Below are 72,089 nucleotides of genomic sequence, written 5' to 3' on the forward strand. Positions count from 1 at the left end.
TCCACCAAGAGTAAAAACTTACTGAGGCCTCATCAGAAGCTGAGCAGATGTTGGTGCCATGCTTGCTCAGACTCTAGAACCATAAGCCAAATAAACCTCTCTTATTTATAAATTACCCACTCTAGGGTATCCCTTTATAGCAACACAAAACAGACAAAACACAGACCCCATGTCACAGAGAAAACCAGATATAAAATGCTGGCTTTTGGTGCAACAGCACAAAGATGTTTCGTTGCAGTTTTATGGCAGAAGAAAAAGCAGTCACAATACTGCTAAATATGGAAGTTCTTTATTCTTTTTTTATTTTTTATTTTTATTTTTATTTTATTTTATTTTATTTTTGAGACGGAGTCTCGCTCTGTCGCCCGGGCTGGAGTGCAGTGGCTGGATCTCAGCTCACTGCAAGCTCCGCCTCCCAGGTTTACGCCATTCTCCTGCCTCAGCCTCCCAAGTAGCTGGGACTACAGGTGCCCACCACCTCGCCCGGCTAGTTTTTTTTTTTGTAGTTTTTTTTTTTTTTTTTTTTTTTTTTTTTTTAGCAGAGACGGGGTTTCACCGTGTTAGCCAGGATGGTCTCGATCTCCTGACCTCGTGATCCGCCCATCTCGGCCTCCCAAAGTGCTGGGATTACAGGCTTGAGCCACCGCGAAGTTCTTCAAATAAGTTACATTACATTGTTAATGTAGAATACTACCCTTCCATTAGAAATCATGTTGAAGGTTACTGAATACAGAAGATGTTTCTGATATACTTGAAGGCCAAAAATAGAGAGAGAAGCAATATGATACAGTATCAATCCAGACACACTTGGGAAGGCAGGTGGACAGTTCTACTTCTATCATAGAGTTGCCTCTTAACTATATGAATGTGAATAAATAATTCAATCTATATAAGCTTAACTTTCCTTAACTATAAGTGGATGTAAGTATAGTACCTACTTCCAAGGGTTGTTAATGATCCTTAAATATATGAAAGCACCTAGCAGAGTCTTTATTTTTACTTCTACATATTCAGAAAATTTAACCATTACCGTTGTTATCTTACATTGGTGGTATTTGGTATAACTTTTGTTCTTTCCTTTGTGCTTTATGTTTTCTTCATTAAGAATATATAGCTATGTGATTAGGTAAGACACAAAAAAGAAGTTACTATTTTAAAAAAAAGGAGAAAGGAGAAGAATCTAGAGAATTTAGTTGAACCCATTGAAAATGATCAAAAAAGTAGAAAATGTTAGAGGTGAATATTTAGAAGAGAAAACTGAAAAATAGCAACAATAGAAATTAAATGATATTTGATAGAGATAGGTGCCTGTCTGTTCTCTAAGTTAATGTGATGAAAAGAGGAAATGGATGTAATTATACCTAATTAAAATCCTTCCTGTGATGATGGAGGAAATTACAAAATAAGAAGTGGTTAAAAAGGTGAGCCTTAGAATCACAGGGCCATCCTGCAATTTTTGGTCCTGCCGCTAAGTAATTGTATGACCTTGATTAAAGTTATTTTATTTCACTAAGCCTTGATTTCCTTGTTTATTAATTGCAGATGAGCTAATACATATAAAGATAGTGCAGTCTCTGGCTCACTTCTCTCAGTAAGTGTGACCTTCAGTTAATAAACATTGTGTGCACTGAATGAAAAAGGATTTGAAGTCTGTCAACAAAGGTTTAGTCTCAGTTCTGCCATATATACTCAGGAAAGCCACTACCTTTCTGTGAGCTGGAGTTCATTATCTGTAAAATAGAAAAAAATACCGTTTGCCCTATCTCCTTGCCAGTGCTTGTATGTAGATCAAGTGATATAAATAGTGTGAACATTCTTTGGAAAATATAAAGCCATTTATAATATAATTATTATTTGCATGAATTACCCATGTCATATTAGTAATATACTAAGACTTAAGACTTCTGTTCACACTGGAGGTTGCTATCAAATAATATAGCATCCCTTTCTTAGTCATAGAACATGGTTTTATTGAGTGAAGTGTTTAAACAATATGGCTCATCTTAAGAAGCCTTCTCAATTACTTAGAACTTTATTATATTTAAATGCGTTATTTTTGTTTAAAATTCCCTGATGAAAATTGTTTAACATGACTTAAGAAAAGTGATGTCAAATATATGTTTAGTGTATGTATGAATGAATGAATGAGAGAGTGAAGATATCAGCTTTTTATTGTTTTACCACTGAACAATGCTAGATTGATTTAAGGTATTTTAGAGCCTAGTCTATCAACCTGAAAAGAAAAGAAAAAAAAACTATTAAGCAATTAACTGGTAGCAGAGACAGAGAGTTTGAATAATTCAGGTAATTTGAGAACCTTAAACTATCCAAATTAGGACTGGTTGCCTCTAATTCATTTAATACATATGTAGTTCTTCATTTCATTTTTTTCTGAAGGAACCTTTATTGTTGTAAGATAAATTATTTCCTCAAATTGCATCTAGAAAATCATTCTTAAGGTTGTCAGCCAGCTAGAAGAAAAATACTCTCCAGCATAATTTTCTGTTCGTAATGAATAAGTAAGCTGGAAAAAAATTCGTATTCTATGATAACCAAATTTACTTAGCAAAGTGACCTGGACAACAGAAATCATCTATTTTCAGTTACTCTGGAGGGACCTCAAGTCCACAAGAACATTCTTAGCATGTGCTTGGTCTCCAATAATCAGGAATTGTACAAAAATGGAAACGTTCTGTTATTTCAGGAAAATATCTTGGGCAACTGAATAATGTAAAATATAGTTAGTAGTGAAGAATTACTGAAGCAAGATTTAATCATTCTTTTTTGAAAATAAGTAAAAATAGAAAATCGAGGTTAAGGAACAGATCACATAGGTGACGTGAACTGTAGGAGTATCTAGATTTTAACACAGTTCCAAAATTAATCAATTCATTATACTTGCAGTAAATATTTTCCCAACTCATTTTTCTCCCATGACTATATCGAGACCAAAACGCTATAACTTACATGCATAAAATTTCTGGCAATGTGGATCTCTATTTTCTGGATATCTGAAGATTAATGCTGTCACATTTGAATGTTTAATCAGTACCTTTCCAAATTTTGACAAATACTTCTATGGGTTGGGTCAATTCTATGAGTTCACATTTTGAGTTCTTTTTCTATACATAGCATACAGTTTAAGTGTTCAGTTTGTTTTAAAATTTGCATTTCCTGTGCAGTCTGTAAATTCATGCTTTTAGAATTCAGTCCAGGACAACTACTACATTTGTACTGGAGGTCTCTTTCTTAATCTTGATTGCCCTATTCAGTTGTTTATGTTCCTCAAAGGAACTAGTTGGCTTTTATCTCTGAGATACAGGCAGAAGCTAAAAGCAGTGACTTTAGAAACAATGATTTTGGGGGAAAAAAAAAAGAAAAAGGAACTGCCTGGGGTAAAGAAACTCAGGATATTTCAACATACAGAGTGTTTTGAAAATGGCTCAAATTGTCATGACACAATGATTAGGAAACATTGCTAAGATATTAGTCTTTCAATATATTCATGGTAGAACTTGCTTGTCTAACTCTGCTTAGTAAAAATAGGTAAATTGCTTCAGGACTTTTCTTTTGATGGGATGAATGGTAATATTCATGTGAATGCCTGTTCCTCAGATTTTATAGTTCTATAGCCAAGGATGATAAACAGCAAGAGTTAGGACCTCAATGGCATTCACATGTCCAAAACACTTAGCAGACACTCACTAGAACCTGGGGATTCAGGATGAGCAGTGCCACTGGGATTACTACCACTAGACTATACACTACAAGTATTTGTTTATTGTAATCTCTCCAAAGGCTTTCCTTGAATATTTAGCAGTCTGATCACTTCCCAGGACAGGTTGCCATTCATGACATTGATTAGTGGTGCAACTGGTTTTCCACTGATCTATTTCTCTGCCTTGCTTTTTTGATAGAACAGCCACCATTCTGACAATACTGATGAGACCCAAAATGGAAAGAGGAAAAAGAATTTCAAAATCGAAGTTTGTTAAAGGTTCTCTCTTATTTTCATAACTGCATTATTTGAAATTTTCACCTTCAACCATCTTAATGTTGTTCTTTGTCGCAAATCAATTGCTTTGTTTCTGAGCCTCTTCACAGTACCTACAAAAGAAGACACATGTAAAGATAGAAATAAGTCTGAGAGGCACTTTTATTACTGAATGTGAGGAATCTGAGCCCAAGCTAAGCCATCATATCCCCAGAGACCTGCACGTATACATCCAGATGGCCTGAAGCAACTGAAGATCCACAAAAAAAGTGAAAATAGCCTTAACTAATGACATTCCACCATTGTGATGTATTTCTGCCCCAACCTAACTGATCAATGTACTTTGTAATCTCCCCCACCCTTAGGAAGGTTCTTTATAATCTCCCCCACCCTTAAGAAGGTTCTTTGTAATTCTCCCCACCCTGAGAATGTACTTTGTGAGATCCGCCCCCTGCCCCCAAAACATTGCTCTTAACTCCAACACCTATCCCAAAACCTATAAGAACAAATGATAATCTCACCACCCTTTGCTGACTCTCTTTTCTGACTCAGCCCGCCTGCACCCAGGTGAAACAAACAGCCCTGTTGCTCACACAAAGCCTGTTTGGTGGTCTCTTCACATGGACATGTGAGGCACTGAAGCAAACACAATTTGAAATTACTTGCGATTCCATCAAATAAAATATTTAGTTAATGCAGTCTAGACACTTGGAAAGCACACCTGTTTCCTTTCTTTCCTACATGGTGCCAGAAAATTGTGACCATTTTTATTAGACATAATTTAAAATATCACCAACAAATTATTTTCCAATATTCCAAACATGTTTGAATCTTTAACATTTTGTGGAGTTTCATGACTCAACACAATCAAGTTTAAGACTCTGTTGCAACCCATTTATGCAATTAAGTGCTGAGCTTTGTTTATGCTGAACTTTTCTTTCAAAACTTGTGACCATTTTGTAGCATGTTTTAAGACTGTTTCATTACTACTGTAATATTAATAGTGCTACAAGATATCCATGCTAAGATAGTATCATAGCAGCAGACTGAAAAATGTTGTCCTGGAAACCAGAGTCTACGTGATAAGACTGGTAATTCAATTAAATTTTTTTGGTATATTTGAAATAAAGTACCTGCCCTGGGACAAGTCACTCAAAGGAAATGCAAAAACTGACTAAATACCAGCACTATGAATAACTAAAGCAAAATAGAATAATAACATTGACACAATAAGACACAATAACCTGTAACTAAGAGGGATCATGTGAAGGCTGAATGAAATAACATTTTTATGCAAATAAGGGAAATAAAGACTAGTTTGCTTCTCTCTTAATTTTGTTTTTCCTATACCCTTCTGCAAAGAATGTCCTTCCTTGGATTCTAATGTTTTGGGATGAGGGTCGGGAAAGAAAGAAAATTAGTTTAAGTATGGTACATTTAAAAAATAAATTATTTGTTGTAACATTATGTATTTGTTAAAGACAAAATTGTTTCAATGAAATGCCAGCCTTAAAAACAGAATAATAATAGATGAATTCTAGTTGAGTGCTAGCTAATTTCTTATATGAATAACCTTCTTTTATTGTTATACAAACATGCTGAGATGAGCACTATTACCATGGCCCATTGTACAAAGGTGAATAATGAGCCTCAGAGACTATGCAATTTGACATGGTCGTAAAACCTGAATTTGAATCCAGGATCTCTCCATATACAGCATATACTCATAAATCCCATGGAGACAGCCTCTCAACAAAAAGAAAATGTGTTTATTTAGTAAGAAAAATGAGGTTGTAATTTTGCTGAAATTGATTGCTCAAAGAGCAATCAAAGATAAAGTAGTAAAATCCTACAAAGACTGATTTGTAGATGAAAACCAGGATTATTTTAGCCCAGAAAAGAGAAGGTTTGTGTGCAAGAGGTAATAGCTAGGTTTAGATGTGTGTTAGTCTCTCAAAAGAAAAAGAATTATTTTGGGTATTTGCTTTAGTAGGATCTTTCAGACCTACTATAATCAAAGGATTACAGTTCCAGTAAGGTAAATATTAGCTGAATACAGCAAAACAAAACAAAATCTTCCAAAAATCAAAACTGCCCAAAGATGTCAAAGTTCAAGGAGAGACAGGAAGGCAGTATTAGAGATGTTATAGCTAATTTAGGCAACCTTTTCTTCCAGTTGAAGGTATATCTAAAAGCCCCTCCAACCTTTGGAAATTATGATCTCCTGTTATATTTACAGAATCCTGAACTTTATGTCATTAGTTCCTTAGATAAAAAGTTACCAATAAAACAAACTACTATAACAATACCAGATCAGATGAGATTGGGCGTGTTCAGGTGGTATGGCACTGTCAGCTTTAAAAAAAATGTGTCATTTGTTGTGATTCTTCCCTGTCATTCTAAGTAAATATTCACTTTCTATCCCTAAAAAGATCATCGAAATTTGGAAAATAATTTGTACCATAATTTTATGACAGTTTATACAGAGTACAGTTTGTGGTATACCCTAACCTGTGAAGGTATTTTAAGAGTTCCCCTAATCACAAATTTCTACCATTATATGATTACTCCAGTATGAATTAGAGACACACATTCAGTAAGGAATGTTACTTGTAGTGGAAAGTGTAAATGTTTACAACTCATTTCTTTCTGTTATATATATTCTTAATTTTTCCCTCCAAGTTTTCTTTTCTTTATTCTATGTCATTTGGTGCAGTAGGATAGGCCCAGGATTGTCTTCTGCCTAGAAATCCCAACCTGCCCCCTTGTCTTAACCTAACAGGGCTAGGGATAATGTATAATAGAAAAGAAACAGGGAATGGGATGCTTATTCCTGTTGTACTTGAAGCTTTTCTCACTAAAACTCTTTCTTTATACCTACTTTTCCAAAGTATTTTCAGCCATTAGAATGCTAACACCAGGAATGCCAAGATTATGCTCTATTGCTTGTTTAAACTAAAGTTGGAGTGGAAAAAAAATGGACCCTCTAGCTTAGTTAATAACGATGTATCAATGTCAGTAGTTTGAATGAATGTACCATGATTACATAAGGTGCTAACAATCGAAGAAACTGAGTGTGGGATATACGGGACTCTTTGTACTATCTTCACAACTTTCCTGTACATCTAAAATTATTCCAAAATAAATACTTTCTTTCAATGATGGATTTTTAAAAACTCACCTATAATCTAGTTCAATTTATCGGGATAGACAATCATGTAGGAATTTGAGATCTAAATTTCAGTTAGAACTACTGCACATTTTCCTGTACTTGCCGAAAAAACAAGGAGCTGATATTAGATGGGGAATTCTGGGTAGTTAAATAATTCTGTATTGTATACATCTCTTCTTCCCTCGGGTACCCATGTTGGGCAAAGGAGGTTGGGACAGAAGGAACAAGAGTGAGGAATAAAAATGGGGATGCACTTATTTTTACATCTGCATCCCCCTAAAACCAACATGTCAGGAGTGCTTAATCTGATTGCCTTCATGCTGGTTTGGAAAGAAATTAGAAATTCTAGAATGCACTGAGAGCTCAAAGTGTTCATCAGCAACTTGGACCTTCTAGCCTTGGTCATCAATTACACTGAGTATCTCAGCTGACCGAGAAAATTTCTGATTAAATACAAAATGGGCAGCTTTAGAAAACTTACAACATTTGTACATACTCAACTTTATACAATAAGTTATTCTCATTATCACTTTCTATGAATGAGTTTGGCTGCTGTTCTTGAAGTATACCAGCATTACAATGGAAGCAAAACATTCTGCTATTAGGCACGTATAAAAGAATCAAATACTAAAAATATATCTTTTGTTAAAAGGGAACAACACACCTATTCAGGCTAGAGATGCACTCCACAAATGAGGTCAAGATAATCCCATATTGCCAAAGTGTTTTCAGGGATGACAGCTTCCCTCTAGCTCTCCTGAAAATGTGTAAATTATCTCACAGATAAATGCCTCTCAAAATGCTCAACTCAAGTCTATAAAGAGGAATTAAGAGACCTTGATTAAAATGAAAAGAAAAAGGTATGAAAGTGGAGGTTACTTTAGGTGGATAAAATCAGAATAGAGCTTGCCTTGTTGGCCAGCAGACAGGATCAAGAGCGGTGTGTCCCTGGGAGACAAGCTATAGAGCTATATTCTGTTGTGTTGCTTGGAAGGAATCCCAGGCAGATAAAAAGATTCAAGAGACTGGGCCCTGAAACTACATATAGTGTTTGTTTCTACTTCCTAGGAGAAGCCCTGGCAGAATGCAATCCACAGGGATCTTTACAGTGTTCCATAATCAACTTTTTCTTGAACAAGGTAATTTTTACTTACTTATGACTGCTCCTATGATTGATAACTTGCTTACAGAGTAAAGGGAGGGTGAACAGACACAGAGGCTGCACTGCACCGATGCTGTAGATGGTTTGTGTAGATGTAGAAAGAAAACAAAATTGAGATTATTCAATTTACCAATAAAGAATTGATAGACATTTTGAGGTTAGTTCCAAGAAGGGAGAATGGAAGTTGGATGGCCTTAAAATTCTTATCTAAATATATGATGGGATTTATTACAAAAGTACCTTTTATATAAGTGAAAGAAATAAAAGGATATTTGCGAAGCTAGGCATTTGGACAGTGGCAGAATGAATCAAGCAAAGAACATTCAACAAATTCTGTTGCTATAAAGAAAATTTATCAAAATCTATATGTGACATATAAAAACCTGTGTTTACTCAGGGATGCGCTGCCTGAGCAAGTACTTAAGCAAACATCAAGCCCTTTGCCTTGGAAATCCCATTACTAGGTATTCACTCTGCAGAAATATTTGCACATACACACAAAAGATGAATGTATAAAGATGATCACTGCTACATTGCGGTAGCAAAACTATAGGAACCACTTCAATGTTCATCAACAAAGAAATGTTTAAATACATTATAGGCAACTGCACTATGGTATAGATCCAGCTGTTTAAACAAATAAAGTTCTAAGAAGGAAGAATTGCTATTATATTGTATAATGATAAAAGCAAGTGACAGTAAAATGTTTATTATGGTGTCATTTACATAATAAAAACATACTAAATCATATGTTTGAATATGTATGTAATATCAGGTAATAGCTACTGAGTACTTTTGATGGGAAGATTAGCACATAACATAATGCTTAAGAGTGTAAACTCTGGAGCCAGACTACCTGCGCTTCATAAGCCAATCCTGACTTTTACTAAAAGTGCCACCTTGGGCAAGTCCCTTAAATCCTTTGGACTTCAGTTTCTTCATCTGAAAAATGAATATAATTGTTGGGATGGTTAAGGAGATTAACACATAAAAACTGCTTGGCAAATAGTAAGGACTGAATAAATGTTAGCTTTTTTTTTTTTTTTTTTTTTTTAATGGGAAGGGCATTGTTTTAAGTGACTTATATGCTTTTATCTTCACAGCTACTCCATAAAGAAGACATTAGTATTATCCTCATTTTGAAGAGGAGGACATTGAAAGAGAAAGGTGAACCAACTTGTCTAAAAGTCCCCTAGCCACTAAACTTTGGAGATTGTATTTGAACCTAAGTATCTGGTTCCAATAGCTGTGCTCCTAATCACCACTGCATATTGTTTCTCTTTATATGCACACTCACACACACATGCATATGCACACACAGACACACAAATGTCTAGAAAAATATCTGTTTGGTGTTTAATTTTATGAGGTCAGTGGAGTGATGTTGAAAGGAGGCAATTATTTTTTATTCGATACACTCTCATAGTGCTGTGAAGGCTCTTCAAGTTTTTCTTGTACAAACTTAAATAATGAATAAATAATAAAGCACCAAAACATCATAGTCACTAAACATAATGTATTCAATATAGTTGACTTTAAATAGTTGATAAAAATTTAACGACATCTGTTGATCAAATGATACCATCAAAACACTTAAATGGCAAAGCATAGAATGATCGAAGATATTTGCAATACATAAAACTGACAGACTAGTACCTAGAAAAGATGAATAACTCAAAATCAGTTGGAATGAGATAGAAAAATAGGAAATCAGCAAAATATTTGAAATGAAAAATATTTGAAATGAAAATTTACAAAGAGAAAACACAAATGGCAAATAAATGTATGAAAATGCTTTTTAAAATATTCGTGGTAATGAAGATTAAAAACACAATAAGTACATTGAGAACCTCAGTGACTAAAGTTCTGTTTTGTTTTTTAAAAGTCTTTGTTAGCAAGCACAGGCGTTACTGTCTTTCAAAGTTGTGTTTTAGAAAGTAAAGTGTTAGTGCTTTACAATTAGGGATGCATGCAGCTCCTCTGTAGGCCCAGTGAGTCATTACATATTTGATGATTGCACGCCAATGATCTGGGATATTTCAAACCTAGGTATTTCATACCTATCTGTATGAGGGAGCATTGAGCAGGTCAGTCAGCTGTCCTCAAATGAAGGTGTGAGCCCCAAATGTCTGAGACAGGTCTCAGTTAATTTAGGAAGTTTATTTTGCCAAGGTTGAGGATGCACACCCATTACACAGTCTCAGGAGGTCCTGATGACATGCGCCTAAGGTGGTCAGAGCACAGTTTGGTTTTACACATTTTAGGGAGACATGAGACATCAATCAATCAACATATGTAAGATGAACATTGGTTTGGTCCGGAAAGGTGGGACAACCGGAAGCAGAGAGGGGGCTTCCAGGTCATACGTAGATAAATGGCAAATGCTCGCATTCTTTAGTTTCTGGTTAGCCTCTCCAAGGGAGGCAATCAGATATGCATTCATCTCAGTGAGCACAGGGGTGACTTTGAATAGACTGGGATGCGGGTTTGCCCTAAGCGGTTCCTAGCTTGACTTTTCTCTTTAGCTTTGTGATTTGGGGGTCCTAGGAGTTATTTTCCTTTCACAAAGGCAATGGATATTTATTTATTTAATAAATATATTTATTTCCTGTAGATTCAGTTAAAAGCATTCACTCACCAACCGTAAGTTTTGACTGAGGATCCTAAAAATGTATTGAATTACATTTTTTATGTGAACACCAGTGAATCATAATTCAGGTAAATGTAGACAGAATTGTTCATCATTTATTGGGTAAAAAGTAGATCATCATTACTCCAACAATTTATATTCCATTTGAAGTATACTAAGATCCAGATGTCTTTGGTAGGCTTTTGACTTCTGTTTCCCCATTAAATTGCACTTCAAAATCTTCTCTTTCCCATTGATGGAATGTGTGAGAAGAGTCTTCCTTCATGCTTGCATAACCTTTGCCATGAAAGCACTTTACCAGCTTTTATTATATCACTTCATCTATTTCTGACGTTTGCCATGTCTTTCTCTGTAGTATGAGTGTAGCTTATAGCTAATGTCACTGAAATCCCATGCGTACAGAATGTCTGATAATAAAAAGGAAATTCTGATATTTCATAACTCCCTGACACAATGACTGGCAGAAAGCTAAAGTTAGGAGAAATGTGGGATGCTAAAATCTTTTCAGGCTAAAGATTTTAGTGTAAAGACCCACAGGTGAATATCAGGAGACATTAGTTCTATCCCAGCTCCCACTCTTACTAGCTGTGGTGTCTTAGACAGCTCACTAAAATTATCTAATCTTTCATTCCTTAATCAGTAAAACAGCAATAGTATCAAAAACCTTTATGTTGACCTAGAGTTTCCAATATAAGAAATCACAGATTGGACTGGAATGGACTAGAAATCATAGAAATAGCTGGATATATTTAAAGTTATTTTAAAATTTAATGTTATTAAGATTTGTTGAAATAAATATTTTGGCTGACTGAGACTGGGACTATCCGGAACTACATTGTAAAAATTCTGTAGAACTAAAAGAGATAACTGCAGTGCTTTCTGAGGGGGAAACATGCATTCTACTCCATATAACGAGGTACTAAGTTTAATTCTCTGGGATCTTGAGTCTACTTCTGCAACCAGAAAGCTTTGTGGCCTTGGGCACTCACTCACCTTCTAAATGAAAGACTCATTCTAGATGACTATTATGCTCGCTCCCAGAGTTACCCAAAATCTCAAATATTTTAATTTTAATTTTAAAGTGTTACAATATTGCCTCTAATTGGCACATAGTCTCTTTGGTGAACTCATGTTGTATTAATCCATTCTTGTATTGTTACAAAGAAATACCTGAGACTAGGTAATTTATAAAGAAAAGAGGTTTAATTGGCTCACAGTTCTGCAGGCTGTACAGGAAGCATAGCTCTGGCATCAGCTGCTGGGGAAGCCTCAGGAAATTTACAATCATGGCAGAAGGCAAAGTGGGAGCAGGTACTTCACATGGTGAAAGTAGGAGCAAGAGAGAGAGAGAGAGAGAGAGTGGGGAGTACTTGCCATACACTTTTAAATGACCAGATCTCACAAGAACTCAATATCATGATGACTGCACCAAGCCATGTGGTATCTATGCCCATAATCCAAATACCTCCCACCAGGCCCCACCTCCAGCATTAGGAATTAAAATTCAACATGAGATTTTGGTAGGGACATATATCCAAACTATATCACATGTGTATTTCTTTTAAGGAGAACGTGACTAGTAATAGTTATGACTTGAAGATCTGTGTATGAATTTCACATATCCATTAAAACTTAAAGCAGCAAACAGATGATCTGTATTGGAATCACTATATTGTTTTAGAAGCCATCATTCAGATAAAACATCTTAATACATACAAATATTTATGTCATGCTAGGGAGAGATGTAGAAGGTGAGTAGAATGGTTTATTTGGATAATTTATTTTAAATTAATAAGTCTATGGGTGAAGTAAAGGACTGAGGGATTAAGAATTAGAAAAGCTATTTTTTTGTCCATAGGCTACCAGCTTGAGTGTATCCAAAATGAATGGTGACTCAGGGCGATTACCATCTGTTAGCTGCTTTGTGATCTATGAACAATAAGTTAGCAGTCTTATTCCAAACCCAGATGGTTGAAAGTCCATCTTGTAGATAATGCCAATATAGTTGGCAAAAGATGACACCCTTTTTGAAGGAATAATCTCAAAGATCAAGTGTCTACATATCAATTTTTTGGTTTCTTCTCTAAGACTTTGCCACAGACCCAGGAAAAATACTACAAGAAGATCTAATTCAGTGCTTCTCATGGTTAAAGCTCACAACTAAAGACTTGTTGTGTCTCTGGAAGTGTTCATCATCAATATTTTTCTGAGTAAAGCAACATTTCTAAAGGATACCAAAAGTGAATGAAGTAGAAGTCACAAGAAATGGCAATAACCGAGAAAGCATGTTTATAATGGAAGGATTTAACTAGTTGACTATATCCTACTCATATCTTGACACCTGCAAAGAGGTAAGTAAACCTTTCTACAAGCAACAAATTATTCCATAAATTTTGCATAAGACTATTCCTTTTTCTAAATTGTATTATATTTTAAATGACCCAGACATTTTGAGTGTTTAAATTAAATCTATGTTGATTCATTTTATAAAGGTTTATAAAACTTTGAGAGGTGAATAGTTAACTCTCAGTTTTTCTGTTTCATTAGTTCATATTTTTAGGCATAGTTTTTATAAAGTGAGGCACATAAGCCACCACGATTGAAATATTAAAAATGTTTTATGTGTATCACATCTGTTTTGGTTTTAAGTAAATTTTTATCATCTCTGAGCCTGGTTATTTTCCAATCACTTTAAAGTTCCTCTGCAAACTTTTCAATGTGATGATTAAAGGGGCAGAAAACAGAGCCAGAAAAAAAAGGTGGGGGGGAAATAATAGAGGAGCAATATTTTTTGGTAAAAATTTTTAAAAGATTTCTCATGTCAACCACCAATTGTCTTCCCATTTTCCAGATTAATAGAAAGACAATTAAAAAACGATTAAGAAGATTTCCAGTTAGTTAACAGTATTCTCAAAAAATATCAGGGCAAGAAGAAAAACAAAAAAGTTAAATTTTATTCTTTCGCTTCTTCATTTGATAAAGAAAAGAACCAAAAAGGGTCCGAAAAACCTGAAGCACAAAGATTAATCACATAATAAAGAAGAAAATCCATATGCCATATATATTTTAAACTACATTTACTTTAATATTGAAATTCTTACCTAATTCTGAATATTGGTTTATATTGAACTATAGGACAAAAATATAACATAAAGGTAAACTGCATTATGGTAGTTAATTTACAGAATATTTCTTTACAGAGTAGTTCTGTTTATTATATTAAAGTTTGTCTAAGATGCTTTAATCTTTTTAAATAAAATTTTATTCAAAATAATTTTTTCTTTTACTTCTTTGCTTTCTTCAACTTTTATTTTAAGTTCTGGGGTACATGTGCAGGATATGCAGATTTGTTACATAAGTAAATGTGTGCCATGGTAGTTTGCTCCACAGATCAAACTGTCACCCAGGTATTAAGCCCAGCATCAATTAGCTGTACTTCCTGAGGCTCTCCCTCCCCACACCGCCCCCAACATGCCACAGTATGTGTTGTTTTCCCCCATGTGTCCAGGTATTCTCATTGTTCAGCTCCCACTTACAAGGGAAAACATGCAGTGTTTGGTTTTTTGTTCCTCCATTGGTTTGCTAAGGATAACGGCTTTTAGCACCATCCATGTCCCTGCAAAGGACATTATCTCATTCCTTTGGATGGCTGCATATTATTCCATGGTGTATATGTACCACGTTTTCCTTATCCAGTTTATCACTGATGGATATTGGGGTTGATTTCAGGTCTTTGCTATTATGAATAATGCTGCAATGAATGTACAAATGCCTGTATCTTTATAACAGAATGATTTATATTCCTTTGGGTATATACCCAGTAATGAGATTTCTGGGTCAAATGATATGTCTGCTTCTAGATCTTTGAGGAATTGCCATACTGTCTTTCACAATGATAGGCCTCATTTACACTCCCACCAACAATGTAAAAGTGTTCTTTGTTCTCCACAACCTCGCCAGCATTTGTGTTTCTCGACTTTTTAATAATTGCCATTCTGACTGGTGTGAGATGGTATCTCATTGTGGTTTTGATTTGCATTTCTGTAATGATCAGTGATGTTGAGCTTTTTTTCTTGTTTCTGGGCCACGTGAATGACTTCTTTTGAGAAGTGTCTGTTCATGTCGTTTACCCACGTTTTAATGGGGTTCTTTTTTTTCTTGTAAATTTGTTTAAGTTCCTTGTAAACTCTGAATATTAGACCTTTGTCAGACAGATAGATTGCAAAAATTTTCTCTCATTCTTTAGGTTGTCTGTTCACTTTGATAATAGTTTCTTTCGCTGTGCAGAAGCTCTTTAGTTTAAGATTCCACTAATCAATTTTTGCTTTTGTTGCTATTGCTTTTGGCATTTTCATCATGAAATCTTTGCCCACGCTTATGTCCTAAATGGTATTGCCTAGGTTTGCTTCTAGGGTTTTTATAGTTTTGATTTTACATTTAAGTCTTTAACCCATCTTGAGTTAATTTTTGTATAAGATGTAAGGAAGGGGTCCAGTTTCAGTTTTCTACATATGGCTAGCCAGTTCTCCCAACCCCATTCATTAAATAGGGACTCCTTTTGCCATTGCTTATTTTTTTTCAGGTTTGTCAAAGATCACATGGTTGTAGGTGTGCATTCTTATTTCTGAATTCTCTTTTCTGTTCCATTTGTCCATGTGTCCGTTTTTGTACCAGTACCATGTTGTTTTGGTTACCGTAGCCTTGTGGTATAATTTGAAGTTAGGTAGCATGATGCCTCCAGCTTTGTTCTTTTTGCTTAGGATTATCTTGGCTATTTGGACTTTCTTTTGGTTCCATATGAATTTTAAAATAGTTTCTTCTAATTCTGTTAAGAATGTAAATGGTAGCTCAATGGGAATAGCATTGAATCTATACATTAGTTTTGGCAGTATGGCCATTTTCATGATATTGATTCTTTCTATCTATGAGCATGGAATGTTTTTCCTTTTGTTTGTTTCCTTTTTGAATTCCTTCAGCAATGGTTTATAGTTCTCTTCTAAATAAGTTATTCACTTTCCTTGTTAGCTGTATTCCCAGGTATTTTGTTCTCTTTGTAGCAATAGTGAATGAGAGTTCATGTGAAATTTGGCTTTCTGCTTGCTAATTTTTGGTGTATAGTAATGCTAGCGATTTTTGCACATTGATTTTATATCACCAAAGTTGTTTATCAGCTTAAGAAGCTTTTGAGATGAGGTGATGGGGTTTTTTAGATATAGGATCATGTTATCTGCAAACAAAAATAATTTGACTTCCTCTCTTCCCATTTGAATATCCTTTATTTCTTTCTCTTGCCTGATCGCCCTGGCCAGAACTTCCAATACTATGTTAAATAGGAGTGGTAGAGAGGGCACCCTTGTATTTTGCCTGTTTTTCAGAGGAATGCTTCCGGCGTTTGCCCATTTAGTGTGGTATTGGCTGTGAGTATGTCCTATATGGCTTTTATTATTTTGAGGTATATTCCTTCAAAACCTAGTTTATTGAGAGTTTTTAACAGGAAGGGATGTTGAATTTTATCTAATGCTTTTTCTGCATCTACTGAGATAAGCATGTGGTTTTTGTCTTTAGTTCTATATATGTGATTAATTGCATTTACTGATTTGTGTATGTTGAACTAACCTTGCATCCTGCGGATGAAGCCAACTTGATTGTGGTAGACAAGCTTTTTGATGTGCTGCTGGATTTGGTTTGTCCGTATTTTATTGAGTATTTAGCATCCATATTCATCAGGGATATTGACCTGAAGTTTTCTCTTTCTGTTGTGTCTCTGCCAGGCTTTGGTATCAGGATGATGCTGTCCTCATGAAATGAGTTAGGGAGCAGTCCCTCCATTTCAGTTGTTTGGAATACTTTCAGTAGCAATGGTACCTATGATGCTTTATTCTTGAATTTTCAGAGACGTGCATGATAAACATTAAGTGATTACCTAAAGTTTTTTTACAAATAGTGTTAATGGGGCTATATATAATACAATTTGGTTTTCACTGAAAGATTTTTTGTACTGTAATTTCCATTTTAAAAGTAAGTATATAGCTTTTGAAAGAAGAAAACATAAAAACTTTACACTTCTAAACTGCATCAAAAAATATAATGGACCTACAGGAAGGGAAGAAAAAGTCTCCCTAGGGGAACATTAATAGAATGCTAGAATATATGAAGAGACACACTATTCTTGGATGAGAAGACTCAATACCCTATTGTTAATTATCTCCAGGTTGATTTTAATATTTAAAATAATCTTAGTCAAATCTAACCTGACTTTTTAGAATAACAAAGTTATTCCTTTTAAGCATTGATTTTTAAGAATCGTAAAAATAAATTTATATTAATGAGATGGGATTATAACATAAAATTTATGCTTCTTTAGAATAGTAGTCTTCCTTTTGGAGGCTTTTAGCTTACCGCTTCAAGTTCTCTACTCGCCTCTGTCTACCTCAATTATATCCTCCATAAATCATGGTAAATACCTAATACTTTGCATAATTCTATATTTTTATACTCATATAATCACATACAAATACAGCACATATGGAAAGGTTTGGATATTGTTTTACAAAAAATATTCTACTATATGCATTTTCTGCATCTTTACTTTTTCATTAAACTGTATGTTACAAAAGCAAACAGGTATATCTGCAAACAAGTATCTCTTTAAGCAAACAGGTATATCTGCAATTTATTATTTTTTAATGGTTTCCTAAGATTCCACGGTGTTCAATGACCATAAATGTATTTAAACATGCCCTTTCTGGTAGGTGTTTAATTTGTTTTCAGGTTCATTGCACTACCGATAATACTCTAATAAATGTTCTGCAACATATATACTTATTGTTCCTTTTATGTCTAAGGAATAGAATCTCTGAAAGGGATTATTTTAAGTTTATTTGCATATTAATATTAATAGATGCCAATGGATTGCCTGTCCAAACATTTGTAACAAATAATATCTCTTCTTTCAACCTTTGATAGTATTATTTTGCCCACAACCACACTAATAATAAGCATTTTATTGCATTTTATTTTATTATCTTTTGGATGGGAGGAAATTCAATCTCTTTGAAACTTAAATTTGCATTTCCCTGACTGCAAGTGTATTTCTACATTTTTGTACATTTATTGACCATTTGGATTTGATATTCTATCAATTGGTTATTCATATAATTTGCCTATTTTTCTCTTTTTTTCTTTCTTCTCGATTTACACAGTATTTGAAGTACAGGTATTTTTCAGTTGTATTACAAATATAGTTTTTTATTAAAATTTAATATTTCTTTATTGACTTCATTTTTAATATAAATATTTTCGGTCATCTATGGTTTATCATATCTTTTTGTTTTGTATCTTCTGGGTTTCCTCTTTTGGTTTTTATAGTTTCAGGTTTTACATTTAAGTATTTAATCCATCTTGAGTTGTTTTTTTGTATGTGGTGTAAGGAAGGGGTCCAGCTTCAATCTTCTGTATATGGCTAGCCAGTTATCACAGCACCATTTATTGAATAGAGAGTCTTTTTCTTATTGCTTGTTTTTGTCAGCTATCTCAAAGATCAGGTGGTTGTAGATGTGTGGCCTTATTTCTGGGCTCTCTATTCTGTTCCATTAGTCTATTGCCTGTTTTTGTACCAGTACCACACTGTTATTCGTTTTGGTTACTGTAGCCTTGTAGTATAGTTTAAAGTCAAGTATCATGATGCCTCCAGCCTTGTTCTTTTTGCTTCGGATTGCCTTGGCTATTTGGGTTCATTTTTGGTTTCATATGAATTTTAAAATGGTTTTTTTTTCTATTTCTGTGAAGAATGCTTTTGGTAGTTTGATAGGAACAGTATTGAATCTGTAATTTGCGTTGGGCAATATAGCCATATTAATACTATTAACTCTTCATACCCGTAGGGTATTTTCCATTGATTTGTGTCTTCTCTGATTTCTTTGAGCAGTGTTTTGTAATTCTGATTGTAGAGATCTTTCACCTCCCTGGTTAGCTGTGTTCCTAGGTATTTTATTCTTTTTATGGCAATTGTGAATGTAATTGCCTTTCTGATTTTGCTTTCAGCTTTGCTGTTTCTGGTGTATAGGAATGCTTGTGATTTTTGTAAATGGAATTTATATCCTGAGACTTTGCTGAAGTTGTTTTATCAGCTGAATGAGATTTTGGGCCAAGATTATGGGGCTTTCTAGATATAAAATCATGTTGTTTTAAAACAGAAAGTTTGGTTTCCACTCTTCTTACTTATATGCTATTTATTTCTTTCTCTTGCCTGAATGTTCTTGCTAGAACTTCCAATACTATGTTGAATAGAAGTGGTGAGAGAGGGCATCCCTGTCTTGCACTGGTTTTCAAGGGGAATGCTTTCAGCTTTTGCATATTCAGTATAATGTTGGCTGTGGGTTTGCCATATATGGCTCTTGTTATTTTGAGGTATGTTCCATCAATACCTAGTTTATTGAGAGTTTTGAACATGAAGAGGTATTGAATTTTATTAAAAGCATTTTCTGCATCTATTGAGATAATCATGTGGTTTTTGTCTTTAATTCTGTTTATGTGATGAATCGCATTTACTGATTCGTGTATGCTGAACCAGCCTTGCATCCTGGGATGAAGCCTACTTGATCATGGTGGATTTGCTTTTTATGTGTTGCTGGATTTGATTTTCCAGTATTTTATTGATGATTTTTGCATTGATGTTCATCAAGGATATTGGCCTAATGTTTTCTTTTGTAGGTGTGTGTCTCTGCCAGGGTTTGGTATCAGGATGATGTTGTCCTGATAAAATGAGTTAGGGAGGATTCTCTTCTCCTTAAAATTTTGGAATAGTTTCAGAAGGGATGGCACCAGCTCTTCTTTGTACATCTGGTAGAATACATCTGTGAATCTTTCTGTTCCTGGGCTTTATTTTGGTTGATAGGCTATTTATTACTGTCTCAATTTCAGAACTTGTTATTGGTCTTTTCAGGTCAGAGAACAATTTCTTCCTGGCTCAGTCTTGGGAGGATGTATGTGTCCAGGAATTTATCCATCTTTTCTAGGCTTTCAAATTTGTGTGTGTAGGGGCAGTCATAGTAGTTTCTGATTTTTTTTTTTTCCTGTGGAGTCAGTAATAACATTCCCTTCATTATTTTTAATATTGTTTATTTGAATTTTCTCTCTTTTCTTCTTTATTAGTGTAGCTAGTAGCCTGTCTATTTTATTAATGTTTTCAAAAAATCAACTTCTAGATTCAGTTTTATATGTGTGTATTTGAATGATTTTCCATGTCTTGACTTTCTTCATATCAGCTCTATTTTTTATGCTTTCTCATCTTCTGGTGGGTTTGGTGTTGATTTGTTCTTGTTTGTCTGATTCTTTCAGTTGTGAAGTTAGGTTATTAATTTAAGATCTTTGTAACTTTTTGATGTGGGCATTTAGTGCTATGAATTTCCCTCTTAACACTGCCTTAGCTGTGTCCCAGAGATTCTGGTATGTTGTATCTTTGTTCTTACTATTTTCAAAGAACTTCTTGATTTCTGCCTTCATTTTATTATTTAGTCAAAAGTCATTCAGGAGCATATTGTTTAATTTCCATGTAATTGCATGATTTTGAGCAATTTTCTTTGTCTTGACTTCTATTTTTATTGTGCTGCGGATCAAGAGTGTGTTTTTTATTATTCCAGTTCTTTTGCATTTGCTGAAGAGTGTTATACTTTTAATTATATGATCAATTCTTGACTAAGTGCCATGTAGTGATGAGAAGAATGTATATTCTGTTTTTTGGGTGTAGAGAGTTCTGTAAAGGTCTATCAGATCCACTTGGTCCAATGTTGAATTTTGGTTCTGAATATCTTTGTTAATCTTCTGCCTCAATTATCTGTCTAATAATGTCAGTATTAAACCCAATCTCAAGTATCTCTTTGTAGTAATGTGAGAATGGAATAATACAGAAAATTGGTACCAAGGAGTGGGGCATTGCTATAAAAATAACTGAAAATGTGGAAGCAACTTTGGAACTAGGTAATGGGCAGAGGTTGGAAGACAGTAGAGGGCTCAGAAGAAGACAGTAAGTTGAAGGAAAGTTTGGAACTTCCTAGAGACTCGCTAAATTGTTGTGAACGAAATGTTGATAGTGATATGGACAATGAAGTCCAGCCTGAAAGGGTCTCAGATGGAAATGAGAAACTTACTGGGAGCTAGAGCAAAGGTCACTTTTGTTATGTGTTATCAAAGTGGTTAGAGGCCCCTGCCCTAGGGATCTGTGGAACTTTGAACTTGAGAGTGATTATTTAGGGTATCTGGTGGAAAAAATTTCTAAGCAGTAAAGTGTTCAAGATGTCACCTAGCTGCTTCTAACAACCTATGCCCATATGCTTAAGCAAATAAATGACCTAAAACTGAAACACATTTTAAAAAGAATCAGAGGGTAAAAGTTTGAAACGTTTACAGCCTGGACATTTGGTAGAAAAGAAAATCTTTTTTTCTGGGAAGGAATTCAAGTAGGCTGCAGAAATATGCATAACTAAAAGGAAGGCAATGCTAGTAGCCAAAACAATAGAAAAAAAAGGCCTTGAAGGTATTTCAGGGATCTCTTCAGCTGCATCTTCCATCACAGGCTTGGAGGCCTAGAAAAGAGGAATGGTTTTGTGAACCAGACTCAGGGGCCTGTTATCCTACACAGCCTTGGGATACTGGCCCCTGCATCCCAGACATCCAGCTCCAGCCATAGATAAAAGGGTCCCAGGTACAGCTTGAGCCACTGCTTCAGAGGGTACAAGCTATAAGCCTTAATGGTTTCCACATGGCATTAAGCCTGTGATTGTGCAGAGTGAAAGAGCTGAGGCTTGGGAGCCTCCGTCTAGATTTCAGAGGGTGTATAAAAAAGCATGAATGTCCAGGCAGAAGCCTGCTACAGGGGCAGAACCCTCATGGAGAACCTCTACTAGGGAAATGCCGAGCAAAAATGTGGGGTTAAAGCCCTCACACAGAGTCCCCACTGTGGCACTAACTAGCAAAGTTTTAAGAAGAGGGCCACCATCCAGAATGATATATCCACTGGAAGCTTGCACACTGTCCCTGGAAAATGCCAGCCCATGAGAGCAGTTGCAGGGGCTGACTCCTGCAAAGCCACAGGGAAGGGGTTACCCAAGACTTTGAAAGCCCACCCATTGCATTAATGTGCCCTGGATGTGAGACATGAAGTCAAAAGAGACTATTTTTGGAGTTTTAAGATTTAATGGTTGCCCTGCTGGGTTTTGGGCTTTCATGGGACCTGCAGCCCCTTCCTTTTGGCCAATTTCTCCCTTTTGGAAAAGGAATATTTACCCAATGCCTGTACCTTTATTGTATCTTGGGAGTAACTAATTTGTTTTTGATTTTATAGGCTTATAAGTGGAAGGGACTTGCCTTGTATCAGGTGAGACTTTGGACGTTGGACTTTTGAATTAATGCTGGATTGAGTTCAGACTTTTGGAGACTGTCGGAAAGGCATGATTATATTTTGTAATGTGGGAGGGATATGAGATTTGGAAGGACCCAGGGGCCAAATGACATAGTTTGAATCTGTATCTCCACCCAAATCTCATGATGATTGTGATCCCCAGTGTTGGAAGAAGGGCCTGGTGGGAGGTGACTGGATCATGGGGGCAGATTTCCCGCCTTTGGTCCTGTTCTCATGATGAAGTTCTCATGAGATCTGTTGTTTAAATGTATGTAGCATCTCTGCCCTTTTTCTCTTCCTCATCCTCTGGCCATGTGAAGTGCTGGCTCCCCCTTCTCCTGCTGCCATGATTGTAAATTTCCTGAGGCCTTTCTAGAAGCTGAGCAGATGCCAGAATCATGCTTCTTGCACAGCTTCAGGAACCATGAGCCAATTAAACTTTTTTCTTTTTAAACCACCCAGTCTCAAGTATTTCTTTATAGCAATACAGGAATAAACTAATACACAGGCAATTCATAAAACCAGAAACACACATGTTTAGCAAACTTATTTTCAAAATACTTAACCTTACCAATACTCAAATAAACATACAATAATGAAAAAAATGAGATTATTTTTGACCAATCATTTTGGTAAAGACAAATAGAATAAATTATAATAATACATTTTTACACAAAATGTAAATCGATGTAACCCTTTCTGTAGACCAGTTTGTCAAAATGTATTAACAGTTAAAAATATGTAATTCTAGTAGATCATCATTCTATCTTGTAATATGAGTCTTTCACAGAAATAAGCCCTACCACAATTTCAAGAATATTAGAGATTTAAAAATCTTTTATATTCATATAATGCTGGAGAGACATCATCATTGTAGAGTGAAAAGAAGGCTGTGGCATTCAGTCAAGTATACTGAATACTGTATACTTGACTGTATACAGAATACTGTATCCTAGAATACTGGCTCTACTAGTTATGAGCTGAGTGATCTTGTCGAATTACACTGATGATTAATTTTTTTAGCTATGAGACAAAAAAATATAAAGATCTACCTTGCATGATAAACAGAATTTAGTTAGGTAATGACTATAGCTCACTATACTGGATTGAAGAGTGGCCCCTCCAAATTAAAAATTTATATCCACCCAGAACCTGTGAATATGACCTTATTAGAAAATGGGCTTTTGCAGATGTGGTAAAGTTAAAATGAAGTCATACTGGATTAGGATGGGCCCTAAATTCAATATGACTAATGTCTTTATAAAAAAAATAGAAATATGTCCACAAATACCAAGACACACAGGCCATACAAGACATGCAGAGATGGAGTGATGCATCTTGAAGCCAAGAAACGAGGATTGTCAGCAATAATCAGAAGGTGGAAGAGACAATGAAAGATTCTTCCCTGGAGCATTTGAAGGGACCATGACTTTGACAACATTTCAATTTTAGACTTTGGCCTCCCTAGTAAAAGAATACATATATCTAGTACAATACTTTACAAACTAGGGACTCATAAAAGGGAAATTATTGTGATTCGTTAGTGGCAAGCTTCTTTCTCATACACTATTTTACTTTATTGGTTATACTATCTGTTATGTAGGTTGCTTATTTCCAGTTTTTTTAAAAAGTAGTTTTAGAATGAAAGAGGTTAAATATTTTTTCACAGGTCACACAATTAAAAAGTAATGGACATTTATTTCTTTTTTACTCGATTAAAAATATTCTGTTTTTTAAGTATCACGACGTTCTTGCTTTAAATTCTACCTCAAAAACTGATAATTAAATGAGATTGTCTGCACTGTTTTTTTTACCATGCATATCTTTATTCATATATTTCTGTATACATAGGTCATTGGTTTAATAAATAGAGTCTTAGAAGATAAATTATTGGGTTGGATAATGTACATTTTTGGGTGTTTTGTTTTTTGTTTTCATTTTACTATGTTTAATTTTTCTATGTCCCTTGAACCATATAATATATATTTTAACAGCTTATTGATGAATAATTGATATAAAGAATTTGATAAATTTTGACTTATAAATACATTCATTAAACCCTCCCCACCCACCCCCCACCACTACCACACAAACCCACAGATCATATCCATCAATCCCATGATGACAGAAAACAGATCAATGATTGCCTGGGGATTGAAGAGGTTGAACCACCTATAAAGTAACCTTGGAATCACCTTGTGCTTTTAGATCTCTATGCAATATATATGAAGAGCATAGAAAATTCCAGACACGTACAGAATTTTCATTGACTAGGATGAAAGCGCCTGGTAAACAAAGCCTATAAAAGGTAATATTTCAGGTAATTGGATCCGAGATCAAAGCTACCACAAAATAGTAAGGCCAATAATACTTGTACTGATGTGCTTTATGTGAGCAAATCTCTTTTCCATTAAAAGAAAACAAGCTAGGCTAAGAGTTCAAATTTATATCACTACTTTACATAGTAAAGAGAAAAGACATAGTAATACCTTTGAAAGTTGTGTTAAGTTACTATTTTAATTTCATAAGAAACTACATCTTTAAGAAGTCCATGAAAGAGAAAAGTTGAACCAGGCATTCAAAATTCATAAAGTGTCTACTTAAAAGTCACCTGTACCTTTCACATCATAAATCATTTTTTGTAACCAATAAACACATTGCTAATCTTCATGACTCATTATACAAACAACCACAGATTTTTGCTAAAGGAAGAAGGCAACTACTAGAAGGTGACCCTTGACTCCTTTGCTATCCATAACTTTATGCTACCTGACTGGCCTAGAAAGGGGAATAGTGTTTTTCCATCAGTCAACACCCAATTTGAAGTGTCATTACCTTCATGAATACTTCTCCAATGATGCCAGCCTATATTCATCTCTCTCTTCTCTGATACTCTTTTGAGCTTGTCCTTAGTGCACGTTATTTCCTTACATTATTGTGTACTTACTATGTGCCAGACATTGCACGAAACCTAAAACACACACTATCTTATTTATTATTCACAGAAAGCTATGGGGTAGGGATTTGAGTAGATACCTTGCCTCAAGATGTAAATCTAAATCATCGTGGACTTTACATTGTGTTAGTTATCTAGGGATCCTAAGTACTATTATCAGTGTCTAGAAAAAGACAAATAAGCTTAATCTCTTCAAGGGTTTTTCAGAAGCAAAAAGAATTACATACTTTTAACAATCTCCACAGCATTTTGCACTGTTCTAGGTCCCAAACAGGTGTTCCACAAATACTTGTTGAATGATGAATGTTTAGCTGATAAATAAGCATGTTGTAGTGAAAGAAATATTCTACTCAAAATCAAGAGACATAAGTCACACAGCTGTATGATCTTGAGAAAATCTCTTGAAGTTTCTATTTTTTTTTTCTATAACATGACAAGAACAGATGAGAAGATCTCTGGCATTCCTTCTAGCTCTGACACTAATATAGACCAAAAGGTCCAAAGAAATGTTGCTTGGAAAGCAAAATGTTGCCTATCACAATCAAAGTAAGCTGGATAAATATTTCAGAGCATTTTGCCTTATTACATCATAGGATACTGTACCTGCCATAGCTTCAGAGAAGCCTCAGTAACAGATACGAATGATGTTTTATTTTGATGTAAAGATAATGCATAGATTTGATTTTTAAAGGCAATGCTGAAATAGCCTCCTGATAAGTCTTCTTGTCTCCCCTCCAATCATTTCTTCACAATGTAACCAAAGTGGTTTTTCTACAGTTCCAAATAAATCACTAGCCTTATTAAAACACTTCTTGGCATTTCTGTGGCATTTGGAAAAAGATCAAACCTTTAAAGTGATCTCTAAGGCCTCCCTGGATCTGACACCCTCCTGAAGTTCTAACCTCAACTTTCACCTCCCTGATTGAAAACCTTTATTCTATGCTTCCAGCCGTACTCAACTATTTTAGACACCCAAATGAGTGACAAGTATACTTAACTGCTGGCCTTTGAACATACCACTCTTTTTTCCAGGTGAAGGTGATCATTCACCAAGTAAAAAAACTGAAGATATATTACAGGTGAAAAAGCAATTGAGTGTCCATAGCAGCATTATTCACAATAACCAAATTGGGAACAGCACAAATATCTGTCAACGAATGAATAGATAAACAAAAAGTGATATGTTCATACAGTAGAATATTATTTACCCATAAAAAGGAATGCAGTACTAATAAATGCTACAACACGGATGGACCTTGATAACATTATGCTGAGTGAAAGAAGCCAGACACAAAAGGCCACATATTGTATTATTGCATTTCCATGAAATGTCCTGAATGGGTACATCTAAAGACATAGAAAGAAGAGTAGCCATTGCCGGGTATGGAGGAAGGGAGAGTGAGGAGTGAATGCTAATAGATATGATTCTTTTGAGGGTAATGAAGATGTTCTAAATTGGCTCTTATTGATGGCTGCACAAATCTGTGAGTATTAAAGAACATTAAATTGTACACTTTATATGGGTGATTGTATGCAGTTGAATTATATTTAAATAAAGCTGCAAAAATTCAGTTGAGGATGACTTGAAAGTAATTATACAAATGGCAGAAAGAGAAATTTGTACACGACAAATAACTGAATTTGGGCTGGGATGTTGGCACCTCAGTTTAGTGGCTGCCTGAGTTTGGGTAAATGATTTCTCAGCCTTTAGCTGCAAAACTAGAGATAATCAAACCTCAACTAGCTTATGGGAAGATTAAATGAGATAGTGTAGGTAAAAATGTTTTGTAAGCTTCAAAATTCTATTCAAATGTAAGATATGGCAAGGTAACTGTAAACGTGTGATTATCATTATAATATACAGTAGGTATGTAAATTCCAGTATTTGACACCCTTATTTTTATTCCTAGTCTCACAGACCCCCTTGATACCAATCAGAAAAGTTAACTTTAGATAAATAACACTCCTAATTATTTCCAATTAACTTTGGATAATACAAATTTTAAAATTTTATTTGACTGACAAGTGAGTTTTGTTCATGAATCTCTGAACACTACATTTTTACCTAACGATAATACTCTAAGAAGGCAATTTTGTTAGGAAAATCCATAAACAAGAACCCTATAGAAAATATTTGCAAGCCAAGCATTATAATATGACATCAGGGAGGTAAGGATGAAAGAGAGGAAGAAGGATACATCTTCCTTTTTAAATCGTTGCTAAGAATCTTGGAGCAGGGAAAGAGAAGCAAACATCTGTAGTGGTGAATTTTTTCTCCTTAAACCTAAAAGACAGCCAAAAAGCAATCTGTTGTTTCAAAAAAAAAAAAAATGCTAGTAAACGAGGAGAAAAGTACACTTGGGGGAACATCTGGTCTGAGAAACCACTTGAAAAGTAAATGTAGGGAAACATTTGCACAACACACAGCAGATAGCATGCTACTGAAAAGAAGGCAGAGTAATGCAGAAAACATCTATATGCATAAAAGTATGCAAGAGGGAAGTTTACATAAAATATAATACATTGAATGATTGATTTTTATAGGTAATTATTAAATATATTTTAATACTAGGCTATAAGGATCACCATCACTAAAACACAGTGACCACGAAGAGCACCTGCTGCCGGAGCATAAGTCAACCTCCCACCTCACTTGTAATGAGCTCACTCCAAGTACAGCAGAATTAAAATAGAGAATATGATCTCTGCTTTGGAGGAACTATTAGCAAACTTAAAGAGACACCGTCAATATCTATAAAAACCATAGTAACATGTACAACCCCATGGAAATAAATGTAAATATGAGGCTGATCACATACAAAGATAATTTAAAAAGTACAAAAATAAGCAAAGCCTTGACCGCGTGAGGCTAGTCAAGAAAGGTCAAAGGAAGGGTGGGGGAAGGGGGAAATGAAGATAGGTTGAGTGCTGATACAAATATACAATTTGATAGAAAAATAAGACCTAATGTTCTGTAGATCAGTAAGATGAGTATAGTTTATAATAATCTATTATATATTTCAAAATAGCTAAAGAGAATAATTCAAATGTTTTTGGCATAAAAAAGAAGACAGATATTTAAAGTGATGGATGTCCCAATCACAATAATTTGATTTTTACAAATTATATGAATATATTAAAGTATTGCATGCTTCCCAAAAATATGTATATCTGTTATATATCAGTAAATAAAATCTTTTTTTAAAAAAGGGAATATAAAGAAAGGCCAGTGGCCTCACATTAGCTGCCCTTGAGCCAAATCCAATCAAGAGTTCTGTTTGGGCAAGAGAAAAAATAAAAGGTATTCAAATAGAAAGAGAGGAAGTCAAATTGTCTCTGTTTGCATATGACATGATTTTATATTTAGAAAAGCTCATCATCTCAGTCCCAAACTCCTTAAACTGATAAGCAACTTCAGCAAAGTCTCAGGATACAAAATCAATGTGCAAAAATCACAAGCTTTCCTTTACACCAACGATAGACAAGCAGAGAGCCGAATCACGAATGAACTCCCATTCACAATGGCTACAAAGAGAATAAAATACCTAGGAATCCAACTTACAAGGGATGTGAAGGACCTCTTCAAGGAGAACTACAAACCACTGCTCAAGGAAATAAGAGAGGACACAAATGAATGGGAAAACATTCCATCCTCATGGATAGGAAGAATCAATATCATGAAAATGGCTGTCCTGCAAAATGTAATTTATAGATTCAGTGATATTCCCATCAAACTACCATTGATATTCTTCACAGAATTTGAAAAAAAACTATTTTAAATTTCATATGGAATCAAAGAAGATGCCATATAACCAAGAAAACCCTAAGCAAAAAGAACAAAGTTGGAGGCATCACGCTACCTGACTTCAAACTGTATTACAAGGCTACAGTAACCAAAACAGAATGGCACTGGTACCAAAACAGACATATAGAGCAATGGAGCAGAACAGAGACCTCAGAAATAACACCACACATCTACAACCATCTGATGTTTGATAAACCAGACAAAAACAAGCAATGGAGAAAGGATCACCTATTCAGTACATGGTGCTGGGAAAACTGGTTAGTCATATGCAGAAAGCTGAAACTGGACCCCTTCCTTACATCTTATACAAAAATTAGCTCAAGATGGATTAAAGACTTAAATGTAAAACCTCAAACCATAAAAACCCTAGAAGGAAACCTAGGCAATACCACTCAGGACGTAGTCATCATGAACAGGCAACCTATAGAATGGGAGAAAATTATTGCAATATACCCATCTGACAAAGGTCTAATGTCCAGAATTTACAAGGAACTTAAACAGATTTACAAAAACAAAACAACAACCCCATCAAAAAGTGGGCAAAGGGTATGAACAGACACTTCTCAAAAGATGACATTTACGTGGCCAACAGACATATAAAAGAAAGCTCAACATCACTGATCATTAGAGAAATGCAAATCAATACCACAATGAGATACCATCTCACGCCAATCAGAATGGCAATTATTAAAATGCCAGGAAACAATAGATGCTGGTGAGGCTGTGCAGAAATAGGAACACTTTTACACTGTTCGTGGGAATGTAAATTAGTTTGACCATTGTGGAAGACAGTGTGGCGATCCCTCAAGGATCTAGACCCAGAAATACCATTTGACCCAGCAATCCTATTACTGGGTATATACCGAAAGGAATATAAATCATTTCACTATAAAGACACATGCACACGTATGTTTATTGCAGCACTATTTACAATAGCAAAGACATGGAACCAACTCAAATGCCCATCAATGATAGAGTGGATAAAGAAAATGTGGTGCATATATGCCTTGGAATACTATGCAGCCATAAAAAGCAATGAGACCATGGATAAAGCTGAAAGTCATCATCCTCAGCATACTAACACAGGAACAGAAAACAAACACCATATATTCTCACTCATAAGTGGGAGTTGAACAATGAGAACACATTGACACAGAGAGGGGAACAACATACACCAGGGCCTATTGGGGGGGTGGGAGTGAGAGGAGGGAACTTAAAGGACAGGTTAATAGGTGCAGCAGACCACCATGGCACACATATACCTATGTAAGAAACTTGCCCGTTCTGCACATGTATCTCACTTTTTTTAAGAAGAAATAAAGGAAAATTTTTTTAAAAATTAAAGAATTCTCTTCAATTTGGTTTGTAAACACACACAATTCACATTAAACATTTGAAAATTGGGAGTCCCATAAGAACTGGGCTATCTGATTTCTCCTGAAAAATCAGATGATCAAACAAAATTAGACCTACATTGTCCCATGGCAAAAACTGGCTTGACTTGAGTCACAGCTGCCTGCTTTGGAGACAGTCTGGGCTTTCTGTCCCATAGTCCCCCCTACCCCTACTCCAAGTGAGTCACTAATGTATGGGTTGAGAAGGTCAGAGTAAAGACAAACCAGAGCAGAAGCTGTCAGTTTCTTAGAGTAAGTAAGAAACATTTGAGGTGCTAATAATAAATATCATTTTCTGGAATGTACCCCAGAACTACAATCTCTGAGGCTGGGAAACTGAAATACGCTTTTATAAAAAAATAGCATCTTAAATATTTCTGAGGTATACACAAGTTTGGGAACTGCTGGTCTGGTTCACCTCCACTCAAATTCAATTTACGTACTGATGAAAGATTAATCTTAACTCTGATATGTTGCTTTCTGCTCAAAAACCTTCAATGATTTCCTTTTATCTACTGAATAAAGTTCAAACTAGTCTGTCTGGCATACAAAGCCCACTATAATACACTCCAAGTTACTTTTTCATTATTTTCTAGCCACATGAGTCTTTCACTCTTTTCCCATAAAACTACTCCTTTCTCACAAATGCTTCACACTTGTCTACCTCTAGGCCTTGGCAGAGGCTTACCTTTATATGTGAGAATATCGTTTTTCTATCTGCTATTAATTGATAGAGGGATAGATACCTGACTTAAGTTGGTTCAGTCAGAATTTTCCCCCAGTTTTTCTCCCCAGGAGACTGTAAAACTCAAGAGCTCATGGCACTCATGTGCTCAAACATGGGAGACAAAAAAAAAAAAAAGAAAAACAGAGAAAGAACTGAAGTGGGCCTCAGTCACCTGTGTTTTTATAAGCAACTAAATGGATAGTTCTAATGCAAAGGGCACATTTTCAGAAACACTGGATTAGAAAGTGAACATTGATATGGAATCAGGAGACTCATTCTAAACTTGAGTCCATCATTAACTTACTAGCTGATCTGGCCTTAATCAGCTCATAGAAGTAAAATGTAAAACAGGATAGTAGAGACTGAGAAGGGGTGGGGAGGAGGATAGGGAGAGATTTGTTAAAGAATACAAAATTACAGTTAGATAGGAGGACAAACTTCCAGTGTTCTATAGCACTGTAGGATGACTATAGTTAACAGTAATATATAGTTTCAAATAGCTAGAGGGAGTATATTGAATTTTCCCAACACAAAAAAATGATAAATGAGATGACGGATATGTTAATTACCTTGATCTGATCAGTATACATTATATGTCTTGCAGCATAACAACGTACCCCATGAATATGTACAATTATTATGTCAATTAAACAATTCTGAAGCTCACATTTCTCCATCTGTAAAATATGAGTGATACAATAAGCACAGTTACCAAAAAATGAAACGACTGGCAAATGCATGCTTCCTTCTTGTTGAACCTCAGTTTGTAATTTTTCTCAGAGTCTATTCATAACCTGTACTGTGTGATGTTGCACAGAAGACTGTGTACGTAAGATTGTGCTTAAGTTGAAAAAGTATTCTATTCAAGTATATGTTGTGTACTAAGGATGATATGGTACACTTGTTAAACTACCAAAAGATCCAAGAATAATACCCTGCATTACAAAATGTTTTTATATACATGCATGAATACATATAAACATATATAAATATATATGTAAATTAGATTATATATATGAGATATATAGGAGATAAATACATACCTGAGTTTACAAAATGCCAAAACAATTAATTTTGATGATTCAATGAAGAGAAAGAACCGTTATAGAAACTTTTGATACATTGTTAAACAAATCAATTTACCCATCTGCAATTTATTTGTGACAGCTTGTAGATACTTTTCCATTTAGAACAGAATAAAACATTTTAGCTACATATCTGATTGCATCATGGCCTCAAGAAGATTCTGAGCAAGCTGAGTGTTGGGTGGAAAAAAAAAATGGGTGCTGGTTTCTCTAACGAAGTATTAAATTTCCAGTAAGATGTAAATATTTTCAAAAGTTTCTCTCTCTTTTACTTTCTTATTGACAAGCACTACATATAACATGTTGCATCAAATACTAGAATAAATTTATTAAATATTTTCAAGTAGGTGATTAAGTATCTGAAATCCTCTACAATGTAAGGAAACACACACACACAAACACACACACACATACACAAAACTACCTAGGTATCACCACTCCTATCACCCCTTTCTCTTCTGTAGGGTTTGTAACTATTTGGAATATATACAAAAGGATAGAAAAGAAAGACATTAAAACCTGAGCAACCTAAGCTAGGCACATACAGGATACATAAACAGAGAGACTTTTATAAGGTAGATTTAGTGACAAATAATTTAGTGACTTTTTGTAAGGTAGATTTAGTGACAAGTAATTAATTGAAGGAAGGGAGTAGTCAAAAGTAAGTTTCCATTCAGTGTCAAAACAAGTTGTGTCCTGTTATTTGAAAAGTGCCAAAAATATTGATTAACCTGAAACATTGATTAAAAGCTGATTACTTCAAGCAAATAGCTTTGAAACTCTCTCCAGTGTAACTGGACTGACTTTGGAAAACAAATTTGGCATAACTGAAAGTTTGCAAATTCTTTAAGTAAACATGCCATTATTTGACAGGATTATTAACTTCAAAGTTTTTGTTTTCATCCAGGCAATCAGATCCCTTCATGTTGAGGTTTTAAACATGCTTCTTCTTATGTGAAAACATTAAGGTTGTAAAATTAAATAGCTACATCTTAAAAGTAAATATTTTAGATCTACTAACTGAACATATTAGTAGTAAATGTATAATTATTTTCTCATAGTGATCTCAACAAGAATTAGTAAATTTAGAATTTTTTCCTCATAGTGATTTCAACATGACAAAATGTCTTTGTTCCAGGGTGAATGTGAACACATTAAACTTTTCAATGCAGATTAGAATTTTTTAAGCAGCCAAATAGCCTTTATAATTAAGTTTCTACTGGCTGAGGTAATTGTATACCATTGTATTCCTGAATACTAGTTAGAATTCAGTTCAGAATACCCAGACACACTTAATATATTTAAATTATTGCATTATAGCCTGTCTCAAGAATAGTTTTCACACAAATAGATTTGATTCTTTTTTCAAGTGTGGGGGAAATCACACAAATACTATATACACATAAAATACTTTTCTTCATTAGAATATAAAGAGCAAACTAGTATTCAGATTATTTTAAATATTATTATAAAATCCTTTAAAAAGCCAACCTAACAGAAGAGCATACATTACTATTATAATAAAAACTTACTCTATCATTCTATTTTTCTCTTTTTTGTTAACAGCGTTGTTGAGATATCATTCACATACAATACAGTTCACCCATTTAAAGTGTATAATTCAATTCTTTAGAATATTCTAAGTTTTGCAACCACCACTACATTAGTTATAAAAGATTTTCATAATCCCTTAAAAATCTTTGTGCACACCATTAACCTTCAGGTACCTAAATCAGAAGTTCACACAAATACTTGTACATGGATGTTCATAACAGCATTATTCATAATAGTCAAAAGATGAAAACAACCCAAATTACCATCAACTGATGAGTTGATAATGTGGGACATTCTTACAATGGGAGAATTATTTGCTATGTACCTAAGAGTGGAATTTATGAATCACATGGAAAATGTATGTTTAACTTCTGAGAAGCCACCAGACTGTTTCCATAGCAGCTGCCCTAGTTTATATTCCCACCAGCAGTTTACGATTATTCCAATTTCGCTACCTCCATGTGAACGCTTGATATAGTTTGGATATTTGTCCCTGCCCAAATCTCATGTTGAAATGCAATCCCCAATGCTGGAGGTGTGGCCTTGTGTGAGGTATTTGGATAATGGGGGTGGATTCCTCATGAATGGCTTGTGCCATTCACGTGATGATAAGTGAGCTCTTGCTCTGAGTTCACATGATATCTGGTCTTTTAAAACTGTGTGGCACCTCCGTCACACTCTTTCACACTCTTTGCTTCTGCTTTCATCATGTGACATGCCTGCTACCCCTTTGCCTGCTGTTATGATTGTAAGCTTCCTGCGGCTACCCCAAAAGCCAAGCAAATGTTGCCATTATGCTTCTAGTAAAGCCTGCAGAACTATGAGCCAATTAAAACTCTTTTCTTTATTAAATTACCCAGTGTCAGTTATTCCTTTATAGCAAATCAAGAATGACCTAATACAGAAAATTAGTACCAGGAGTGGGATATGGCTATAAGATACTTGAAAATGTGGAAGCAGCTTTGGAATTGGATACCAGGCAGAGGTTGGAAGAGTTTGGAGGGTTCAGAAGAAGACAGGAAGATGAGGGAAAGTTTGGAATTTCTTAGAGAGTAGTTAAATGGTTAAGACCAGAATGCTAGACACTAATGGACAGTGAAGCCCAGGCTGACAAGGTCTTAGATGAAAACAAGGAATTTTGGGCAAACTGGAGCAAAGGTCATGCATCCTATGCCTTAACAAACAGCTTGACTGCATTCTGTGAATTTCCTAGGAATCTGTGGAAGTTTGAGTTGGTGGAAGAAATTTCTAAGTAGCAAAGCATTCAAGATGTGACTTGTTTGTTTCTACACTCAGATGTGGTAGCAAAGAAATGACTTAAAGTAGGCATACATAGTTAAATAGGAAATAGAGCATAAACGTTTGGAAAATTTGCAATCTGGCCATGTGGCAGAGGAAAAAAAAGATTTTTCCAGAAGAGAAATTCAAGTAGGCTGTGAAACAACCACTTGCTAGAGGAATTTGCATAACTAAAAAGGAGCCAAGTGTTAATATCCAAAACAAATTGGGAAAAGGCCTTGAAGGAAGTTTAGAGACTTTTATGGCAGCCCCTTTATGGAAGCATTACAGGCCAGAGAACCAGGAAGCATAAATGGTTTTGTAGGCCAGACCCTGTGCTCTGTTGCCCTGTGTAGCCTTAGGACAATGCTCCTCACATCCTGGCCACTCCAGCACCAGCCTCAGCTCAAAGGGACACAAGTACAGCTTGGGTGTCATTCTGGAGGGTACAAGTCATAGGCTTTGGTGGCTTCCATGTGGTATTAAGCCTACAGGTGCACAAATGCAAGTGTGGTGGATTCTTGGCAGCCTTTGCCTAGATTTCAGAGAATGCATGGAAATGCCTGGGTATCCAGGCAGAAGCCAGATGCAGAGGTAGAAAACTCAAACAGAAGCTCTACTAGAGCAATGACAAGGGGGAAATGTGGAGTTGGAACTCCCACACAGAGTCACCAGTGAGGCACTGCTTAGTAGAATTGTGAAAAGGGGGTCACAATCTTCCAGACCACAGAATGGTAGATCCACTGGCAGCTTGAACCCTGTACCTGCCAATGCTGTAGACACTTGACAATCTGTGACAGTAGGCATGAAGGCTGTATTCTTCAAAGCTACAGGAGCAAAGCTGCCCAAGGCCTTGGGCCTTGCACCAGTGTGACCTGGATGTGAGACATGGTGTCAAAGGAGATTATTTTGGAGCTTTAACATGTAATGACTGCCCTGGTGGCTGTTAGACATGTGTGGGGCCTGTAGTCCCTTTCTTTTCAGCATTTTCTCCCTTTGGAATGGAAATATTTACCCAATGCTGGTATTCCCATTGTATTTGGAAGTAAATAACTTGTTTGATTTTACAGGCTTATAGGTGGAAGGGACTTGCCTTGTCTCAGATAAGACCTTGTACTTTGTACTTTTGAGTTAATGTGGTAATGAATTAAGACTTTGGGAGATTTTTGAGAGGGTTTGATTGTATTTTGCAATGTGAAAAGAACATGAGATTTGGGAAGGCCAGAGGTGCCATGACATACTTTGGATATTTGCCCTCACACAAATCTCATGTTGAATTGTAATCCCCAGTGGTAGAGGTAGGGCCTAGTGGGAGGTGTTTTGATCATGGAAGCAGATCCTTCGTGAATGACTTGGGCCACCTCCCTGGTGATAAGTGAGTTCTCACTCTGAGTTCACACAAGACCTGGTCATTTAAAAATATGTGGCACCTTTCCCCAACTCTCTCTCTCTTGCTCCTTCATTCACCAAGTAACGTGCCTGCTCCCCCTTCACCTTCCACCATGATTGCAAACTTCTTAACAGAAGTTGAGCAGATGTCATCAATATACTTCCTGTAAAACCCAAAGAATTGTAAGCCAATTAAACCTCTTTTCTTTATAAATTACTCAGTCTCAGGCATTTATAGCAATGCAAGAACAGCCTAATACAGCAGTTTTTATTTTCTGTTTTATTTCTTTTTAAATTATAGAGATACTAGTGAGGATAATGTTAGTATCTCATTGTGTATTTGATTTGCTTTTCCCTACTGATTCATGGTGTTCAGCATCTTGCTATGTGTTTACTGGCCATTTTCATATTTTCCCTGGATAAAAGACTTCATTTTTAAATTTCTTGCCCACTTTGTAATTGGGTTGTTTGTTTTTATATTGTAGATTTATAAGAATCATTTGAACATTCCGAATTTAAATCTTTTATCAAAAATGATTGCAAATGTTTTCTCCATTATGTGAACTATCTTTCTATCTTTTTACTTTCTTGTTGTTGTTTTTTGAGGCACAGTTTTAAATTTTGATGAAGTCCAATGTATCTATTTTTGTTGTTGTTGTTGCTTGTACTTTAGATGCCATATCTAAGAAATCATTGCCTATTTCAAGATCATGAATATTTACATGTATGCCTTTTTCTAAGACTTTTATAATTGTAGCTTTTATACTTAAGTACTTTGAAATGTTAATGGTCTTTGCAGTTATCCCTACTGTGCTGAGGTGGGAGTGATGAAGGGCAGAGTGACTCATCGTTCAAATGTCACAGGCTCTTGCTGTTCTTATAAAGTTTTAGTAGATTTTCTTGAATAAATGTTTCTTTGCTTGCTGTAAGCCCTTAGGTCAATTTACAGATACTTTAACATATATAGATACGGATAGATATAGGTAGATATAGATGGACATATCTATTTATGTACATATAATCTCTCTCTATCTGTATCAATATATCTATACCTATATGCATATTATTTTTATCAGTTATGATTGTTTCACCAGGGGTTGGGGCCATGGAGCTCCTCATGCTGCCATTCCATAAGAGGAACCTCTTTCTCTTTTAAAAAACAGAAATTTATTAATTTTATAATGATAATCCTTGTTTGTTGGTATGAAATGTTTACCTGCTTCATTGGGACAATGATTACTTATCTTGGTTTGTCTACAGTTATGTTACCTTTAGAATTTATATTTCTTATATGATGATATTGTTATACTTCTTAAGGTGACATGAACAGAACTATATTTAAATCTACACAGAAGAGTGGACTTAACAAATATTGATTAATTATTTGCTTAACTTTTCTCCACTGCTTGAGAAAACATTATATATTGTATTTCTTTGATGAGTAGTTTCTCCATCACTCTGAAAAACATAATATTTACCAGGCCTACCAAACATAACTTGACCCAATCGCTAAAGGAATCTAGAAGTTGAGCTAGTCACTGAAGCTGTGTCAAATAGATCCTTGTCCTTGAACCTTTTTTCTACAGCTGAGAGGGAGGGGGGGGGGAGAGAGAGAGAGAGAGAAAGAGAGAGAGAGAGAGAGAGTTTTCTTTCATCTATGAACCATAAAATGATATGATATAAACTTAAAGCTGCCTTTGGCATATCTCTATCTACATAGAGAAAGCTTCCATATGGTAAAAGAGAATGAGTCCAATGCACAGAAAAAGTAGACACTAAGTGAAGAGAAAGGAAAAGGAAGAGGAAATAAACAGAGAGCAAATTAATAATATTGTTTGAGACCCTGAATATTGTTCTTCCAGAGACCAGATCTAAGCCTGACTTTCCTATATATATAAATCCATAAATATCCTTTCTCCTGAAGCTTGAGTTGGCTTTCTCTCATGTGCAATTGAGTTTTGACTAATATGTGTGTATGTACATTATAACTACAAATATGCAAAATATCACATATATGTATCTTTGTGTACATATCAATAAAAATGTACTTTAAGAAATAATAAATGTTAAAAACATCACAAAACTGTCAAATTTCTGAAATCTATATATTTTAACTTGGTTATACACAAATCTCATTCTATAGAGCAAATCATTCAAATTTTCTTTTTAAACATAGTAGAATCAAATAGTAAGTAGTATTTCTTGAGCTCCCTTTGTGCCAGCAGTGCATTGTACTGTAAAGAAAATCTTATTACAATGCCTTAAAAAAAAAACTGTGCCTTATCTGTGTTATATAATAAAATGTTCAGTATTATGCAGGTTAGGGATGATAATGCACACAATGCTGCCAGTGACCTAGCATTTTCCCACTTTTATCTTCTGCCATTCTCAATGGGTTGCCTTTTGCCCTTGTATTTTTGGTCACAAGATAACTATTGTGTCTCCAGGTTTCACATCAATATTTCAGTCAAGAAGAGAGAAGAGCAAAGAGGCAAAAGGAAGAAAGTGAATAGCTGATAGAAAATGTAGAGTGGGCATTTAGATACAAGGGTTTAGGACCCAAGTTTGGACTTGGAAGTCACTGATATACATACAGTAATAAATCCATGGGTCTGGATGAGGTGAACTATGGAAGGAGTGAAGAGTGAAAGATAATAGGGCAGAAAATAATTACAGATAATGTCACCAATTATAATTCAGGACCCGGATCACCAATAAACATATGAAAAGATGCTCAATATTATTACTCATTAGTAAAATGCAATTTAAAATGCAATGACATAGCACACATGTGCATATACACACATCTCACACGCATTCAAATAGGTAAAATTCAAATGACTAAAAATACCATGTGTCGGCAAAAAGGTGGAGCAACTTGAACACTCATACATGCTGGTAGAAGTGTAAAGTGGTAAAACTGTCCTAGAAAACTGAAAAAAATTAAAAACCATCAATTGTGTTTAATCCATTGTGTTTCTAATTGTATTAAACAGGAAAATACTGATTATCTTCTGAGGGGATGACAGAGAAATTATTCAATATTTTGAAATTAAGTAGTTAAATAGAAAAAATCATATATTCATATTGCTTTTCTTATATAAACTTACCAATTGATAACCAAAAAGTAGATTAAGGGAAGCGTCTCCTTAGAACATTCTTCCAGTGAATAAATGAACAGAAAATAATTGAATTAATATATCAATTTGTTTAACCTAGTAATGAATTAATTGATCTACACTTTGAATACCAATGCTTGCTAACATAAGAAGAGAGACAGAAAAGGAGAGAGACAGATACAGGCATTATCATTTTCCCGCTGAAAAAACACAATACCACTTCTATTCTCACTAAAGGGTTTGAATCTGCTGATTAAACTCTGGATCTAGCTACCAATTTTCAGAAAGCATAGAGGACCGAAGAATGTTTTGAACTACACCATAATAATGCAACCAACAAAATAATAATGCAACCAACAAAATCTAGACCGTGGGAACGTCTACAGTTCTCATAGCTCGGGTTCTTCAGCAAGTAAATAATAAGGAGAGGAAGGGAAGTATAAGGAAACACATTAATTGTAAGACAGATGCAATATATCTTATATTTTATCATTCATTGCATATTTTAAAAATAGGCAAAACTAAACTGTAATGCACACTTGACTGATAAAACCATCAAGAAAAACAAGTAAATAATTTATATAAAAGTCAGAGTAGTGGTCAGTTATAGATGGGGTGGGAACTGTGATTACAATGGGCCACATAAAGGGAGATCTTGGGTAATTGGACAACTTCTATTTCTGGAGCTCATTGGTGGTAAAAACAAAGATTGTTTTATAGTATACATTTGTTTAATATGTTTTTCTTTATTTTATTTTAAATAAGAAAATGAAAATAAAGAAAATAATTTTAAAAAATTAAAATTTAAAAAATCCAGCTGAAATAAAGTTATTTCTTAAAAAGCCACAAACAGAGACTTTCACCAGCAATTCCACCTTTGGTAGAATAAAAATGATCTCATACAGAAAATGAAAATTCAGGAGGAAATGCATAACACTGAGAAAAGTAAATATGTGAATAAGTATAAATAAATATTTATTCTTGCATCAATAAATACATGTTATAAGAAACTTAAAATATATATTTAAATAGTATAGTGAGGGGATGGACATAAGCTGATTGAAATATTCTAAGTTCGTATAAGTATCATAGAAGTGATACAAATATTAATACTTATTAAACTGTGATGATTAATGGCTATGGGTTTTGATCTTCAGGGTAATTATTAGAAGAATAGTAAAACAACATTGACTGTAAAGTTTCCACAAAGAAAAATAAAATAATAAACATACCCGATTAGTTACAAAAAGGAGGAAAAAAGAAGGTGAAAAGAAGAAACCAAGAACAAGTTTTTCTAAGGAGAAAGCAAATAATTAGATAATAATATAAATCCAAACATATAGAAGTTACATTAAATGAAAAAGGACAAAATACTCTAAGTAGAATATTAAGTTATAAGAACTGATAAAAAGATAAGACCCAATTGTATGTTACTTAAAAAATGCAAAATTTAAATTTAATGACAGAGAAAGTTTAAAGGAAAATGAAATCTATATACCATGTGAATACTAATTGAAAGTTCAGAAAGATAAGAACAGAAATCAGTGAATTAGAAAACATGATAAAATAGATAACACCATTAACATGTTTTGTTCTTTAAAACATTAGTATAGACAATAACTCTCTAGAGAGAATGATAAAAAAATAAAAGGGAGAATAAGGGATATCATAACAGATACTGTAGACATTCAAGATTATGATAGATTATTAGAGTGACTTTATACAGATGGCTTTAACAATTTGCATGCAATAGAATATCTTTCAAAAAATATGAGCCATCAAAGCTGACAGAGGATATTGAATATCCTTATACACTGAATCCTTTTGAAAGAAGTGAATCTGCTGTTAATCTTTTTCCTATAGACACATATGCATGTACATGCACACACACACACACACACACACACACACATACACATACACACACCTGTAGGCTCAGATGAATTTATTAATAAATTCTTACAAATATTTAGGGAAGAAATAGCACCAATTTTTTTTCAAACTCTTCTAGAAAATAGAAGAATAGTTCCTCACTTTATTTTTAAGGAACAGCATAACATCAATTGCATAATCTGAGTATGACAGAAAAGTAAATGTAATCCATGTCTCTCATTTCCATAGTTGCAGAAAGTAGGAAAACATTAGCAAATTGAAATAATTCATATGGTAAAAGAAAAATACATTACATCCAACTGAAGTTTATTTTAGTTATTCAAAAATGGCTTAGTATTAGAAAATCAGTTACACCAATAGAAAATAAGAGACCTCTGGAAATTCTTAGAATAATTCTGTTTGATGAAGACAAAGCACTTGAAGAAAAAATCAGCATCTCTTTATGATAAATCTCTTAGCAAATTAAGATAAGAAAGAATTTTTAAAAATCAGATTAAGGACATGTGTTGGTTGTCTACTGCTGCCATAAAAATGTCCACAATTTTAGCAGTTTAAAACAACACAAATTATTTCACAGTTTCTGTGTTCAGATGTCTGGGTGGACTTGGCTTAAATTAAGGCATTGGCAAGGCCTCGCTCCTTACTGGGAGCTTGGAAAAGGATCAGCTTCCAAGCTCACTCAGGGTTTTAGAAAAATACAATTCGTTGTGATTGTAAGACTGAGATTCCTGTTTCCTTGCTGGCTTTTACCTGGGGGTGTCCTTAGCTTCTAGAGGCTGCTATCCAGTTCTTATAAATGGTCCCAGTGCAGTGGTACATTGAATCCTTCTCATTCTTGCAATCTCTCTGAGTTTCTTTTCTTCTGCATTTTTCCCTACCTCTTCTTATGTTTCATCTCTTTAGTCAGAGAAAGTGCTTTGCTACTACGGGTTCATATGGGTCCACCCAGATAATCTAGGTAATCTCCCTTTTCTAAGACCTGTAGTCTTAATTACATCTGCAATGTCCCTGTTTCCATATAATCTAATATATTAATGGGTTCTAGAGATTAGGACATAAGCATCTTCTTGAAATATAATTCTGTCTACCACAGGGTGTAGTGAATTCTCATAATTTTGTGTTGCTTCAATTTTGAATATGAATTGGACTTTCTCATACCAGAAGGAGGGCTTAGTCACCCTTGACACAGTTTCCAGTTCTCTATCTGCTCTGTTCCTCCATGTGGTATATCTAGATATTTACCTTATACAACCACCACCTTGTGACCACCTCTCTATGGGACAGCAAGATACAACCTACTTGACTTGCCCCACTGACCCCCATGCCTCAAAAGGACGACACAGATACACCCAGTGACCTCTTAGTCACAGCATGGATCCATGGAACTTGTGCCTGCTTGCTCTAAACTTGCGAATTATAACTCCCTGCACAAAATCTACTTGGGTAATGCTCTGAATTCCAATAAATGTTGACCCACAGGTCCATCTCTTTCTCTCCCTCTCCGTCTTGCACCCCACCTGCTGGCTGAGCATACATGTTCCAGAAGGCTCTTCCCTTCCTGTTGGCCCTGTGAGGTGTGCTGCCTTCTTCCCTCTGGGATCTGTAAGTAATACAGTGCTTTTGTTATTTCATGTATTTTGTTGAGTTGTCTCCTCTGTTTCTCATTTTAGTGACACACTCAAATTTAACGTTTTCTTGGTCAGGGTTTTCCATCTCTCTTGGTAGGAATAAACTAGAAACAAATCAGACAGGAGCCACAAGATCATTTGTAAGTATAAACAAGTTTCCTGTGAGAGGAGCACCTGGCAATGGGTCAGACATTTAGACACTACGCCATTCACCAGAATGCTGTGAAAGACACACTGTAAATATCCATGAACAAATCTCTTGGACATCCATCAAGACAGGGTTAGAATTTACACCCACTCTTCAGAGAGAGGCCTCAAGACCAAATTAGAAGAAAAATATGATGTAGGCCATCTACAAAAACCCTACAGTACATATACTCAATCAGAAAATTTTGGAAACTTTTTTACTGAACTCTGGAATGTGATAAAGAAGCTTGCTATCACCACTTTTATTTGGAACTTTATGGCCAAAGACAGTCTGTCAAAGAAGAGAAGAAAATAAATAAAACATATAAGGTTTGGAAAGGAAATAATAAAACTCTCATTACCTGTAGATGGCATGATTATGTATCTAGAAAATCCAAAGGAGTCTATGTAGCAACATCATGCAAGTCAAAATATATTTCATAAACTGTACCATCCAACATTGTTTGTGGAAATACAAAATGATCCAGCCACTGTGGAAAGTACTATGGCAGTTTCTTAAAAAGTTAAATGTAGAATTGCCATATTTTCCAGTAATTCCACTCTCACATATACACCCAAAATAATTGAAAACAGGGACTCAAACAGATACATTTACACCATTATTCATAGCAACACAATAACTAAAAGGTAGAAACAACCCAAATGCCCATCAAAAGATTAACTGATAAGCAGAATGAGGACTATACATTATAATGCAATATTATTCAACCATAAAGAGGAATGAAACTCTGATACAGGCTACAACATAGATGAACCTTGAAGACATTATGCTAAGGACAATAAGCCAGACACAAAAGGACAAATGTTGTATGAATCTAGTCATATGAAGTACCTAGAATAGTAAAAGTCATAGAGAAAGAAAGTAGAACGGTGGCTACCAGGGACTGGAGAGAGAGTCCCAAGGAGAGTTACTGTTTAATGAGTACAGAGTTATAGATTTTCAGGATGAAAGAGTTCTGGAGATTAATTGCACAACAATGTAAATATACTTAACACTGCTGAACTGTACCCTTTAAAAATGGTTAAGATGGCATATTTTATTTTAAGTATATTTTTTCACAATTAAAATTGAAGAAATCTAAAAAAATCTAAATTGTACTTAAAAACTATATCAAATGAAAGATTTGCAAGACGTCTATATTGACAAATGAAATAATATAATTGAGAGAAACTAGAAATAGAGGGATATGTGATAATGGATTAGAAAATTCTACACTGTAAATGTGTCAATTTTTCCAAATTATTCTACAAATTTACTGCCGTTACAATAAAAATATTAGCAGAGTTTTTGAGGTAGTTTTTCAATTGATTATGAAACTCAAATGAAAATGCAAAAGATCAAGAGCAGACAAGGGTATATTAAATAAGAACACAAAGCTTGAGGACATAAACTACCAGTTATTGAGACATATTATAAAACAATGGGGACTGAGGCAGTATGATACTGTCGCAAGCATGAAGAAATGAACTAATGGATAAGATGAAAGAAACAAGGAACAGACCCATACATATACAGTCGCCTGACTGACAAAGGTGATACTGTAATAAAATGGAGAAAGAAGGGTCTTTTCAGTAAATTGTGCTTGGTGAATTGGATATCCATATGGAAAGCATTTATTTGAGACAACACTGGTGATTATCAAAATGTAATCCATGGAACCTTTGGGGTTCCTGAGATCCTTTGAGGAGATCCTAGAGGTAAAAACTATTTTCATAACAACATTAACACACTCTTTACCTTTTATACCATGTTGACATTTAAAATGATGGTGCAAAAAGAAAGGATAGGTAAAACTGGCTATACTTTCACACCAGTCAAGTCAGTGGCAGCAAACTATACCAGTGTTCATTGTATTATTTACCACCCTGTATTCACAGTAAAAATAGCCAGTTTTATGGTTTTATGTAAGAATGGCTTTGATGAAGCAGTAAAACTTACTACTTTCACTAAATATCAATTTTTAGTACCTATTTTTTAATATTTTGTGTGACTAAATGGGAAATATATATAAAGGACTTCTGCTCTGTACTAAAGCCTAATAGTTGTCTCAAAGAAAAACACATGTGTGACTGAGCTGCCAGCTGAACTAGCCATTCTTTTACATGGTACAACATATTTATCTTAAAGAATAATTGTCAAACTGTGGTTATTAAGACTACTATTGGGTGAGTAAATTGCTGAAAGTGAATGAAGTCAACCTGTCACTTGAAAATAAAATTTGATCTTTCAAGTGAAATTTGGAATTTTGAAAAACTTTTATCTACCACTGTTAACCTGACATCTTTCAACTACTTAAACATTTTTGTGATGACATCTGTGGTGTTCTTAACTAATGTGATTTTTGATACTATATAAATAAATGTGTCAACATTTGAAAGATCTGCATAAATCAATGAATAAATATTTTAAAAATTATCAGTATAAGATGGTACAAAATCACTCATGGACAAAATATTCACTCAATGTACAACATACATCAATTACTTTTAAAGTAATGAAGTACAAAAAGTTCATTGCTAGTTCTTCAGATTCCATATTTTAACTAATCTTTAAGAAACTACTATGTGTCAAGTGTAGTATTAAAGAATATCCACAATTATATCAGAAAATTAATAAACTACTTTTCTTCCTCCCCTTTCCAACTAAAATCTGTGTGACTTTGTTTTCTTAGTAAACTTCAATCCAAACCACAAAGCATAACAGATTAGAAAAGCCGATATGAGAATTCAGATCATTTATTTCTTTTTTTATTTATTTTTTTCAGAGACAGGGTCATGCTTTGTTGCCCATGATGGACATGAATTCCTGGGCTCAAGCAATCTTCCTGCCCCAGCCTCCTGAGTAGCTGGTACTATGGGCACACACCATGGAGCCTGGCTTGAGAATACAGCTATTTTCTATTAAGCCATATATTGAAGAGTTTTTCAAAAATGTAAAAATAATGTTGCTCTCCTCAATAAATAGGCCTTTTGTTTTATAAAATATAATTATTTTTCACAAAACATGCTGTATTAACATGTAATTTTATTATTATTTTAATAGAATAAATATTCTAAAATTTTCTTTTTTATGTTCTATTATGGTAACTATCAATAGATATAACCCACATAAACAAAAGCTCTTTGCAGTCTTCACTAGCTTTTAAGATTGTAGATAATCATTGAGACTGAAATATAAGAGAATCACTGCCATACAACAAAACCATTTCAATGGACTTAATATATAATACTGAATGATAAAAATTAAAATGTTTGGGAGGAAATACGGAACATTTTCATGACATTGGAAGAAGCAAATATTTCTTAACATACAAAAAGGTACTAGCCTTAGAAGAAAAATATAGAACATTGGACTATATTAGAATTAGGAAATTCTCATCATCAAATGAAACCATTAAAAATGTAAAAAGGTAACCCATTTACAGTATAGGAAGTGAAACTTATAACATACACATCCAACAAAGGACTCACCCAAAATATATGAAAAATACGTTATAACTCAACAAGAAAAAAGACAAACCCTAGAAAAATGGGCAAAAGCCTTGAACAGATGTTTCACAAAATTACCCATCTGCTAGAGGTAGGTCTTGTATAGGCTCTTAAGACCTTTGGTTTTATCTCAGTAGCCACAATTTTTCAAAGTGTAGTCCAAGGCCCACATGCGTCAACATCACCTGATAGACTTGTGAAAAAGGAAGAATTATTTTTACCATTCTGTGGGGATGGTGTCCAAATCACTGGGCACTCCACAGTTTTTGACATCTTTCATGTGATTGTTATACATTCTAATTGGGTTTTTTCTTCTGGAGCCCTGGAACGCTGTTGTTATTTTTGTTTTTAGCGTCATCATCATTTGGGGTTAAGGTTGTTTGTTTTCAATCATATCTAACCAACTTCAGGGTGAAAATTCACAGTAGATTTTCTCTAGGAGAAAAATTGAAAGGAGTGATGATTACCACAAAATAAGTACCCAAAAGGCAACCTGGAAGTCACTGTTGATCGTACAAAGACCATTTGTAAAGGTGTGCTGATATGAAATCTGTGGTAGGTAAGGGTATGTGAGTGGTGACTCTATAGACCTGAAGTTTTTAAAGTGTAGTCTCTGGACCAGTACAATATGCACAACCTGAGGTCTCCTGAGATATGCAAATTCTCTGGCCCCACATCACAATTATTGACTCAGAAATGCTGTGGGTAGGCCCCAAAATTTGTGTTTCAACAAGGTCTTCAGTTGATTCTGATGTATGCTCAAATTTGAGAATAACTTGTAGAGGCAGTTATTTTGAGAAATTTAGCTGTGAATGCAAGATACCTATACATATTTAAATACTGTTGAAAAAGAGTCTATACTAGAGACGTGGTTGAAAATATAATACAAACTAATTTCCACTGGATAATGTTCTTGAGCAGTCATGAGATGATGGAATTCAATCATAATTCAAAGTAGAGGATTATTTATGAATTGTAATAAAAATGAAAGGTAAAAAGGATGAGTTTAGATAATAGCTAAAATTTATTGAATCCTTATAGGCCGACTACTGTCCTAATATATTTACAAAGCTAAATTATTTTATTGTTCTAACAGTTTTATGTAGGGCTATAATTATCTCTATCTAACTGATGAGAAGATAGAATTAAAGAGAGATTAAATTACTTTCCTCAAATCACACAGCTAATAAATGACAATGCTAGGTTTCAGACACAGGAGATCTAGACTTAGAGCTTATGTTCTTAACCATTATGCTATGCTATATCTTAGATTCAGATGGGTTTTCAGGTATGATATATGGAAGTTAAGAGTATTTCTATCCAATGGCTTCTATTTTCTCTATGAAGTAATGTGCTGAAAGTGAGTGAGGAGGACACGTCAGATATTTGAAGTTAATGGAGCTAATTTTAAAATAATCACTGTAAGACATGGGAGGGTAAACAGAAACAATTACACATGATAAAATGGCCAGAGTAGCCGGGGACTTATTTGAGGTCCATGACCACGAATTTAGAATCCTACCCAAATCCTGGTGATAGTATTTCCTCTGACAGCAATCAACTGTCTGTGTGCAGGCACAGAGATAGCAGACATTGTTTTATCCAGGGTTGGAATTTTGCCAGAAATTATGAAGAGACAATGGAGGGTCAGGATGTTTCCTGGGTTGGCCCTAGGCATATGGAAATGATAGACCGTGACCTGTACGCTGGGTATAGATGTAAGTTAAAATAAAATTACTTGTAATATCAAGAAAGTTAGAAAAGAAAAAAATCCACATAGTCTTATAGCTATTTTTAATTTTCTGTTCTCTGGCAAGTCTGAAGCCATATGTACAAATATTTTGCATCATTTAAGCATACTGTGCCTTCAATTTTATGCTGTTTCTTCACTTAAAAAACAGTTTTTTCATTTGCTAGAGTTTTTATTTATAATTTTTAATAGATGCTTTGCACATGTGATGTAACATAACCTACTTAGTTTTTCTCCCACGTGAAGCCATTAATGTCTCTAATTTTCTAATACAAAGATCTATACATTTTTCTATAAGGGAAATTTTCTTCTTTTTTGAATAGGTTTCTTAAAGCAATTCCTTGAGTAAGATTATTAAAAGAAAGGATATGAGTAATTTTATGTCTCTTGATACATTAATGAAATTTTGAATAGCTATCCAGAATAATTGTGCCAATTTCCCTCACCACCAGAAAGATATGACTATGCCAGATTCTCTATTCTGCTCCCCTATTATGAAGCTTAAAAAACACTTAAAATACATTTCTAATTTAATAGAAGAAGAATACTTTGCTCTTATTGTAGTGACTATTGCGTTTATTGTTAGTCAGATGAACAAGTTTCCACATGGTGGTTTGCCTTATACACCTCCTTTAGAATGAAACGACTTTTCATGTCTTTTGCCTATATCCAGTGTATCTGTTAGGGTCTTGGTGTAGTTCTTATCTGAATAAACTTTATAAAAAGTAGATAATAAAATCCTTCATCTCAGATATAAAATAATAGATTCTTGCAAAATGAAGTATGAATTCTCAGTAGTTCTGACTGTCCATTTTATTGCTTCAATTCATGTTCAAATTTATAGCTTTGAAAATATTCATGTATTAGCATGACTTTCCCACATGGCAGCTTAGGAATATTTTGCAATATTAAATAATTCATATAAACCTTAAATTTGCAATTATGGAAGTATAGATATAACACATATGAAGTGTGATATTAATTTACATTAAGAATAGAATTATTAATAGTTTTCCTTAAAAAGATATGTTAAAAAAATACACTTATATTTATAAAAATGTGATAAAATTAAAATTTTATTTGTTTACATTTGATTTAAAATTTTACTATTCATTAAATTTAAATAGTATTACCATTTAATATAACAAATGTTTTGAATATTTTAGATGATAAATAATTTGTTATAACCATACATAAAAAGTAAATTTAGTTTTAAAAAATTTTACATTTACTTTTTATATTTTGGTAAAATATTCTCAAATGTACTTTGAATATAATAGCATTTTATTTTTAATTCTTTAAATTACAAATTTCAAATCGTGAAAAAATTATGACAGAGTGATTTTACTGAAATAAAAGAAAGAAAATGCATTTTATGGAATTAAGTACAATTTTTGTATTACATATATAACTAATGCAAATATTGCTAACACAACATCAGAATAATAATAATGTCAGCTTTGATATTTTGCTGACTTTCAATCACATAAGAATGATAGTTTTACCCATATTTAAAAATTTTGTCACTGTGATGATGCTTTGCTTGTTATATTGGTTTATAAATTGTAAATATTTATAATGTGGTATGTGGATTTTTATTTGTACTCTTGCTCCAGACTCCACACATATTAGGGGTAGGTCAACACATAGTAGTTATTTAATGAAGTTATTAAATATACAACTGAACAATCACATTTTAAGTAAAGACATGTACTTATTACAGAAGTAGAATGTTCACTTCCTTGAATTCCAAGTATTTATTTAAAAGCCATCGCTCAATTAACGTGGTCTTTTCTATTGTGGCAAATAACTAAAAGATGTCTGCACAAAAATACCATAGAGATTTCAAACCTTGATAAAATAAATTAACAGAAAATCTAAATACTAATGCAGAGTATTTTTCTGAGCCCCTTTTCTTCATATTTATATTGCTGTAGCATTCTTGTCCAACAGAATCTAAGACTTGAAAATTATCAAACTTTACGCTTCTCTTCTATAAAGTCATGTTGGAATACATGTAAGAATAAATTTTCTTTTTTTAAAGATGCAATAATTACTTTTAGAAAAAATGTAATGTGTAGTATTGAAAGCAGTAGGTTGAGAATCACACATATAAAAGAAACCGAAGTCCACTGATGAGGGAAATCGTATGTAACAAAAACTGAAACTGCTGAAACTAAAGCCCAGCGCATATTCCAATGTTACAATATTCAAGCAAATTTAATGAATAGTCAGAAACTGTGTTTTTATTTAACATGTAGCATAATCTCCTATGCCTCAGTTAGGTGACATTGCTCAGCATTCACACTTCTGTTTTTATGGGCAATTTATTGCAAAATAAAATCCCCAATTTTAAACAACTTTACATTCTAAGTAGTTTTGGTCATTCTAAAGTGAAAAACAACCACGATGCAGGACTTGTTTTGTTACTTTTTTTCTGCTGTTTCAGGTACTGAGATGCATCACCAACAATAATAATTTATCTTTACTATTCTTTCTTTAAAATATTACCAAAACTGAATGAGGAAATCAGTCATGCAGTAGGTGACTGTTCTTCTTCTCCTCCTCCTTTTTTTTTGGTATTTTCTTTTACTCTGGACTGGTCAATAATGTGATCATAGATTTTCCACATTTTTCTATTTCAACCAAAAGCCCTAATACAAAATAAAATGATATGATAACGGGTAGATCAAAGTTTTCTGAGACCTGAGGCTTAAAATCTTTTAGAGATTTTATTTTTTTAAATCTATCAATTACAATTAAGTATGTAAATTAAGCACAAAAGTTAATACATATTCAGAATGACTAAATAACTTGCAATACATTACACAGTAAAAAACTTGTCAAATATCACAACCATAATCTAGAAAAAGAAAGCAAAATGTTTCAAGTGATCGTCCACAATACTTCTGTATTTTTTCTGCATGTTTTTCTCTGTATGATCACTAATTGCTTGTAAACATGAAAAATTATTTTGTAATAGTTTATATAGAGAGAATAAGAAGGTAAAATAAGTCTTTATTATAGTATGATTAATCTTAGATGGTTGATCTTTCCTGGTTATTTGATGAGTTTCCTTGGGAGGGGGTCTTCAGAAAATTGCATTTCTTTTGAAAAGAAGTTTTCTTACTCAGATAAGGAAATTCCAGAGAGTCTCTCTCTGCACTTACTGAAGAATGGGGATAGTGGGGGCAGGAATTGGGGGAACAGTGGACAATGAGACAAGGTTAAAGGGATCTTGATTCTGAGGCAACCTGAAAGGCCTCTCAGCATGTAAAAGTGCCAGTCTTTGGGGTATCCCTTTTTCAGCTCAACACTGGTGAATTAGGCTTTTAACTTTCATTTTGTTTCATTCTAAGATAAATTCACAAAAACAAAAATCACTAAGAAAGAAGTTTATCCCTCAAGGGAAATAAAATATGTTTGGTTTCTTTTTTTGTGATACATAGTATTTTATTATTTGGGAGTGGGGGATTTGTTTCTTTGCTCCTAAAGCACCCAAGGTTGCAATGACTTGCTATTACTTTCATAGCCTCAGGTTGTTTCATTTCTCCATTTTCTTCATGCTCAATCATCTATCCTCTCTTCGAGTTGATATATTGTCTGATTCTCGTGCACATATGTGAATCTAATATATTAGTTATGCTTTAAAAAATAATAATATAATTAATTCCAGTTTTTATAATTTTGATAGTTTAGAACGGTTTCTTTCAATATTACAACTCATTATTGTCAATGTCATTTAAATTTTAGGATTCCTATCAGACTTGGGAAACCTCTGTCATATATTTTTCATATGTTAGATGTAAGATTTCAAAGGCATTTCAAGTTTTCCTGTGCAGTAACGATGCCTAAGTAACCCTGGAACTGACAGCATTTATTATCCAGTTTGCCAACAATGTCCTTGTTTTACTGACAGATTTTGAGTTTTATGTTACTTTTATCAATGTCAGTAAGTCACATCAAATCAGCAAAAAAATTAAAGATTTTTTCAGTGTGGTCATTTGATTAATTCCTCATTAATTAAATCATCAAAAAATCCAAGAGCTTATTCATTATTTCTTTTCAAAACTTATCCCTTCCTCTTAACGAATTATTGCTTTGGTCTGATCTGAATTTATTTTTTTCAATTTTAATTTTATTTTTTATTTTTTGAGACAGAGTCTCGCTCTGTCACCAAGGCTAGAGTGCAGTAGCACGATCTAGGCTCACTGCAACCTCTGCCTCCTGGGTTCAGGGAATTCTCCTGCCTTAGCCCCTCGAATAGCTGGGATTACAGGTGCACGCCACCATGCCTGGCTAATTTTTTGTATTTTTAATAGAAATGGGGTCTCACCATGTTGGCCAGGCTGTTCTCGAACTCCTGACCTCGGGTGATCCACCCGCCTCGTCCTCCCAAAGTGCTGGGATTACAGGCGTGAGCCACAGCACCTGGCCTGAATTTGTTTTTATGATTCACTTCATGATATCAGAATACTTTCTATTATGTCATTCTATTTTGTTTTCATAATCTATTAATTTTTATTTGAATTTTCTTTAATAAATGTTAAGATTGTAATAAAAGATACATGTTATATATGTCCAAATCAAGACTTCATTACGTCTCATTTGCTGAATTGAAACATTTTGCATTGCTTTTGCAAATTGTAGTTAAAATGGCATACCCCCAGTTCAATTTCTCCTTAGTTGTATTCCCCAAATAACATGTGAGAAAAGGAAAATTGGAGTTTTAAAGATAATGATCATAATAGATTGTGGTTAAAATACCTTGTATGTTACAATTTTGTGAATACATATGACCATGTGAACACATTAGTAGGGCCCATCACAGTATAAATTAGATTCGTGGTAAATCAGCCTGATTTGACAAAAAAAAATTTTTTAAATGCTGATAGTGGCTTATTTTCATGCTGTCAGTTGTCTTACATTAATGCTAATAAAGTTTTCCTCACAGTCCTTGCATGGTGATTTTTCTTCATAATTTCATATAATCTAAGATCTTAGTAGAAGGAACCTCAAGATATCAGCTGGTTTAGGCGCTTACAGATAGTCATGTAAATCATTATTAAGCCTATTTAAGTGTCAAGGCGATTAACTCAGGGATTCTCTAGGACTTATTCAAGGTTACACACACACACACACACACACACACACACACACACACACTTCAATGTGATTAGGATTTAGAAATTAGTACTTAGACCTGTTAAATAGTCTTATCTGGGGAAGGCCAAGGTGCCAAGATTATTTGAATCAGGAATCAAGAGGAGAAAAGCTACAACAGTAAAAACCTGAATAAGTAGTTCTATTTCTGTTTACAAAATGATAATAAATATTCACTGTAGAATATTAATTAAATATAGTAAGCAAAAAGAAGAAAATAAATTGACCCCATATCCCAGCTATCAGAGATAATCATTATTGTCATGCTATTATATGGCCTCAAAATATTTGAGTTATTTTCAAGTTTTAGTTTCTTTTTTTAAATTAAAAAATGTTTAACTCTTGTGGGTACATATTAGTTGTGTATATTTATGGGGTACATGACATGTTTTAACACAGACATGAAATGTGAAATAACCACATGATAGAGATCAGGGTATCCATTCCCTCCAGCATTTGTCTTTTGAGTTATAAACAATCCAGTCACATTATTTAAGTTAATTTAATATATACAATTAAGTTATTATTGAATATTGTTTCCCTTTTGTGCTATCAAATAGTAGGTCTTATTCATTCTATTTTTTGTACACATTAACCATCACCACTTCTCCCCCAACTGCCACTACTCTTCCCAGCCTCTAGTAACCATCCTTCCACTCTGTGTCCATGAGTTCAATTGATTTGATATTTAGATCCCAAAAATAAGTGAGAATATGTGATGTTGTTGTTCTGTGTCTGGCTTATTTCATTTAATATTATGATATTCATTTCCATCCATGTTGCTGCAAATGACTGAATCTCATTCTTTATCATGACTGAATATACTTCATCATGGATATACACTATATTTTTTAATCTATTCACCTGTTGATGAACACTTAGGTCACTTCCAAATCTTAGCTATTATAAACAGTGCTGCCACAAACATAGCAGTGCAGATATCTCTTTGATATAGTGATTTTCTTTCTTTGGGGTAAATACCCAGCAGTAGGATTGCTGGATCATATGGTAGCTCTATTTTTAGTTTTTTGAGGAACTTCCAAACTGTTCTCCAAACTGGTTGTAGTAATTTACATCCCCATCAATAGTGTACAAGAGTTCCCTTTTCTCCACATCCAGACCAGCATTTGCTATTGCCAGTCTTTTTTATGTAAGCCATTTCAATTGCATTTCTCAGATGATCAGTGATGTTGAGCACATTTTCATATACCTGTTTGACATTTGTATATCTTCTTTGTAGAAATGTCTATTCATACCTTTTGCCTATATTTTTATTGGGATAGATTTTTTCCTATATAGTTGTTTGACCTCCTTGTATATACTGCTTATTAATCCCTTGTCAGAAGGGTAGTTTGCAAATATTTTCTGGCATTCTATGGATTTTCCTCTTCACTTTGTTGTTTCCTTTGTTGTGCAGACACTTTTTAACTTGATGTGATACCACTTGTCCATGTTTGGTTTGGTTGCCTGTGCTTGTGGGGTATTGCACAAAAAGTCTTTGTCCAGACCAATGTCCTGGAGATTTTCCACAATATTTTCTTACAGTAAATTCATAGTTTGAGGTCTTAGAGTTAAGTCTTTAATTCGTTTTGATTTGACTTTTGTATAGGGTGAAAGATAGGGGTCTAGTTTTGTTCTTTTGCATATAGATATCCAGTCTTCCCAGCACCATTTATTGAAGAGACTGGTTTTTTCCCATTGTATTTTCTTGGCACTTTTATCAAAAATGAGTTCACTGTAGGTGTGTGGATTTGCTACTGGGTTCTCTATTCTGTTCCATTGGTCTATGTGCCTGTTTTTATGTCAGTATTATGCTGTTTTTCCTACTATAGCTCTGTAGTATATGAAATCAGGGAATGTGATGCCTCCTGTTTTGTTCTTTTTTGCTTAAGATAGCTTTGGCTATTCTAGGTCTTTTGTGGTTCCATTTAAATTTTAGGATTGCTTTTACAATTTTTGATAAGAATTTCGTTGACATTTTGATAGGGATTGCATTGAACCTCTAGATAGCTTTGTGTAACATGGACATTTTAACTATATTCATTCTTCCAATCCATAAACATGGAATATCATTCAATTTTTGGTATTCTTTTCAATTTCTTCCATTAGTGTTTTATGGTTTTCATTATAGAGAACTTTTTTTGGTTATGTTAATTCCTAGGTATTTAGTTTTATTTGTGGTTATTATAAATGAGATTACTTTTTATTTCTTTTTCAGGTTGTTCACTGTTGACAAATAGAAATGCTATTGATTTTTGTTTGTTGATTTTGTATCCTGAAACATTACTGAATTTGTTTATCAGTTTTAATAGTTTTCTTGTGGAGTCTTTAGGGTTTTCCAAAGATAAGATCACACCATCAGCCTGCAAGGATAATTTGATTTCTTCCTTTCCAACTTGGGTACCCTTTAGATCTTTCTCTATTCAAATCTTTTGTCCATATTTTCACTAGATTATTAGACGTTTTCATATAAAGTCATTTGACCTCGTGTCTGATTGCTCTAGCAAGGACTTCTAGTACTATAGTGAATAACAGTGGTGACAGTGGGCATTCTTGTAGTGTTCCAGATCGTAAAGAAAAGACTTTCAGCTTTTCCTTATTCACTGTGAAACCAGTTGTGGGTATCTCATATAATAGCTTTTATTTTCCTTCCACTGCCAGGTTTTGAGGGTATTTATCATTAATAGGTGTTGAATTTTATCAAATACGTTTTCAGCATCAGTTGAAATGATCATATGGTTTTAACCCTTCATTTTGTTGGTATGATGTGTCATGTTGATTGATTTGTGTATATTGAACCATCCTTGCATTTCAGGGATAAATTCCATTTGGTCATGGTGATTGATGTTTCCAATGTATTGTTGAATTCTGTTTGCTGTATTTTGTTAAGCATTTTTGCATCAGTACTCATCAGAAATATTGGCCTGTAGTTTTCTTTTTATGATGTATCTTTGTCTGGTTTTGGTATCAGGGAAATAATGGCCTCGAAGAATGAGTTTGGAAGTACTGCCTCCTTCTTTATTTCTTTTAAATCAATGGGGTAGGATTGGTATTAGTACTTCTTTTAGTGTTTGGTAGAATTCAGCAGTGAAGCCATTGGGTCCCAGGTTTTTCTTTACTGAAAGATTTTTTTAATATGGCTTTGATCTCGTTACTTATTATTGGTCTGTTCAGGTTTTGGATTTCTTCTTTATTCAATCTTGATAGGTTGTATTTATCTAGAAATTTGTTCATTTCTTCTAGATTTTCTAATTTATTGGCACATAGTTGCTCATAGTAGTCACTAGTAGTACTTTGAATTTCTGCAGTATCAGTTGTAATGTCTCCTTTTTCATTTCCAATTTTATTTCTTTGCATAATTTCTCTTTTTTTCATGGTTAGTTTGGCTAATGGTTTTTCAACTTTGTTTAGCTTTTCAAAAAACTAAATTTTTGGTTCATTCATTTTCTGTATTTTTTTTTCATTTTCATTGTATTTATTTCCCCTCTGATGTTTATTATTTCTTTTCTTCAATTAATTTTGGTTTTGATTTAATTTTGCTTCTGTAGTTCCATAAGATGCATAGTTAGATTGTTTATTTGATGTTTTTCCTCTTTTTGGATGTAGGCACTTACAGCTATAAACTTCCCCGTTAGTACTGCTTTTGCTGTATCTCATAGGTTTTGTAGGTTGTGTTTCCATTATCATTTGTTTCAAGAAAATTTTTGATTTCCTTCTTAATTTCTTCATTGACCCTCTCATTCAGGAACATATTGTTTAATTAATATGTATTTGTATAGTTTCCAAAATTCCTCTTGTTATTAATTTTTAGTTTTATTCCATTGTGATCAGAGAATATGCTTGATATTATTTTAATTGGTTTGAATGTTTTCATACTAGTTTTTTGATCTAACATACGGTCTCTTCTTGAGAAGGAGCCATGTACTGAGGAAAAGAATGTGTATTCTGCAGCTCTTGGATAAAATTTTCTGTAAATGTCTTTTAGATGCATTTGCTCTATAGTGCACATTAAGTCCAATGTTTCTTTGTTGAGTTTCTGTCTGGAAGATATGTCCAGTGCAGAAAGAGGGCTGTTGAAATCTCAAACTATTATTGTATTGTGGCCCATCTCTCCCTTTAGCTCTAATAATATTGCCTTTATATAACTGAGTGCTTCATGATTGGGTGCATATATATTTAAAATTGTGATATCTTCTTTCTAAATTGACCTCTTTATCATTATATAGTGACCTTCTTGGTCTCTTATAGTTTTTATCTTGAAATCTATTTTATCTGACATAAGCATAGTGACTTCTGCTATTCTTCTCTAGATTTCCAGGCAGAGACTCTTATTCTTTTTCCTTTCTTTCTCTTAAATGTACAGAATCTCTCTCTCTCTCTCTCTCTGTTCTGAGCCACCTAAAGCTGGGGGTGGAGTGACACAAGCACACCCGTGAACACCAACACTATGACTACACTGGGTTAGACGTGAAGCTAGCACAGCACTGGGTCTCACCCAAGGCCTTTGTAAGCACTCCCTCCCTTTGGCTTATATTCACTCAAGGCCCTGGGGCTCTACCATCAGCATGTGGCAATGCCAGCTGGGCCTCTGTCTTTCCCTTCAGGGAAGCAAGCTCTTTCAAGCCTCGGATGGGTACAGAAGTGCCATCCAGGAGTCAGGGACTAGAGTCAAAATCCTTAGAAATCCACCTGGTTTTCTGTTTTATTGCAGCTGAGCTTTCCACTCTTCCCTCCCCTTTCCAAAGGCAGAGAAGCCTCACTCTGTAGCCACTGTCACCGCAGGCCATGAGGAGTACTGCCAGACTACCACCAATGTTCCCTTAAGGCCCAAGGTCTCTTAAGTCAGCTGGTAGTGTATGCTGACTGGCCTGTTGCTCACCCTTCAGGGAATGGGCTCCCCTTTGGCCCAGGGCAGGTCCAGATATGCCATGGAAGAGTCAAGTCCTGGAATCAGGGACCCCAAGAGCCCACTTGGTGCTCTATCTCCTTGTGGCCCTGCTGGTAACTAAGTTGCAAGACAAAGTGTCCTTTACTTTTCCCTCTGCTTTTCTCAAGCAGGATTTCTGTCCCATAGCCACCACAGCTGGGTACATGCTGAGTCTCATCTGGAGCTAGCAAGTCTCTGAGGTTCACCCAGTGCTCACGATGTAGTATCTGGGTATCGCTGCTGGTTCAGATTCCAAGGAATCTTCAGTTAGTAGGTGATGAATGCTGCCAGGACTGGGTCCTTTACTCCAAGGCAGAGGGTTCCCTTCTGGTCTAGGGTCCACCTAGAAATGTTGTCTGGGACCTAGAGCCTGGAATGGGGGCCCGAGGACTCTGAGTGGTACCCTATCCTGCCATGGTTGAGCTGGTATCCTACATGCAAGACATAGTCCTCCCCACTCTTCCCTTCTGTCTCCTCAAGCAGAAGGAAGGGCTCTCTTTTGGAGACGTGAGCTGTGCAGCCTGGCATTAGAGGAAGGGTGATGCCAGAACTCCCTTGGCTGCCCCAACTGGTATCTCAGTATGTCGCATGCCCCCACAGTCTACTGTCTCTGGGCCAAATTCAGCTCCAGGTCTCACCTAAGAGTTGCAGTCCTTATGGCCTAGATTGCCTTTCAAGTTTACTTGGAGACACGGAGTGCTGTAGCCCTTAATGGCGAGGGTTGTGAGAAGTAAGTTGGACCACTAGGATCAGCAATTCCTTTCTGTCTAGGGCTGGTCTAAATGCCCCCTACATGGGCAGGTGCCTGCTGAATTTGGTCTGGTTTTCCTTTTTACTCTAACAGGACATCACTAAGTTCACTGCTGCATAATTGCTGTGTTCTCCTTCCCCCAGTGCCCAGAAAAGCTCTCCACACGGTGCCACTGCTGCTGCCAGGGGTGGCATCAGCGAGTAGGATTTTTTTTTTATTTCTTCAGTGCCTCTTTCAGTGATATGAAGTTAAAACCAGGTACTAGGAATGCTCGCCTGATTTTTGGTTCTTATGAATATGTTTTCTTCTGTGTAGATAGTTGTTAACTTGACGTCCTTGCTGGGGGACAATCAGTGGAGCGTTCTACTCTGCCATCTTTTTCCACCTTCTCTCCCAAATTTTTATTTCTGTAAGCAATTTTGCAGTGGGCATCCTTCTATAAAGTTTACTAAACATCCATGATTATTTCCTAAGTATAAATTCTTAGATGAATTGTGTGGTTGCTCATTGAAGCAAACACGTCCATGACTTGTGAGGAGTCCTGATACATATGACTAAATTGTCCTTACAAATGCCTCAATTTACATACTTCCCCCAACTGTTAAATGATTCTACTTCTCCATGATATTATATGAAACATTTTACAGCAGAAGATATGTCTGGTCCTTTAGAAATATGACCATACAAGATGGAAATAAACATTCCAGAAAACCGTATAGTACATATTATTCAAATACTCTCTATACCAAGAAGCTCTTTGGAATCACTTTCTTGTTGTGCCTAAAGCTTATATATCAAATTATTAAATTGAAATGCATGGAAAAAGCACACGTAAGTGATAGTAGAGGTCTTGAAGGTATTAGAAAACTATTGCAGAGATAATTAAGATAACATATCAGGTAATATTATTGTATATTTATAGTGTTTAAATGACAGATGGTTAAAAATATATAACCCTGAACATCTGGAAATAATAGGTAAGTACAATTCTGGGTGAATAGCTTGGACTCAAACTAAACACTAATTAAGGTTATTGCCTGTGCATGTCATGTAAAAAATCATTACTTTAAAATTATCAAAAATTCTGGTGAGGTGTATAATGATTAAGAGACAAAGAATAGCATGTAGTAATGTAAATTATTACTCCTAAGATAATGCAAACACCAACTTCAAATTGAATGAATTTATATGTAAATCCCCAATTTTGGAACTAATACATGAGAAGGATAATTTTGTTTACATTAGTTAGCATATGGAGAAATCCTTTGAAACAATGTTATGATTTCAGCAGGAGAGCAGACATAGAAAAAGAAGGCCTTTTCTGTTGCTTAAAGAATTTACCAAACAGTTCAACAGAGCAAATAGTCTTTAAAGTACGAACCACTTTTATGCAAGCAGGAACACTTAATCAACATATTATTAGGCCACATCTGTAGGGATCTGATAACTAAATTCACTATAAATCACTTTAGAACAAAAAGCTATAAACTATCATGAGGACTGAGAGTGGCAAACAGATTTTAGCTTAAAAAATTTTGTGTTTCTCAAATAAAATATTTAGTTGGAGTAGTTTTATTATATTTTCTAGAAAAATCTGTGTTTAAAGCAATGGGAACCCTATGGGGTACATTTCCTTGAGAGTGGCAAACAGATTTTAGCTTAAAAAATTTTGTGTTTCTCAAATAAAATATTTAGTTGGAGTATTTTATTATATTTTCTAGAAAAATCTGTGTTTAAAGCAATGGGAACCCTATGGGGTACATTTCCTTGTCACTCTGATCTAACCTCTAGGGAATTTTGTCTCTAGCACTACAGTTTTAACTACATACAAGAAAATCATTTCCAGTTAAAAGAATATCTCAATGAAGATAAAAAGCTGGAGAAAATCTCTTAGGTAGTATTTGCAAAATATAAGCCCACTTAAATCAACTAAACAAATAAATATATTACAAGCTTGATTCTTCCATTTGTGATACAGATTCAAGACATCACAGTGACATAAATCTAAATTATATCATATTCTTAAATATTAATTTTTTAAATTAAAATAAGTGAAAACTGGGAAAGCATTTGTGCATCAAGTATAGAACATAGCTAACAACTGCTGTGAGAGGAAGCAAATAACTCTGATATAGCTCTTGTCCTTAAGGAATTTACACTATAGTCAACGGGGAAAAAAGAATGAAATGCTATCATTTGCAATAACATGGATGGAACTGGAGAACATTATGTTAAGTGAAATAAGCCATGCACAGAAAGACAAATATTTCATGTTCTCACTTATATGTGGGATCTAAAATAATTGAACTCACAGAGATGTAGAGTAGAATGATGGTTATCAGAGGCTAAGAGGGATAATGAGTAGCAAGGGATATAGAAGGAATGGTTAATGGGTATAAAAATACAGTTAAGTAGAAGGAATGAGAACTAGTGTTCAGTAGCACAATAGGGTAACTATACTGAAAAATAATTTTTTGCATATTTCAAAATAACTAAAAGAATGGGATTGGAATGTTCCCAACTCAAAGAAATGATTAATTCTTAAGGTGATAGATACCCCAATTACCCTAATTTGATTGTTACACATTGTATGCTTGTATCAAAATATTACATGCTCTCCATAAATATGTACAACTCTTATGTGCCTATAATTAAAAATTAAAAAATTTAAAAAAATTCTAAATGTAAATTGAATTTACCAGGAAGTACAAAATAATTGAATACATCTGTATTAACAAAATATAAATAATAAGAAAAATCAGAATGACTGTGTTAGCATCTGTTCATTTCAGTAAATACTATCAGCAAATGATAATATGTATTTGAAAGGGGGTGTGTTAAGATGATTAATAGGTATTTATTGACTGAGATGGGCTCCAGGTATTCTAGGAGTAAACTAGTTCAATTTCAAGGAACTGCAGTAAAATGCTTTTTACACGGTAAGTCATTGGACCTTCACAACAATTTATTTAGTGCGTACTATTGTGAAAGCCATTTTTCAGAAGAAACAGAAACAAGATGGATTAAGTATTTTACCCATGTCTACACAGCTAGCAAATGTCAGACCTAGCATTCCAGCCAGTTTGGCTACTATGAAGGTAAGAACAAAGTCTCTAGGGAGGTGAGAGCAGATGTGATATATCTCTGTGCTACCTCTGCTTGATAAAAAAGTAAGGACATCTTTAAAAGTGCATGGGTCAGTAGAAAAGGAACAAGATGTATTGAATAGATTTGGATAGAGTTTAGTACAAGAACCTTCTCAGGTTGCAGCAAGTCAGCATGGAGCAGGGTCATTGAGGACACAAACAGAAATGATACACAGATTAGGGTTAGGGTCAGGCATAGTTCCAATAGAGTTAAATCATAATTAATGTACAACTTGCTGGGCATTTTCAAGGTCTTATCATTTAATCTTTGCAACAACAGCAAGAGTAGGTAGATTGATTTAGATATTTTGGTTGCAAATAACTGAAAGAAACATGAAATAGATCAACAAAGAAAAAGGACATTCCTTGTTAGGACACAAGAGTGTTTTATGACATCCAAAGGTGTGATTGAAAAATCCTCAGAAAAGAACTGGATTAAGAAAATTAAAATTTGTCAGGAAGTGAGGAAGCACTTTCCCCTCATTTCTTGACTCTCATTTTTTTCTGAGAGTCTGCTTTATCTCTGTCATTCTTCAGACTAATTATTTGTTGCTCATTCTCCATGGCAGAAGATGGCAGTCCATAGTCCCCAAGTTCATTTCCAATTTCAAGGGTAAGTAGAATGGGGAGATGGATTCAACCAGGGTTAGATTCAGGTCAGTCAAATATGACTGGGGATGGGTCATCTAGTACAAGCTTGGTTATTGGTGGTCCACTTCCTTGGACCAGGTTTTCTGTTAGGAAGACTGACAACTATGAGCTTAGGTACAATAGGTATTGTCATTTATCTTACAGGTGTGAGAAAAATGAGTCTCAATAGGAGAATTAAATTCTCCAAAGTCACAACCAAAGCAGAAATGAGCTTTGAACCTAGGTCCTGTGCTCACAATGCAGTCAGACTTTTCATCATTTTATAACTTCTTTCTAAAGCAAGAAGCAATGTTACACAGATTGAGAATCAAATAGATTTGTAGTGGCTTATGGCAGTGTTTTCACTGTGGATAGGGGTCTAAATAGAACTTATGAGTATGACATATGAGGCTTCTCCCTCAAAAATGATCACAACAAGGTGAAGACTTGTTGATTCTTGAACACATGAAAAGAAATCAGAAACAGAGATGTGGCTTGATCTATTTCTGTGCATAAGTCAGACCTACATATAACTATCAATAGTCTTTGATATCGGTGCCTTTTTATGCCTAGCTCTTGGAGCAGGGCCTGGGATCTCAATAGTCTTGGTCTGTTAAGACACTCATTCAGCAAACATGTATTGAACATTGATTCTGTCATTTTTGTAGATGCTGGGGATGCAGCAGTGAACAAGATGGACAAAGTTCCTGGGCTCAAGGAACTCACATTGTAGTGGGGGCAGACAGGATAAGTGATAAATAGTATATCATGTGGTGATAAGTGCTAGAAAGGGAAATAAGGCAGAGTAAAGGGATAGAGAGTAAAGTGGGTCTACAATTTTAATTAGAATGGAGGGTTGTTAGTAAAGGTCTCTCTGAAGAGGTGAAGTTTAAGCAGGAAGAAAATAATTTGAGAGAGAAAATCATGCAGATATCTGGGAGCAGATACGTCCTGGTCCTCCATTTGAAAGCCTGTTTCATAAATGCTCACATGTTGTGCAAATCGGGGGATTCTAATTTTGGGTGACATTTGAATCTTTGGAATCCTCTTTTATTAGACTATTAGACTATTTTTGTGGTAGATTCATTGTAAAAATGGCATAAATCTCTACTACTGTTAGGATTTATGCCCTTAGCAATGTGACTTTACAGCTCCTCCCATCAATAGCTAAAAGCTGCTGATTTCCCACTTCTTAAAGCTGTGCTAGCTGTGTGACTTCATTTGGCCAAAACAATGTAGCAGATGATAGTCCCGTTCTAAGTCTAGGTCCCAAGAGACCCAACACACCTGTACTTTTTGGGGGGAATCCCTACCTCTCTCCTAAGAGCAGAACTAGTCTGTTCTGCTGGAGGTCACGAGACCATGTGGAACAGAGCTTATTCAGCCCAGTGGCCCCAGGTGAAGTCTCTGTTATGTGAGAAGACCAATATCAGGCATATTATCCACTGATCTGCAGATCTGTGAGTGAGCCCTGTCAAGCTCAACTAATATGAGAACTTCCCAGTCAACACAATTGACCTCTGAGCAACAGTACATGGCTATTAATTTAGAATATTGAGTTTTGTAATGGTTTGCTATGTAGCATTATCATGGCAGCAGAGAGCTGATGCTCTTTTTGAGAAATAACTAATTAATAATAGCTCTCAGGAGTTAAGGGATCATGATTGTTTAAATTTGAAATGTATATGTACAACTCAGCCTGGGATACTATCCCCCATTTTGATGTGTGTGTGTGTGTGTGTTCAAAGTGTGTGCATCATGGGATGATGGGATGACAGGTCAGAAAGGGAGAGTGAAAAGGGAATGTATGCTGAGAGAGAGGGTCAGAGCAAGTTTACTGTTTACCAAATATGCAAACTTGGAAGACTTCTTTTCATTTTATATGAACATATGATAATGTGGTGAAACCAACATACATAATTTCATAACCATGAGTTGATGGAATGTGACAACAGGGGCCTCAGAGGCTCTCTTGTGTTCTTTTGTTTAGGCTGCATCATTGTTAATAATAGTGTCCCTGTCCCCACCCAATCTGGATAAAACCCCAAATGTTGTCATTGTAAACAACATTGCCAGAAACCAAATCTCTCACACTCACTATGCAAAACACATATGAAAGATGACAAGAGCTAAATTACAGCCTTTACTTTCACACTATCAATCTTCTGTCTGCCTTTTGTAATCTCACTTTTACAAAACAATTCCAATTGTATTTTATAAAAACACTTAACAGTTTTTTAAGCTCACAAAATCTTTCTGTTTTTCATTTTGTAATGTGTTTTTCTGTAGGACTTCCTCTCTGTTTATTCAAGCAATAGAATGAAGCTTTGTGGATAAAGAAATGTTTGTGAAGCATAGATAAGATATTTGCTTTGAGCTGGGTTTTTCAGGTAGAGGAATGGATATGTACTAATCGTGCTCCCTTCCCTCCTTTCACTCAGCATTCAAGTTTGCTGGTGTGAGGACTGCTTTGCAATGTCATGGAAATGGAACAAAAGTGACTCCTGGCCATATAAATATTGTGTCCTCAGCAATTAAGTTAAGCAGGTTCTAGTTTTAATTACAATAGAACCACTTGATATGACTTCAAATTTTATTCAACAGTTATTATATTTTGACTTATTTTTGATATACTTGGCTTCTTATGTATTATTTATCTTCTCCTTAAATAGAAATTACTGAAAGGATGTTTCAGCAAGCTCATATAGATTACTTTCTTCAGCCTTTTTTCATATTAATTTCAGCTACTTTTCTCTTGCTTAATAGGCATACTTATATAAACTAGATAAACTTAGCCTGTAATTATTTCAAAGATAATATTTTACAAACTGGCACAGTTACACTATATGTAATTAATATTTCTTATGTTTACAAATTTGCCTTTAACATTGGTCTTACATAGTTTTTCACCAAATCACAGATTAACACAATTTTCATATTTACTTTTTACTCCCTGTTTAAATGTATTTCTTTGTACCTCATTCCAAAAACAGAATTTAAAGTCAGATAATTCAAAGATAAATATGACAATATTTGAAAAATAATTCTTTCATGAATGTTCCTATTAAAACATATTCTCTTGATAACTGAGAATTTTCAAAAGTGACAGTAAGAAAATATTACATGTTGTCACAAATTATCCTCATACCCTTTGGGAAATGCACAAATGTAGATATAAAGAATCTGTAAAAAATTCTATGCAAAATTGTAAAAGTATTTCTGTTGGCAATTTAAAATCATAAATAGAAATACTTAATTTACTCTTCTTAATTGTAGTTGGAATGCTAAAAAATTGTTAGTTTTCTAAATATTTATTTCCTATAAATGTATTTATTTACCAGATATAAATGATTCAGCTCTATAATAAACATTACATTTATTTGTTAGGCAGGGACCCGGACCCGACATGGCGGCGCCACTCGGCGTAGCAGGCCCTTTGTTCAAGCAGGCCCTTTGTTTCGAGACTTCCCTCCCTCTTTGAACACATCCTCAGACTTACATACATCAGAGGTTCCAGCTGGGCAGTCACACTCCCCCGTGACCTGCAGCTCACCTGCATTCCACAAGTTCGTAAACAGCAGTTTCAGTTGACAATTTCCAAAGACCCCTTCCTCATGACCCTTACTCAACTCCTGTCCTAGTAGTTTCAAGACCCCCCAGGCCCTGTTTGCACAACCAGCTTCCCTACCTCTCAGGCTATAAGAAGCCCCTACCCTCCTCCCTCAGCGCGACTTCCTCGGCCCACACCTTTGGACTGAGGAACCTCGCCCGCAAGCCCTAATAAAAGCTATTCTCACTGCCATTTGCCTTGTGTCTTCGTTCCCGGTTCGGCTCCAGCCTCAGTTTACCTCTACATTTTTAATCAGGAAACTATCATTTATGTGTTGTGATTGTTAAAACTTTTTGGTTTAAACACAACTGGAAGATACTCTGAAGCTCTTAAGTGCTCTATTTTGCAAACACTTGTTTTGTCTATGCTCCAAGTTGTGTCTTGAACTTGAAAATGGCTCCTAAATCATGGTGCATATATCTAATGATGATTTCTATTACAGGGGTGGAATATTAGATGATCTGTTTCCTCAATAACAATTTTTAAATCATATATTTAGGAATCATTTCAACTATAGTTGAAATATAGTTGACAAGAAGCTCGCACTGTTCCCTTCTTCAAACATACATCTGGTAAGACAGCAAGTTTTCAACTATAGTTGAAATTACCAGGAGAGAAGCACAATTTCTCCCTCTCCACAAATAGTAAAGCATTTGCTGAGCATGTGTTGTCTTGCTTCATACAATGTTGCTTATAAAGTAGTTGGAGATCTGCTCTCTGACTTTGGAAAAAATATATACCTGAGAGTAAGAGCACCTATAGAAATTAGGTTCAGATCTATACTTGTAAGAACGTCTTTAGCAAGTAAAAACAAGTTGTATTTTTTACATAAGTTTTTTTTTCTTTTAAAGGCTGAATCAATCTTTCTTTCTTTCTTTCTTTCTTTCTTTCTTTCTTTCTTTCTTTCCTTCCTTCCTTCCTTTTTTTTTTTGTGGCAGGGTCTTGCTTTGTTACCCAGACTGGAGTGCATTGGCACAATCATGGCTCACTGCAGCCTCAAACTCCTGGGCTCAAGGGATCCTCCTGTTTCAGCTTCCTTAGTAGCTGGGACTACACGAGTGTGCCACCATGCCCAGCTAATTTTTAAAATTTTCTTTTCTTTTAATTTTTCTCTTTTACAAGTATTTGTAATTTTAAAAATTTGTCTTTTCTTTTTAATTGTTCAACTTTTATTTTGGAGTCTCTCTATGTTGACAAGGCTGATTTTGAACTCCCGGCCTCAAGCAGTTTTCCCATCTTGGCCTACCAAAGTGCTGGTACGATTACAGGCAAGAGCCACTGTGCCTGAACTGAATTTATTTCAAGATGTTAATACAGATTTAATAACTGTATTTGTAGGTATTTGTGGTGATTCTGATAGAGGGTAAGGATATGCCAGTGTCCATTATTCATTCTGTGTGCACTCAATTATCTAATTGTTGGCATCATTATGGAGGAGAAATAATCTGATCCTGCATTTATAAAATCTGGAAAAATCGTAACTCCACCACTAACAAGCTGTATCTTCTTAGTCAAGTAAGAATTTTGCTGAGGTTCAGTTTACCAACTCTAAAAATGATGCTATTACTACCTCATCTACCTTCTGCTAGAATTCTTAAGAGGACTGAATGGAATAATATGTTTAGAAGTTCATTATAAATGGTAAAGGGATTTTGAAGTAAAATCTAGTATTTTCCTGAGGCAGGTAATATACCCTCCACAATAAATGATGCTAAGTCAACCTATCTTGTCACCTCATTTCCTCCACATGACTTTGCATTAATACAATGCAAAGTGAACCCATTTATACATGCAACTTACAATGGGATAAATAATTTAGTGGCAGGAATCTGCAGTGATACAGGCTACACTATTTTGGATGTTTGCGATTTTAGTAAGAGGAAATTTGTCTCCACAATATTAAACAGACAGGTTGGGTGGGGTAGTTGTCACTTCACTTCTTTTCAATCTGGAGATGTTTAGTCACATAGTAGTAGTTTTTAAAAAGGAGGAAGAAGACAATTTGCCAGGCTTGGGATGACAGAGATTTTCTGCTAAAACATGTCAAGTAAGAAGTGAGAAAATGATGAAAGCAGCAGCGAGGTTGACATGGACTGAACTCAGATAGTAGGCAAAAGAAACCATGAAAGGAAACACTTTGGGAAGTTTTGTATATCCTAATGAAAGACATTTTAGTAGAGAGAAAGTGTGGTCTCAGTGGAAAAAACAAGAAGTCACTATACAATGGAGGAGAGGGTAAATTAGCCATTAGGAAGACAGCACTATATCAGAGACTCTGGACAAGAAATAACCAAGCCTGGGATAGCAATTTTGAGTATTCACTTCTGTAACAATGGATTATTCTGTTGAAAGAAACAGCTAGACTAAATAATGGGCTAAATCCACATTCTAAGCTGACAAGCTAATTTTGTAAGGCACTCTGATTTTCTTCTCATAGGCCCTTATATACTCCAAAAGCTACTGAGATCATAGATGGGTCTTTGCTAATGAAGAAACCTCAAGTTGTATAAAGGCCAGGTCTTAGTAATAATTAAAAAACAAGCAGTCTACTTTTAAATAAGCCAATATTTAATTGGCTCTTTTCAGTCATCCTATACTGTGGAAAAGTGGAGAGCTTTAAAATGTAATGCTTCACAGTTTTGATCAAACACAATTCCCTTTTCCTCTACATACAATAACCTCTTATACCCAGCAGTGATTACACAGCCCTCATCACTGGCTGCTAGTGTTAGAAGCTATATCAGCATCTTCTGAGGCAGCTGGATAAAAAGTTTCTATGTTTATCTTTTAAAAAATCTTTCATTCTCCTGCCTTCGAATACAGTCTGGAAATACGTTTTGAATCAACTCTGAAAAGAAGACAGCTTAAATACTTGACAGCAGTTATACAGTAAAGGCAGGCCATAATTTCTGTTTCAGAAACCATGTGTGCAAGCTGATTTTTCTCTATAGCTAGAGTTTTCGGGCAAGATTTTCAAACAAGCATTTGTGTGCATAAAATGGGTAATTGCACACACAAATGGGCAATTTTGTATGCAATTATCCATTTTGCATACGCAATTATATGCTTCTGAGGGTATTACGCATGTACATGAAATTTGGTAAGCATACCCATTACACCTTCCTTTGAAAATCTGGTCCACATTGTAGGTTTATTGCATGGAAGAAAACTGGGATTCTTCCTGTGTGATAATGTAATTGCAATCATTACTTTTCCTTAACTTTTAATCAAAGATCTCAAAGCCCATTAAATTATTAACCTAATCATCCCAACAGCCTTATTATCCATGGATACTAAATGTTATGAGAATCTCATTTTAGAAATTGAGAAATCAAGACACAGAAATTGGACTTCTCTAAATATTAACTGCTATCCGTTTAGGATTCCTTACAAATGGTTCCCTAGAATCCACTCTCCATCTGCCTGCTCATATGCAAATCTAAAGGAACAATTAATGCAAATGGCAAAGGAATTGAGCATAAACACGATGTTTCCTTCCTTCTGGTCTAACCAAGCCAAAGTTTATTCACATTTCTTCCCTGACAAAAAGCTTGCACTGTTCCCTTCTTCAAGCATACATCTGGTAAGACAGCAAGTTTTAATAGGAGGGCTTGTTCACCTGGAAAATTCCTATGTCATTGTCAAAATGAGAGAATAAAACATTCATTCACTTCACAGAAGTAAATTGTGTCTTCAGGTTTGCAACGTGTTTCACAGAAAGCTGATGAAAGAGGTTTATTTGACTGATAACAGCTTGAATTTTATGGTTACACATGTGGCTTTCTCACAAAGCTGAACACAATGTTCGTTGTGGCTTTGATATCATGGAAAGAAGACAGACATTTTTGAATATTTGTGGTGGTTGTGGTTGTTGTAGTTAACGTATGTGCCCTTTCGTATTCCTGCTTGACTTGCTACCTGTCTACCATGTCATCATACAGTCTGTGCTGACAGTATTGCAGAGGCAGAAAGCTCAAGTTGTTCCAGAGAAAGAAAGAGCACAGTCATACTCCTGCAGAGAAAAAAAAAGTCAGATTGGCATCTACTACAGAGAGATTACAATTTGAAAGCAACTGTGCCTGAAACCTATGAATTGCTTGTATTAAGACAAATTATAATATTTGTAAATGACCTGTTATTGCGATATTATCTTGCAGTAGTAGTAGTAGTGGAGTATTAGAAGCAGCAGCAGCAACAACAATAGTAATGTAATAGTAATAGTAGTGGCTGCAGCAGGAGTAGTAGTAATAGTAGCAGTAGAATTAGGAGTGATACAGTTAATAACAAACAGAAACACCTAACATTTTGCTACTTACTGTGTGCCAAGAGCTATGGTAGGTTTTTAAAATAAATTGTCTCTTTTCATCATCACAATAACTCTGAGAGGTAGTTATTTTTAATCCCCTTTTAAAGATGAGAAAATGAGTTAAAAAAAAAAAAAACAAAAAAAAAAAACGCTTGTCTGTGGTCACACAGCTACAAAGCAGCAGACCTAGGATTTGCCCCAGTGAATTCAGAATTTAAAAGCTATGGATATGAAAATGAGTACAAATTCCATTTTAGTCACTTTGTTTCTATTCCTAGGTAGTCATAGAAGATCAAGGGAAATTTTGCCAGTTACCTATTCGTCAAAATGCCACTCACAGTGTGCCGTAAACAACACGTGTAACAAGTCATGAGTTAGAGATAGTATTAGACAGAATGAGGGGCCTGACTTGGAGGCATACTGTTATTTCTTGATGAAAATAAGTGAATTATCTGCCTTAAGATATGTGTGTGTATGTAATTACAATTTCACCTGGGTGAGTTGGGCTTCTGAAGTACCTGTCTCTGACAATAATACTTGTTTCTCCTTATAATAATAACTAAAGCTAAGAAAGACCTCTAGAAATACAATGCATGCTGCTCATTAGTCTTAAACCTTTTTTTGATTAGCATGTTTATTGGGATGGTCAATAATTTGCTTTCTTTAGAACCTTTCATCTTAGAGTTCCAGTGTGCTTTATAAACATTCTCTTAGCACTGCAACCAGGAAGATGTATATGCATGTATATGACTTAAATACGCTCCAAATGATTAAATGATCTACTTTAGGTCACAAAGTGTAGAAAAGTCAGTTATGAAAGTAATTCTTTTGTTGAATGATCTATTCTAAACATGCATATATAGCCATCATTTTAGAAGTATATGTTTCTCTTAATGTATTTCTGTA

Source organism: Macaca thibetana, chromosome X (assembly GCF_024542745.1).
Source record: "Macaca thibetana thibetana isolate TM-01 chromosome X, ASM2454274v1, whole genome shotgun sequence".
Classification (NCBI taxonomy): Eukaryota; Metazoa; Chordata; class Mammalia; order Primates; family Cercopithecidae; genus Macaca; species Macaca thibetana.